Source organism: Somniosus microcephalus, chromosome 5 (assembly GCF_052327205.1).
Source record: "Somniosus microcephalus isolate GS21.2 chromosome 5, FLI_Smic_1.0, whole genome shotgun sequence".
Taxonomy (NCBI): domain Eukaryota; kingdom Metazoa; phylum Chordata; class Chondrichthyes; order Squaliformes; family Somniosidae; genus Somniosus; species Somniosus microcephalus.
In genome coordinates this window covers 93573911-93645999 of record NC_140991.1, presented here as the reverse complement: position 1 = coordinate 93645999, position 72089 = coordinate 93573911, and the positions used below count along the sequence as shown (strand labels likewise).

Genomic DNA, 72089 nt, shown 5'->3' with positions numbered 1-72089 from the left:
TGGCTTGAGCAGTGGTGTAAGAGGGAGGGTTTTAAATTTTTGAGGCATTGGAACCAGTTTTGTGGTAGGTGTGACCTATACAAAAGGGACGGTCTACACCTGTGCAGAGATGGAACTGATGTTCTCGGGGTAATTTTTGATAAAGCAGTTCGGGAGCATTTAAACTAGTATGGCAGGGGGCTAGAAACCTATGTAGTGAAATAGAGGAAAGTGAAAGGCAGACAGAAATAAATGATAAAAGGGTGAGGAACAAAAAACAAAGGGCCAAACTAATTCATAAAAAATGTGAGCATAAAAAAAGCCTGAGGGTTTTATACCTTAATGCGAGAAGCATCAGGAACAAGGTAGATGAATTAGCTGTGGAAATAGAGGTTAATAATTATGACCTAATTGGGATTACGGAAACATGGTTGCAGGGTGAGCAGGGCTGGGAGCTTAACATACAGGGGTATTCAGTATTTAGGAAGGATCGACAAAAAAGAAAGGGAGGAGGGGTAGCATTGCTAGTAAAAGAGGGGATAAATGCAATTGAAAGGAAGGATATTAACTCAGTTAATACAGAATCTATATGGGTGGAGCTAAGAAATAGCGAGGGGCGAAAAACATTAATAGGAGTGGTATATAGGCCTCCAAATAGTAAAATAGAGGTTAGGGAGGGCATCACGAGGGAAATTAGAGAAGCGTGCAATAAGAGCACAGCTGTCATCATAGGTGACTTTAACTTACATATAGATTGGACTAGCCTAATCAGTAAAAATAATGAGGAGGAGGAATTCCTTGAGTGTTTGAGGGATGGTTATCTGGATCAATATGTCGAGGAACCAACTCGGGAACAGGCTATATTGGACTGGGTACTGTGCAATGAGAAGGGACTAATCAGTAATCTTGTTGTACGGGGACCCTTGGGTCAGAGCGATCATAACATGATCGATTTCTCACTCGAAATGGAGAGCGAAGAAATTGACTCAGAGACTAAGGTCCTGAATTTAAACAAGGGGAATTATGATGCCATGAGACGGGAACTGAGTAGGTCTGATTGGACAACGTTCCTGGGAGGACTGGAGGTAGATAAACAATGGCAAACATTTAAAGATAGAATGACAAAATTGCAAAAATTGTTTATACCAATCTGGCATAAAAGGAAATCTAAAAAGGTGACTCAACCGTGGATAACAGGGGAAATTAGAGACAGCATAAAATCCAAAGATAGGGCGTATAAAATAGCCAAAAAAAGCGCCAGAGCGGAAGATTGGGAACAGTTTAAGATAGAGCAAAGGAGGGCAAAGGGCATAATCAAGAGGGGCAAAATAGCTTACGAAAACAAGCTGGCGGAAAATATAAAAACTAACTCCAAAAGCTTTTATAAGTATATCAAAAGGAAAAGACTGGTGAAAACCAAAGTTGGTCCATTGCAGTCAGATACGGGGGAATATATAATGGGAAATAAGGAAATGGCAGATCAACTAAATGCATACTTTGGGTCAGTCTTTACGAAGGAAGACACAAAAAACCTCCCTGGGATATCGGGAAAAATAGGGACATTGGCAAAGGAGGAACTGACGCAAATCAATATCTCTAAGGATATGGTGTTAAGGAAGCTAAAGGGATTGAAGGTGGACAAATCCCCAGGGCCTGATAACATGCATCCTAGGGTACTGAAGGAGGTGGCCCTAGAGATAGCGGATGCACTAAGGATGATTTTTCAGAATTCATTAGACTCGGGAACAGTGCCGATGGATTGGAGGGTAGCTAACGTTACCCCACTATTCAAAAAGGGGGGTAGGGAAAAAGCAGGTAATTACAGACCTGTAAGCCTTACATCAGTTGTGGGCAAAATGCTGGAGTCCATCATTAAGGATGAAATAGCGGAGCACTTAGCAAATGGGGACAGGATAGGACAGAGTCAACATGGATTTACAAAGGGTAAATCGTGCTTGACTAATCTATTGGAATTTTTTGAGGGAGTAACTGGTAGAATAGATGGGGGAGAGCCAGTAGATGTGGTGTACCTGGACTTCCAAAAGGCCTTCGATAAGGTCCCACATAAAAGATTAGCATGGAAAATTGAGGCTCATGGGATAAAGGGGAAAGTTTTGGCGTGGATAGGGAACTGGCTGTCAGATAGAAAACAGAGAGTTGGAATAAACGGCTCATTTTCTGAATGGCAGGCAGTAACAAGTGGGGTACCACAGGGATCTGTCCTGGGCCCCCAGCTGTTCACAATTTACATTAATGACCTGGATCAGGGAGTCGGATGCAGCATTTCCAAATTTGCAGACGACACTAAACTAGGAGGGGGGGTGGGCTCAGAGGAAGAGACCAGGAAGCTCCAGAGCGATTTGGACAGACTGGGCGATTGGGCGGATAAATGGCAGATGCACTATAATGTGGACAAGTGCGAAGTTATCCACCTTGGGTGCAGGAACGGGAGGGCAAATTATTATTTAAATGGCAATAGATTGGGAGAGGGGGAAGTACAGAGAGACCTGGGTGTTCTTGTACACCAGTCACTGAAGGCGAGCATGCAGGTGCAACAGGCGGTCAAGAAGGCAAACGGTATGCTGGCCTTCATAGCAAAAGGGTTAGAATACAGGAACAGGGATACCTTGCTGCAGCTGTACAGGGCACTGGTGAGACCACACCTCGAGTACTGTGTACAGTTTTGGTCGCCTCATCTGAGGAAGGATGTTCTTGCCATGGAGGGGGTGCAGCGGCGATTCACCAGGCTGATACCAGGAATGGCGGGAATGACCTATGAGGAGAGACTATGTAGTTTAGGGATGTACACACTGGAGTTTAGAAGATTGAGAGGGGACCTCATAGAAGTGTATAAAATTCTGACAGGTCTAGACAGACTGGATGCAGAAGGAATGTTTCCCTTGGCGGGTGAGAACAGAACTAGAGGACATAATTTAAGGATAAGGGCTAAACCATTTAGGACAGAGATGAGGGGGAATTTCTTCACTCAGAGAGTGGTGAACCTGTGGAACTCATTGCCACAGAGGGCAGTGTACGCCAGCTCATTAAATATATTTAAGAGGGAATTAGATATATTTCTACGGGCAAAAGGGGTTAAGGGTTACGGAGAGAAGGCGGGGACGGGATACTGAATTAAAGGATCAGCCATGATCTCATCGAATGGCGGAGCAGGCACGAAGGGCCGAATGGCCTACTCCTGCTCCTATCTTCTATGTATCTATATAAGCTCTTTGCAATCCTGGTGGTAGTTGTGGCTCTCAAGTCTTTCATCCTTCTCACAAAAGGAAACTTGGAATAGTAATCTGCCACTATGAGATACCATTCTTGATTGCACATGAAGAGATCTGCCCCAACAGTGTGCCATGGTCTTGACGGTATTTCACTAGGTATCATCTCCTCTTTCTGTTGTGCATTTCTGTATTTCTGGCATATACCACATGCAGAGACCATCTGTTCGATATTTTTGTACATGCCTATCCAGTATACAGCTGATCTGGCTCTCAGCTTGCATTTTTCCATTCCCATTTGGCTTTCATGTATGAGATGGAGAAGTTGTGTCTGCATCGTCTTTGGCACGATGATCCTCGATCCAGCAAGGAGAATACCGTCTTCTACTGCGATGTCGTCTTTAATCGTCCAGTATTGACGAATTGTCGCCTGTACCTGCTGGATTCTCTCCGGCCACCCCTGTATTACTTGTTGTGTGAGTGAAATAAAGAGCAGCTTGCCTTTCAAAAGCTAGGCTTTATTAACCTTAAAAAACCAGCAGTACATGTTAAGCACCCAGTCTCAACCAAACTGTAGAGAACTGAATTTAAGATGGCCACCACAGGTCACATGGAATCAACTAACCAATAAGTTTACAGCATATATCTCAAGGCAGGAAAACAGGCAACCAATTACAATGCTTCTTATAAAACAAGAATAATCACCACATTCACCCCTCCTTTTAAAATATACTTCAACCTAGGTAGCCTTTACAGTTTACAATTAGTTATTTATGACTAGAGCAATACATGTATAATGCCTTCAACAATTTTAAAATTTTACTATTAAATTATTAATTATTTTAAAAGTCCATTTTTAATCGGTCGACCGGATATCTTGTTCGTGTCGACCTTCTTAGCCTTGGTGGAGTTCCTTGCCCTCCCACACCAGGAGACACAGAAATATCTTCTGCAGGGAGGCTATCAATATCCCGATTATCAACGGTTTCCGGATTGGAAGTACCATTAGAAGGTAGACTGGGAGGGTCATGAACATCCATCGGGGGCAGACTGAGAGAATTGTAAGTGTCTGCAATAGGATTGGAAATGTTCGTAGTATCTGTGACGACATCAACATTATCTGAATTATGGCTATTGTTAATGTCCTCAGGAGAGGGCTGGCCACCACAAGGAGCTAAGTCTTTAACTGAAACCGTACTTTCTTTCCCATCTTGGAATCGAATATGAGCATATTGGGAATTTGCCTCCAATAGCTCCACCTCCTCCACTAAAGGATCATACTTTGACAATCTAACATGGCGTCGGAGCAGCACAGGTCCCTGCATAGTAAGCCATGAAGGTACCGAATATCCCATAGAGGATCTCCGCGGATAGTTAAAGAGCCTTTCATGGGGGGCCACATTAGTAACCGTTGAAAGCAATGATCTAATGGAATGCAGGGCATCAGGCAGTACCATTTCCCACTGTGTATTCTTAAGGTTCCGGGATGTCAAAGCCAACATAACTGCCTTCCAGATCACCCCATTGTATCGTTCGCACTGTCCATTACCCTGGGGATTATACGGGGTAGTTCTGCTAGTAGAAATTCCCCAACTCTGGAGGTATTCCTTCAACTGGGAAGACATAAAAGAACTTCCCTGATCCGAATGGATATACGCAGGCATCCCAAAGATGACAAAAAGTTGAGTCAGACATTTAATAACTGTAGCAGCTGATACATCTGCACAAGGAAAAGCAAAAGGGAACCTTGAAAACTCATCCACAACAGTAAATATATATCGATTCTGAGTCGTTGAAGGAAGGGGCCCCTTAAAATCAACGCTCAGGCGTTCAAAGGGAGAAGTAGCCTTTATAAGATGAGCTCATTAAGGCTTAAAGAAATTCAGTTTACACCGGGCGCAGACAGAGCATGACGAAGTCATCCGCTTGACGTCTTCAACTGAAAAGGGCAAATTCTTACTGCGTACGAAATGTATCATCCTCGTAACACCAGGATGGCACAAAGCATTATGAAGATTAATAAGCGTATCTCCGTGAAGCACAGAACAATAAGCCCTCGACAGCGCATCAGTGGCAACATTATCCTTCCCCGGACGATAGACTATATCAAAATGATAGCATGCCAACTCGATCCTCCACCTCATTATTTTATCATTCTTAATCTTTCTGAAATGTTTGACATCAAACATGAAGGACACAGATTTTTGGTCAGTTACTAACGTAAAATGTCGCCCAGATAAATAATGTCTCCATTTACGCAGTGCTTCTACTATTGCGTACGCCTCTTTCTCTATTGATGAATGTCTCTGCTCACTATTGCTCAGAGTACGTGAGAAAAAGGCCACAGGTCTTCCATTTTGGTTCAGGGTAGCCCCAATTGCAAAATCGGAAGCATCCGTCTCAATCACAAAGGGAACCTGCTCATCAATAGAATGCACAACTGCTCCAAGGATATCCTTTTTAAGATTATCAAAACACATCCTGGCCTCCCATGATAGAGGATATGTCGTAACCCGAATAAGGGGTCGGATCTTCTGCGAGAAGTTTGCAATCCAATTAGAATAATAAGAAAACAGTCCAACAACTCGTTGCAAGGCCTTAGAATTAGTAGGGCAAGGTAACTCAATCAGTGGTCGCAGCCGTTCTGGATCTGGTTTAATCTTGTTTCCCGAGATAATATACCCCAGTAAATTTACCTCGGTGGTCGAAAAGATACACTTCTCTTTATTGAAAGTTAAGCCAACTTTTTCCGCAACTTGAAGGAATCTTTCTAGATTAAAATCGTGCTCCACCCTTGATTTGCCACACACCGTGATGTCATCTAAATATGAGAAGGTGTCAGAGAGAGAGTTATCACTTATAAAAGCATCCATTGCCCGTTGAAAACAGGCGACACCATTAGTAACACCGAATGGTACTCGGCAAAACTGGTACAGCTTTCCGCCAGCTTCAAAGGCCGTATATGGTTTGTCCCTCTTAGCGATAGGAATCTGATGATAAGCACTCTTTAGGTCAATAGTGCTAAAAACCTTATATTGAGATACTTTATTGATAAGCTCATCAATCTTAGGCAGGGGGTACGCATCTAATTGAGTATACCTGTTAATAGTTTGAGAGTAGTCTATCACCATTCGCTTCTTATGTCTCTCATTAGTGGTGACAACTACCTGTGCCCGCCAGGGCGAAAAACTAGGTTCAATGATTCCTTCCGATAAAAGACGTTGAACTTCAGAATTAATAAATTCTTTATCCTGACTGCTATACCTTCTTGACTTGGTAGCAATTGGCTTACAGTCCGGCATCAAATTGGAAAAAAGTGATAATGGAGAAATGAATAAAGAAGTTAATCCACAAATAGACAAAGGTGGCTTAGTTCCTCCGAAAGAAAGACTGAGGGACTCATGTAATTGAAGCACATCATGATCAATCAAAATGTCCGCACAGAGATTAGGCAGAACGGATAGGCGTATATCAGTATACGTATTACCTAGGAGAATTAATTTCACAAGGCAACAACCAGCTACTTGTGAGGTGAGAGTCGTCTGAGCCATACACACCTGATAGGAAGCAGGCGAAATTTTCAAACGCTTCTCCCTCACAAACTGAAGACTTATAAAGCTCTCAGTACTGCCCATATCTATAAGGGCCTTCACTTCTAACCCATTAACTTGGGCCATAACTATAGCTTTGTTTAGGCCATGGGAAAAGGCGGCAGAAACTGATGCAATAAACGCCCTATCTAAAGGCTGAATGGTCGCAGAGGAGGCAACCGATTTGCAAACACGTGCGTAATGACCTCCCTTGCCGCATTTACTACACACAGCCTCCCGGGCAGGGCACTTCAGACGGGGGTGCCGGGCGTTCCCGCAAAAATAACACTTCTGAATCCTAGAGGCAACAGCTGCCGAAGTAGAAACTGTTTCGGAATCTGGTAAACCACTCCTATTAAATCCAAGTGACTCCCTTTCATCCGGAACTGCCGAAACCACGGTCGCAGGCCGATCAAAAAGAGCATAAGAATCCGAACTTCTCTGAGTCAAATCCAATGTAGAGGCTTGCTCAAAAGCACTCTTAAGATCCAAGGTCTTATTTTCTAATATCCGCTGACGAATTGATCAAGACAGTAATCCATTAATAAATGCATCCCGTACCGACTCTTCCTTATGTTCTTCTGCAGACACGGCCTTATAATTACAGTTAGCACCAAGGCGCCGGAGTGCTTGTAAATAAGCATCCAAGGATTCTCCTGCCTGCTGCCTACGGGCAGATAAAAGGTGACGTGCAAATACCTCATTTTTGGGTTTAACAAAAAAAATTTCCAACGTAGCAATAGCCAATTCATAAGTTTCACAGTCCAAAATATACTTATACACATCCGGAGCAATGTAGTTGATTAGTATATCCAACTTATTCAGAGATTGCTGATCCAACACGCCCAAAAAGTTTTTAAATGTACGATACCAATGTTTCCATTGATCATCCACTCCTGCAGAATTAGGGTCAGCATTAAATCGTTCCGGTCGAAGATATCATTCCATTATAGCAAAAGGTTAATAAATTGAAATAAAGAGTAGCTTGCCTTTCAAAAGCTAGGCTTTATTAACCTTAAAAAACCAGCAGTACATGTTAAGCACCCAGTCTCAACCAAACTGTAGAGAACTGAATTTAAGATGGCCACCACAGGTCACATGGAATCAACTAACCAATAAGTTTACAGCATATATCTCAAGGCAGGAAAACAGGCAACCAATTACAATGCTTCTTATAAAACAAGAATAATCACCACAGTGAGTAGTTGCAACTCCTCATCTTTGCTAGTCTGATCTCTGATTTGACTGAGCTTTGTAGGGGTAACATTCACTAGGTGGTGGATTTTTACTGTTAGGCCCTCCACCTCGTGTTTCTCATATGGTGACAATCGAGACAACGCATCTGCTAGCACCATTTCCTTTCCTGGCTTATATTTAAGTGGGAAGTCATAGCTTTGGATCCTTAGAAGTAGTCTTTGCAGTCTTGCAGGCGCTTTGCACAGATTCTTCTTATAGATCTGTTCTAGTGGATGATGGTCACTCTCTATTGTAAATCGCCTGCCATATAGGTATGTATGGAATTTCTCGCATCCGTACACTACTGCAAATAGTTTTCTTTCTATGTTGGCGTATCTCGTCTCGGCTGACGTCAAGGCCTTTGATGCGAAAGCTATTGGCTTTCCTTCCTGCACCAGAGCTGCCCCTAGTCCTCTGGTAGAAGCATCTACTTGCAGAATGACTGGTTTTCTTCTGTCATAATATGACAGACTTGTTTCTTTGCACAACAGTTCTTTAAGTTGTTTGAAATTCCTTTAATGTGATTCAGACCACTGGTATTCGGCGTCTTCTTTCAATAGCTCTCTGAGATTTGTTGTATGTTCCGACATGTGTGGGATGAAAGAACTCATGTATTGGACCAAGCCGAAGTAACTCCTCAGCTCTTTCTTGTCTTTGGGTGGTTTCATTTCAGCAATCGCTACAATCTTCTCTGGATTTGGCTTGACTCCCTCTGGTATATAAATCATACCGAAGATTTGCATTCCTTGACTTTAACTATGCACTTATCGGCATTTAACTTGATGCCAGCCTTCCTGGTACTCTCCATGGCCTCATGTAGGTGCATGTCATGGTCTCTTTCATCTGCTCCATAGATCTGAATATCATCAGCTATTCCTATAGCTCCTTCACAGCCTCTGTATGTCTCGTCTATTTTCTGTTGAAAGATATCTTGACTGACCTTTAGCCCGAATGGTAGCCGCAGGAATTTGTAATACCCAAATGGTGTGTTGAATGTTGTCAGTGTTGTTGATTCCTCATCCAACTTCACGTTCCAATATCCATTTCTGGCATCTAGTTTTGAGAAAACCTTGGCTCCTGCCAGTGATGGCATAATCTCCTCTAGCATTGGGGTGGGATGGTGGTCCCTCTTTATCGCCTGGTTTAGATCTTTGGGGTCCAAACATATTCTGAGACGCCCGTTTGGCTTTTCTTGTACCACAATTGAGTTTACCCAGTCTATGGGTTCAGTGACCTTTACGATCACTCCCTTTTCTTCCATCTCCTTTAGCTCTCTTTCAAGCTTTGTCTTCAGCTCGATGGGTACTTTTGTGGCGCATGGATAACGGGCTTTACCTCTGGATCAATGGTGATGTGGTATTGGAAATCTCCGAAACATCCTACTGTATCATCGAAACATTCCGGATACATGTCTATGAAGTCTTTTTTACTCTTGATTTGTGGGCGGTTCTCCAGTGGGGTGTTGCTGTCTATCTTCAGTGGCGTTTCCGTCAGCTCGTGATGCACTGAGATCAATCTCAACTTCTCGCAGCTGTTTAATCCCAGGATCGCTGGCCCCTCAGTGTCGGTGACATAGAACATGCAGTTGATGTTCTTTCTTTTATGTGTCCCTTTGATAAAGGTTATTCCGAGTTGTTTAATCTCACTCCCCCCGTATGCTGTCAGCACGACATTACTTGCCTTTAAACAACCATTTTTCAGGTAGCCATCTTCTCTCAGGTTTTCGGGAAAGATCTGCTGGTACAGTCTCAATGGGAGACTGTTGCTCTGAGCCCCTGTGTCCAGCTTCAACTTTAAGTTGATGGTTTTGGGCCGACCTTTGATCTTTTTTTTGATTTGGATGATGGTGTGCAATTCTCTCCTTGGAGTATTTTCCGCTCTGGACATCTCGTGAAGCTGTATCTTTATGGTTTCGATGTTTAATGCATTGTCGTGATCATCATCATCATCCTGCTCATCCATGGCATGGATATTGTGTTTCTTTCTCTGGTTCTGCTGTCCGCCTTTGTTTTTGATGTATGTTCCTTCTTTCTTCGTTCTACACCTCTTTTCCCAGTGGTTTAGTTTGCCACATGCATTGCAGCTTGTTCCATATGCTGGACATTTCCTCTTGTCTGTGTAATCGTGCGGTCTTCCACAATTTCTGCACGTTTCCCCCGTTGTCATGTGTATGTCTTTGTGTGTTGTACTTTTCTCTCACTGCATCCACTCTGTTGTCCGTCCGCATGTCAGCCGTTTGAGAAATCAGCGTTTTCATTTGCTGCTTCATGGCTTCATGAGCTCTCGCAGTATCTACAGCCTCTGTTATTCTGAGCTTTTCTTTTCCTATCAGGGCTTTTGTACCTCTACATGCGCTGACCCCCATATTAGCTGGTCCACAAGCTTTTCTTCCATTTCCTTAAATGCACACTTGCTGGCTTCATTTCTCAGCCTTGTTAGGAAATTGTCAGCTGTTTCACCGGGTTCCTGTCTTAGACTCTGGAATTTGTATCTGTGTATACGGTGATTGGATTTAGGCTCTAGATGGTTGCTGAATTTATCAAAAATTGTCGCAGGGTTTTCATTTTCGTCTTCAGTCAAACTCCAGCTATTATACAAATCTAGACCTTTTTCTCCTGTCCACAACAGAATGTAACTAACCTTTTCCTCATTGGTAGCGCCCTTCAGGAAGCTTTTGAATGTAAGCTCACATTTCTGTTTGAACTTGCGGAATGCTTCTACTATATCGTCGGCTTCCCAGTTCATGAGGGTTTGCATTTGCACAGTCGTCATTTTAGTTTCCCGTACGATTCACTCTCAAATCACCGCAGACATCGGTACTCACAAAATCAGCTCATAAAATCACTTTTCGTCTTATTCGTAGTTCGTATAGCGCAATTTTTTACTCACTTATACCGCTGCCACCATGTTGTGTCTCCTTGTGTTCTTTTACTATAAATAATAGACACTTTTAGTTCATTTTAGTTACTGCTTTTACTAGCTGTATTTCTGCTTTGTTTCTGTGCTGCCGCATGGTGTGGAGTGATACAAGATGTCCGACGCTGCACTGTGCACTGCCCGTGCAGTGTGCCACATAGCAATATAACTACACCATACCAAAGTAGTTCCATACCAAAGTAGTTCCATTTAACGATGTGATACTATAACAATGTAACAGGCAGTTTTCCACATTGTCGGGTAGATGCCAGTATTGTAGCTGTACTGGAGAGGCGCAGCTAGTTCTGGAGCACAAGTGTGACTAAGGACATATAGAACAGAGGTTCCCAAACTGGTGGGGGTCTGTGGAGGACGGGTTGGCCTAAACTAACAAGTATGAAAACTACCGATGCAGCCTCACTGTCAGAAGCAGCCCATTATGGGTGATCCCAGCACAGCGCAGGCTATTTAAATCCCTGCTGATTTGTATTATCGGACGTTGCTACTATCAGAGCTGCTGTCATACTTGTTCGTTTATGCAGCTGCAGGTGCCCACCAGGTAAGCAGTGTCTTTTCACAATATTATAGCAGTTTGCGACCGATCCAGAAAGGATCTCGATAATAAATTGTTGGACCGCCCCTCTGAGCATGATCAGTTATTTAGGAATTATTCGCAGTCTGAACTTAAATAAAATTCCTTGTTTTTTTACTTTTTACTATATTTTAACTGATTTTTCACTTCAAAATTGTCAGGACTTGCCAACACGGGAGATTTTCCATTTGTAATTTTTGTGTGCCTTGCAAAATTCAGTTATGTTCACCTCTTTCACCTGCATGAGTAACTGTTCTAGAAAGTGTTACTTCATCTCCTCACAACTACACCATCAAAAGCTAAATTAAAGGTAAGTTATATTTTTCTTTGCATCTCTAACTATCTGTGCAATTACTGCTAGCTTCTCTAACTCTCCCACTGGAATTCTGGTCTCCACAAAAAACTTTTTGCATCTCGGCTTCACCCTCCTCCCTGTGTGTCTATGCAGCTGACAATAGTGGCTCAGTCTCATTACGTTTGTACTCCGACCACCTGACTTTGGAATTCCATTTAGGATTTTCAACCAGTTGCAGGCAGTATTTGTAATAGTGTTTTAACAACTTATTCACCTAAAATATTTAAGTTATATAGGTTCTTCTTGACAATGTTATTTACTTTTAAAATAAATTGGGGGCTGGGGGAAAGTATAATCAGTAAGAGCGAACAAATCATAAGGATGCAAAAAAAGTTGACTGTATTTCTTGTAATATTAGACTTCCACCTGATTTTTTTAACTTGAAAATGTACCCTTTTCTCTACATTTCATCTGGCTTTAAATTTAAACTGGAAAAATGTTCAGTGAATTGGCCTTTCATGATTCCAATCTCCTCTTGCTGACTATATTTGATAGCTGGTTAATAAGATAGCAGGTGCCCTATATTATTGGGCATAGAGGCCTACAAATGAACTTAATGTACCCCAGTAAAAGCAGCGATTGCAAAGGGACTGGGAGCCTGTGCTTTAGGCTCATTAAGCCCTGATATGATATCAATTAGACACCCCCACCACCCCCATAATGCGCCTGGAATACCTGAGTAGCAGGACAGCTCCATGCTACTCATTATCGACCCATGTATCAAGCAAGCCCTTTCTAGTTCACAAGCTCCTCCCTGCTTTCCAAAGCTAGTACTCATGAGTGAACTGCATCCAAGGTGAGGTAGCCTTAAAGATGTTTGTCAAGCAGTTTTTCTGGTTTGACTGAAGGAGATGAACCCCTCCCCAAATGTTTGGGAAAGAGGCCTCCTTCTGTGTCATGATTCTATGATTCTGATAGAAAGAAAATACTGTCCTTTTGGGTCCCAAAGCTCATGCCTTTCCAGAGTCAGGTCGAGATCTTAGCAATAAAATCACTGAGAAGCATAGACTGCATTACAACTACATAATAGTTCCCCTTTCTGTATTTGAAGAGTTGAATAAAATTAAGATTTACTTATGTATAGAGACCAGGGTTATTTACTCTTAGGAGGAGTCATTGAAACAATTGGGTCAAAAGAAAGACTTGCATTTATATAGCACCTTTCACGACCACCCGACATCCCAAAGGGCTTTACAGCTAATTAAGTAGTTTGTGAAGTATAGTCACTGTAGGAAACGCGGTAGCCAATTTGCGCACAGCAAGCTCCCACAAGGAGCAATGTGATAATGACCAGATAATTTGTTTTAATGATGTTGATTGAGGGACAGACACGGCGGTAACCCCCCTGCTCTTCTTCGGAATAGTGCCATGGGATCTTTTACATCCACCTGAGAGAGCAGACAGGGCCTCGGTTTAACGTCTCATCCAAAAGACGTCACCTCCAGTAGTACAGCACTCGCTCAGTACTACACTGGAGTGTCAGCCTAAATTTTTTGTGCTGAAGTCTCTGGAGTGAGACTTGAACCTTCTGACTCAGAGGCGAGGGTGCTACCAACTGAGCCACTGGCTGACACTCAACAACAAAGATTAAAAACTCACTTTTCCCTTGAATGGAAATAATATTGAACCCAATTCAAGAAGGTGTCCAATTAATTTCACACCTACATCAGTGCATTGCCTATATACCATATTGTTAAAGATACATAAACAGGGCAATACATTAGAAATCCAATGCTACATAATTGGTTTCTTCTCCCAAGCAAGCCAAAGTGTTTCATCCCGCTTCCATAATCATTCCCCACCCACATCTTGGGGAGGGAAGAGAGGAGAGCAGCTTTCTTCTTATTCAATATCTTAAGGGCACAATACTGTTTTGTCAAATGAGAAGTATCCATAATGCTGTCCCTAGGAAACATAGAATGTTATGGCACAGGAACAGGCTATTTGGTCCATCAGGTCTGCTAGTATTTTTCTCCACATGAGCCACCTAGTCTAATCCCACTATGCGGCTCACTCCCCACACCCTTTAATATTTCTCTTTTTCAAGCAACTATCCAATTCCATTTAAAAGAAACATGGACTGTGCTTGTGGAGTATTGAAAGCTGATTGTCTAAGGAATTGGTTATGCTCCATGAGGGCCACATTCAAATTAAAGGCAGTTCAAACAGGACATCATACTTAATACTACAACATCCTGCACTTACGTAGCACAACCTCACAAGACATTTCACAAGAGGGATCAGACACCCAAATGTTGGAAGAAAAGTTAAAGGAGGTAACTGAAAGCAAGGTTAAAGGGGTAGGTCTTTGAAAGTGGTAAGGGATGAATGAAGCAAGGCAGACGCATTTAGGTGAAGAGTTCCAGAGTACAGAGGCATTATGGCTGAAGGCTCTGCCACTGATGGTAGGGTGAGGTGTGGGAACTCAGTATCTAAGTCTTAGGGGGTAATTTTCACTTTTGGTGCAGTTGCAGATCGTCCATTATATGCCTCACCTGATGTTCCTTCTCATTGACGTCACTGGAACTGATAATCAGGCGGGGCAGGTAATGGTCAACTGCTAGTTTGCCGCCCATGCAGAAAGTGAAAGTTATTCCCTTAATATCTTCTATCCATCAACTACCCCATTTAAAGAAAAAAGAATTCAAATTTTAAAATTAATTTTTGAAGCAGAGTTCTAAATGTTGAAATATTTAGAATAACTTAACTGATTGTGAGTTACGCCGTTCGTTTCATATGGAGAATAAATTACTATTCCCTACTTTATATCCTTTCCACTTTTTCCCGATCATCTTCTCTTACCCTTTCTCAAGACAGTGACTCATGGCAGAGTTCCACAGGTGGCAGCAGTCCTCCAGTACCTCACTCAAGCAGCCAACCTTCACATGAGTTTAACATTGTGGCCTCGATTTTAAACTCTCCACCCCTACCCCCGACAGGCGGGACAGGGTTCTGGGGGTTAAAATATCAGGATTGAACAACTGGAAGTGACGGGGAGCTGTAGGCTGCATGGCAACTGATCCAAGGTGGGAACTGCCGACTCCCGAAGGTAAGTGCTAAAGATCTGCTCTTTTAGCACTCCTTGTGGGCCAGGAGTAGCAGGAGTGCACACCCCAGGCTTCACAAGAAAGCCTTCGGCCTCCCCCAGTCCAGTTGACTGCCTCTCCTCCACATCCCCCCCCCCCCCCACCCCACCCACCCCCTGCTCCCGATCACAGCCTTGCGCTGATGCTCCCTTCCGAGTGCCGGGGACCGCCCCCACGGGACCCCAGCTGCGGCCTCCTGATGCTAATTTTCCCTCCCACCCGCCGGCCAGGCTGTCAATTTGTCTGCTGCCGAAAGGGAGGCAGCCCGGCAATATTCAAATAAAGCCCTAATACAATAGCAAAATACTGCAGATGCTGGAAATCTGAAATAACAACAGAAAATGCTGGAAGCACTCAGCAGGTCAGGCAGCATCCGTGGTGATAGAAACAGAGTTAACGTTTCAGGTCTATGACCCTTCATCAGAACTGGAAAAGGTTAGAGATGTAACAGATTTTAAGCAGGTAGAGAGACAGGGAAAGGGGGGAGGGGAGGGGAGGGAATGAAGGAGCTGAAGGAACAGCCTGTGATAGGGTAGGAGGCAGGAGAGATTAAATGTTACAAATGGGGATGGCAGAATCATCAACAGCCGCCTGAAAAATATAGGCAGGGATTATAGTCTGAAATTGTTGAACTCAATGTTGAGTCCAGAAGGCTATTCACAGACCAGCAGAGTGGTACTTACGACAGAACTTACAGCAAACAATGTAGTTTACAGCAAACGAAGTCTATTTACTCAGCAGAGGCTATTTAAACAGCGCACTACAGCAAACAATCTACAGAGTCTATTTAAAAAGCATCTCTACCAACAACAGCAAACAGAACTCATGACTGAAACTACAGCAACATCTCCTGATAAATGCACATTGATTTCTCCAGCAAATTGCAGTGAGTGGAGGATATGTGCGTAAAATCAATCCCAGTCACTTACAGCAGTGCGATCTCCAGGTGCGATCGTCAGGGGAATACCCAATCATCTCCATTCTGGCCAGGGATAGTGCCAGGCCACTTAGCAACTGAGCCATAAACATATGTTCCCTGTATTTTACAGGGCTTTAGTTAAACTATCCCTCCTTGTCCTTCTAGGTAAAATATCCCTCCTCGTCTTTAACTTGTCTGCAGCATTTGACACGGTTGACCACTCCATCCTCCTCCAAAGCCTCTCTGCCGTCGTCCAGCTCAGTGGGACTGCACTCGCCTGGTTCCATTCTTATCTATCTAATCGTAGCCAGAGAATCACCTGCAATGGCTTCTCTTCCCGCTCCTGCATCATTACCTCTGGTGTCCCCCAAGGATCTATCCTTGGCCCCCTCCTATTTCTCATCTACATGCTGCCCCTTGGCGACATCATCCAAAAACACAGCGCCACTTTCCACATGTACACTGATGACACCCAGCTCTACCTTTCCACCACTCCTCTTGACCCCTCCACGGTCTCTAAATTGTCAGACTGCTTGTCCGACATCTAGCTCTGGATGAGCAGAAATTTTCTCCAATTAAATATTGGGAAGACCGAAGCCATTGTTTTCGGTCCCCGTCACAAAGTCCATTCCCTCGCCATTGACTCCATCCCTCTCCCCAACATCTGCCTGAGGCTGAATCACACTGTTCGCAACCTTGGTGTCATATTTGACCGCCTATTTCTACCTCCGTAACGTCGCCCGTCTCAGCCCTTGCCTCAGCTCATCTGCTGCTGAAACCCTCATCCATGCCTTTGTTACCTCTAGACTTGACTATTCCAACGCACTCCTGGCTGGCCTCCCACGTTCTACCCTACGGAAACTTGAGGTCATCCAAAACTTGGCTGCCCGTGTCCTAACTCGTACCAAGTCCCGTTCACCCATCACCCCTGTCCTCGCTGACCTACATTGGCTCCCGGTTAAGCAATGCCTCGATTTCAAAAGTCTCGTCCTTGTCTTCAAATCCCTCCATGGCCTCGCCATTTCTAATCTCCTCCAGCCCCAATACCCCCCCCCCCCCGAGATATCTGCATTCCTCTAATTCTGCCCTCTTGAGCCTCCCTGATTATAGTCACTCAACCATTGGTGGCCATGCCTTCTGTTGCCTAGGCCCAAAGCTCTGGAATTCCCTGCCTAAACCTCTCCACCTTGCTGCCTCTCTTTCCTCCTTTAAGATGCTCCTTAAAACCTACCTCTTTGACCAAGCTTTTGTTCATCTGCCCTAATTTCTCCTTATATGGCTCGGTGTCAACATTTTTGTCTTATAATACTCATATGAAGCGCCTTGGGATGTTTTACTACATTAATAAAGGCGCTATATAAATACAAGTTGTTGTTGATGTATTTTGGGTAAAGTTTACATTGTGAATGGAACAAACAATGATTTTTTGTGTACAGTGGTATACTTAGCCAGTAGCTTTCTTTGAAATTAACAAATGTATCACAGCTGGCTGTGACCAGTTTAATGTTCAGATAGACGTAAAGTTGAAGTTTCTTTAAACGCATCATATCTGGAGTGGGTGAGCTTACATCATTTCTGCTCTTATACAGAATATACAGAATGTGCTTTAGCACATCCAGGAAGCAACAATATGAGCACTGTTATGTTATCACAAGCTCCTGCTTGTTTAGCAGTTTCGACTAATCTTTCGCTGATGGTATTTGCTAAAGTTTCATACTGAATTTCTCGTGCCACCTTGGCTGTTTTCTGACTTGCTGCTTCTATGTTTTCTCCCTGATTCATAATATAAGCTTCATCAGATGGTGTTTCAATGACAATCCTTTCTGGCAAAGATGTTTCACTTTGCTCAGAACTCAAGGACATTGATTTTTGATTCTTTGATTTTTTTGTTATATTCTCTTGGCTATTGTGATCATTTAGTCCCTCAGTGTGTGAAAGCTCTTCAGCAAGAGTCACTGATATTATGTCATCATTATATTCCTCCTTTGTTAAATGCTCCTCAGAAAAGTGTTCTTTGGAAGTTCTGTTGTCCTTAACTTTCTTTTCTGGGAGAGGTTTCTCAGAAAAATTGTCCACAGATGTCCTGTCCTCGCTATGTTCCACATTTAAAGAATCCTCAAGAAAACTTTCCACGAATACATTGGTGTCATATTCCTTGTCCAACGGAATCTCCACAGGAACATCTTCAGTGAGTTTCTTGGATTCCTCCTTTGCTGCACTGTTCTCAAGTAAACGATGCATGACTTGCCAAATAGTGTTGTGTTCCTTCTTTACTGAAAAATGATGGAGTAAAAGTTTAATCGACTCCCTTTTACAGTGTTTCTTGCCTGTGAAAAGCTCCTCAAATAAACGTCCAATAGACTTCAAAGCATCTTTGTGCCCCTGCTGTGAAAACTCCTCAAGCAAATGTGTTAAGGAGGACCTCCTGTCAATCATTTGCTCATCTCGATCTATAATAGGTAATGAATGAATTATTATTGAGCTAATCGCTCTAGAGTCTGTGTGAGCAGATGCAAAATAAAAAGAAAGCATTTCCAATGAGATTGAAACTACTTCACGTCTATTCAGCACTTTCCAAAATCCACCTGAAGCTAGAACAAGAAACTGGCATGAGGAGTCAATAGGGACAGAGACAGTATGTGGTATTGGTATAATAGATGTTTTAAGCTTGGGGTCTCCATGGTATCCAAGCCCTCGTGTTGATTGAATGAATCCCTCTACAAGCCCATGTCGTTCATTTTTACTGATTGTTCCACCAGTCTGAAGAATGCGTTTACATTCTTTACGGTTTGAGGTGCTGTGGTTTTCAGTTAAACGATAACCTTTTCCATTTTTACACAAGACAACATGTGCATCACCTGCAGAAAGACACATTTACAGTTTAAGCAATACTAAGTTATTGATTGTGTACTGAACATAGAAATATCTAGTCACTAATACTTTTTTATCGTGTGCAGTAAACAACTGTGAATTAATTCTTTGTACACACTTTTAAAAAATGATCAAGATTTTAACAAAATCACGCTACTATAATTAATCGCATTTCATGTTCAATTCTGATCGGTTACTTGAGCAGTAATTTTTATGAAATCACACTCCCAGTGGGGAACCTCACTCATTAGGAATTCAGGCACACGTCCCCACAATTTTCCATCCATTAAGACTGCATACTACATTTACAAATTACCTGAGCGAGCTAGTTAAATGTAAATGAACTAGAAGTTGATATGACCAGGGGGTAGGGGGAGCAGAATATTTGCCTTAAAAGATACAGTTGGAATGACCTTATCTTAAATGTGGAGATGAGAAGAGAACCAAGTAATTTTCTCTGAGACTAAGATCACACTGATAACTGTTGTGTATGTGCCTTTAAGAGAAGAACTGATTCTATACTGCAGTACCGGCAGTGACCACCCCTGTATATAAAGCCATAGCAGGCTTCTGTATTTCAGTCTTGAATTACTCTCTGTTCAGTAAATACCTGTTTTATTGTTCTCCTGCAGTCTGAGTATTATTGATCCTCGGACACTACACTGGCGACGGGCAGGTTTGAACTCACCTGCAGTACTGCATCACCTCACGGGGATCTTTTCCCTGAAGAGAAGCTTCTTGGAAGTCGAAGTCAGAATGGCGGGCGTCGACCGCGGGCAACCGCCCAGGGATCCATCGGAGAGTTGCAGGGGAGGCTGTGGAGAGCTGGGCCTGGCTCCCCAGTCGAGGTGTTCCAGCAAGTCGTGCTGGTAGCAGGTAGTGCGCTGACCCTTCCGGACTGCGGCGGGCTCGGGCTCGATCGAACGGCTCTGCAAAGGGGCCGTGCAGCGTCGTCGGGAGGAAGAGAGAGAGAGAGAGGGTGGAGCGCACAGGGCGCGGTCGGTGCTCAAGAACAGGGCAGCGTGGAGAGGCTAGAACGCGGGGAAGGAAAAGTGAGACGCGCCGAAGCCACGGGTCGTCGCCATTACCCTGTAGAACGCTAGGAGCAGCGTGGCAGCAAGGGGAAGAAGGAAAAGCGCGGGAGGCGCCATTTTATTCCATTGGGGAAGAAGGAAAAGCGCGGGAGGCACCATTTTATTACACTGGGGAAGAAGAAAAAGCGCGGGAGGCGCCATTTTAAATCACCCAAGATGCCGAAGAGTGGCAGTATCACTGCTTTCGACAACGAGGTAGAAGACTGGACCACGTATGTGGAAAGAATTGAAGTGTACTGCAATGCCAATGAGGTGGCCAATGGAAAGAAGGCGTCGGTATTATTAAATTTGATGGGCGCGAGAACGTACGGCCTATTGCGGAATTTAATTACCCCAGCTAAACCAATGGAGAAAAGTTTTGAAGAGATTGTTAATATCTTACAGGAACACCTAAACCCTACACTGCTGCTGATAGCAGAAAGATTCAAGTTCCATAAAAGAAACCAGCACAAAGATGAGAACAATGCTGACTATCTTACGGAACTACGCAAGTTATTGAAGCACTGCCAGTTCAGAGCAGGACTGGCAGACACCTTGCGGGATAAGTTTGTCTGCAGGCTTCAGAGTGAAGGAACCCAGAAACGACTACTTTTGGAAAAGGACCTGACGCTAGAACAGGCTTTCAGCGTGGCAGTATCCTATGAAGCAGCCGCACGGGGAGCTGCGGAAATACAACAGAAACCACAGGAATACAGCGCTAACGAAATGGCGTATGGAGCAGAAAAGTGCTATCGCTGCGGCAGAACAACTCATGATCAGAAGGACTGCTGGGTTAAGGACAAAGTATGCAGGCAATGTGGGAAAATGAGACACATAGCAAGAGTCTGCAGGTCGGGAAAGAAAACCAACACTACAAGAACTACTAAGGAAAAGTACAAGAAAGTAAAGAAATTGACAGACAGTAGTTCGGAAGATCAGGAGAGTGATAAGGACTCCGGGAGCAGGAGACTAAGTTGTCTAAAGTTACACAACGTGATCGCAAAGGAGGATCACCGAACCATTTGGGTCACCCTCATGATAGCAGGGTCCCCAGTAAAGATGGAATTGGACACAGGATCAGCCCTAACTGTCATGAATCGACGAGACTATGAGCGGCTATTCTCACACATACCCTTGAAGGACACGTCCATTGTATTGAAGACATACACGGGGCAAAAAGTCTACCCCAGAGGAAAAATAAGGGTGCCAGTTGAATACAACGGCAAGGAAACACAGAAACTGTATCTATATATACTACCAGATGGAGGACCACCATTATTGGGACGTGAATGGATCCAAAAAATACAATTGGATTGGCATTCCATTCAGGCGCTAACTGTGACTGATAAAAAGGATGATGATGTCACACCTGGACAACTGTCAAAAATTCTAACTGACGCGACAGAGGTGTTCCAACAAGGACTTGGGACTCTAAAAGGAGTAACGGCAACGATAAAAATCGAAGATAACGCAAACCCAAAATTTTTTAAGGCCAGACCGGTACCTTACGCGATCCGCCCAGCCGCTGAAGCAGAGCTGGAGAGTCTGGAGCATTCAGGTGTGCTGTCCAAGGTGGACTGGAGCGAGTGGGCCACACCCATCGTTCCTGTAATGAAGAAATCATTGAGCAGCACGCCTGGGGAACCGAAGAAGGTTCGCATCTGTGGGGACTTCAAGGTAACTGTGAACCCAGTCCTGCACACAGTACAATATCCACTTCCACGGATAGAAGATATTTTCGCCTCACTATCTGGAGGGAAATGCTTTACAAAGATTGATCTGGCCCAAGCGTATCTACAAATGGAGGTGGAAGAAGCGTCTAGGAAATACCTCACGATAAACACTCACAAAGGCCTTTACCAGTACAATCGACTGGTATTCGGGGTAGCATCAGCCCCGGCTATTTGGCAGAGGGCGATGGAACAAGTCCTGCAAGGAATCCCGGGGACCCAGTGTTATTTGGACGACATCCTGGTTACGGGCGAAAATGACAGTGAACACCTTGCCAACCTGGAGCAAGTGCTCACGAGATTACAGGAATATGGGCTACGAGCCAACCGCCCCAAATGCGAGTTCTTCAAGAGACAAATCTTGTATTGTGGCCACATGTTCAGGTCAATGGTCGAAAAGACGCGGTACTGTGCGATCTGGTTGACCATGTCAGCTATGCGGGGGAGTGGGTAGGCGTCCAGCAGGGTGTAGCGATTTATTGTTTTGCTGTAGTCGATGACCAGGCGTTGTTTCTCGCCGGTCTTAACGACCACAACCTGGGCTCGCCAGGGGCTGGAGCTGCCCTCAATAATCCCCTCCTTCAGGAGCCGCTCCACTTCGGTTTTGATGAAAACCCTGTCCCCGGCACTGTATCGCCTGCTCTTTGTGGTGTTGGGCTTACAGTCAGGGGTGAGGTTAGCAAACAGTGGGGGGGGTGGGACTCAGTGTGGAGAGGTTGCATCTGGTGCGCGGCGGGCAATTTGGAGGCTGCTGGCTGCGGACTGTGAGTGGGGGGAGGGGGCCACCGTACGCCATCGTAACGCTTTTGAGGTGGCACTGGAAATCCAACCCCAGTAGAACGGCAGCGCAAAGTTGGGGCAGGACCAGGAGTTTAAAATTATTGAACACAGTCCCGTCTACTACTAGTGTCACTACGCAGTAGCCGCCAATGTCCGCTGACTGGGACTCGGCGGCCATAGAAATCCGCTGGTGCGCAGGCAGGACTGGGAGAGAGCAACGCCGCACCGTGTCGGGGTGGATGAAGCTCTCTGTGCTCCCGGAGTCAAAAAGGCAGTTTATTGCATGGCCGTTTACCTTAACGTCCATTTTGGACCGAGCTAGTTGGTGCGGTCTCGTTTGGTCCAGCGTAACAGAGGCCAGCGTAGGGGTCGGTGTGTCGCTGCGGGTATCAGATGGGGGGGGGGTTGGAGGCCTGCTGCGTCCCGGCTGGCGTCCAAGATGGCGGCGTCCATGATTCCCATGTGGCTGGAGTCGTCCAAGATGGCTGCTGCTGCGGTGGTTCGCACATGGCTGGGGAGGCCCAAGATGGCGGCCCGCACGGCCCACACGCGGCGCTGTTGGGGGCCCAAGATGGCGGCTCACACGGCCCACACGCGGCGCTGCTGGCGTTCGGGGTGGCTTTGGCCTTGCAGATGCTAGCGTAGTGTCCCTTTTTCCCGCAGCCCGAGCAGGTCGCATTCTTCGCCGGGCAGCACGCTCTGGGGTGTTTGGCCTGGCCACAGAAGTAGCATTTCTGGCCTTGGGATACTGCTGTCTGGCTTTGGGACACTGCTGCGGTAGTTGGGCCGTTGTTGGGCTGTGGCTGGGGTGGCACGGTGCTATGGGGCTGTCCTACCGTGTCCCAGGTTGTCATTCCCCGCGGCGTCCACGGTGCAGAGGAGTAGGCATCCATGCCCCGGTAGGCTGCGTCCAGCATTAGTGCGATTTCGGAGGCTTTGTCGAGGGTGAGGTCACTCTGCTCCAGCAGTCGCTGTTGGGTGTAGTTGGACCTGTGGCCCGCTACGAAGGCATCCCGGATCAGTTCCTCCGTGTACTTAGTGGGCGTTACCGCCTTACACCCACAGGCCCGGCCAAGCACGGACAGTGCTTGGAGGTATTCCTCAGTCGATTCCCCAGGTTGTTGCTTGCGACTCCCCAGGAGGTGCCTGGCGTAAACTTCGTTCACAGGGCGCGTGTACTGGGTCTTGAGGAGCTGGAGGGCGGCTGTGTATGAGGTCGTGTCCCGGATGACTGAGTACACTCGGTGGTTCACCTTGGAGATCAGGACAGACAGTTTGTTCGCATCCGTTACGACCGCAGTGGAGGCAGTCAGGAATGCCTCGAAGCACATGAGCCAGTGAGCAAACTTGGTGGAAGCGTCCGCTTCCCGACTGTCCAGGTCCAGGCATGCTGGTGTGAGGATCTTCTCCATTATAAAAAATGTAGTTAATAAAATTGATGCGCCATCAATTACTCAAAAGACTGAGGTTAAGCGAGTAACAACCAGGCTTTTATTAACTAAAGAATGAAGGTCTAGTCTCGAGTGGTCGACCCGTCCAGAATACTAAAGGACTGGGAGGTAGTCACTTATATACCTGGAATAGTGGGAGGAGTCAGCTGAGGCATGTCCAGACCTGTACCTAGTGGAATACACATACACATACAGACAGGTATAACAGTGGTTTACCACAGGTTGCATAAGTCGCCGGACAAGATTGAGGCTGTAGTCAAGGCTCCAGCACCGGAAAATGTGTCGCAACTGAGGTCGTTCCTCGGGTTGGTGAACTACTACCATAAGTTCTTGCCGAATTTATCCACAATTCTGCACCCACTGAACGCCCTACTGCAAACTGGAGTAACATGGAAATGGAGTGATGAGTGTAAGCGTGCCTTTCAGAAATGTAAATGCCTAATCACTTCAAAAGAAGTATTGGCCCACTACAATCCAACACTGCCGATTCGGTTAGCATGTGATGCGTCTCCCTACGGCATCGGAGCGGTGCTGTCACACAAATTCCCTGAGGGTTCAGAGAGGCCAATAGCCTTTGCGTCGCGCTCATTAACCTCAGCCGAGTGTAACTACGCCCAGATTGACAGGGAGGCCCTCAGCTTGGTGTGGGGGGTGAAGAAGTTCAATCACTATCTGCACGGGCAGAAATTCACCCTACTGACTGATCATCAGCCCCTGGTCTCCATTTTTAACCCAAAGAAGGGCGTTCCGGTGATGACGGCGCAATGGCTGCAAAGATGGTCACTTTTTCTAGGGGCACATCAGTACGACATAGAGTACAAGGGTACGAAACAGCATGGAAACGCTGATGGGCTGTCGCGCCTACCGTTGCCTATGGTAGAGGAAGCACCTGCAGTGGACCCTGTTGAGATATTCCATGCAACCATAGTCAAATGTCTACCTGTTACAAACTCAAGTATAGAGAAGGAAACCCGAAATGACCCGACACTCTCTCGGGTCTATGATTTGATGGTGAAGGGATGGCCAGCACATGGCGACTCACTGTTGCCAGCATTCTCGCCAAGGAGAGAACAGCTGTCTGTGCCGGGGGACCTTGATGTGTGGATCCCGAGTGGTAATTCCACCCTAGTTGAGAGATAGAGTGCTCAATGAGCTTCATGAGGGTCATCTGGGAGGGGTAAAAATGAAGAGCCTAGCCAGGGCGTTTGTCTTCGCTAAAGAAATCGAGGATATGACCAAGAGATGCACAGGATGCCAGAAGGTCCAAAACGCTCCACCACAGGCCCCGCTACATCCATGGGAGTGGCCCTCATCTCCATGGTAATGGGTACACATTGATTTTGCTGGTCCATTTATGGACTCAATGTTCCTAATCGCTGTGGACGCCCATTCGAAATGGCCAGAGGTCATCAAAATGTCCTCCACCACCACGGAGAAAATTATTGCAGTCCTACGGACCATCTTCGCCAGGAATGGCTTGCCAGAACAGATTTGCTCCGACAATGGGCCACAGTTTGTGTCCGAGGATTTCCGGAGGTTTCTGAGGAATAATGGGGTGAAACATTATACATCTGCCCCGTATCATCCAGCCACAAATGGATTGGCTGAGAGGTTTGTTCAGACCTTTAAAAAGGCAATAAAGGCAATGTATAACGACGACATACCACTACAACACAAGGTGGATAATTTCTTGTTTGCTTACCAGAATGCGACACATGCAGTCACCAACCAAGCTCCAGCCATAATGTTCTTCAACCGAAGGCTAAGATGTCGCCTGGATTTGCTCAAACCAAACATAAGACGAGATGTTGAGGATAAGCAATTCCAGCACATAAATGAGAAGCCAACCAGGAGCTTCAAGATAGGGCAACCAGTCTTGGCCCGCGACTACCGAACAGAAAAATGGCAGCCAGGAACGATATGCACACAGCAGGGACCACTAATGTACACAGTGGACGTTGGAGAGAGCATCGTGAGACGCCATGCTGACCAGATGCTAGAGTCACAGGAACAAGCCAAACCCATACCACGAGCAGGTGCACCTGGTAATCAACCCAAAGTACAGATTGCGTCTACCTCAGAAGCAGTGGTATTGGAAGCTGACGAACCAACCAATGACAATGAGCCAGAATCAACTCCGCCGCAAGAACAGGATACTCGAGAAAGGTGCTATCCAGTCAGGATCAGGAAGCCTCCTCAAAGACTGAACTTATAAATGATTATTTCAGTTGATGTATATAGTACAGAGAAAATTGTGATTGTAATTAGTTATTATTTAGTTGTTAAATGAATGTTATGTACTGTTTATCTAAAAGGGGAGGAATTGTTGTGTATGTGCCTTTAAGAGAAGAACTGATTCTATACTGCAGTATCGGCAGTGACCACCCTGTATATAAAACCATAGCAGGCTTCTGTATTTCAGTCTTGAATTACTCTCTGTTCAGTAAATACCTGTTTTATTGTTCTCCTGCAGTCTGAGTATTATTGATCCTCGGACACTACAATAACAGTCCCATGTGGTGGGGTAACTGCCAGACACAATGGCCGTGATTTTACCAACCTTGGTGGACGACGTCAGTAGCGAGTCCCGGCCTCACTCCTGTCTCCATCCCGGCCTCAGACATGACTTTCCCCTGATTGGGTGGGCTTAACAAGCCCAGCATGTTTCCCAGCCAATTGAATGAAGTGGGTCTGATGACGTCATTTGATGATGCGTCTTCAGCCAGTTTCCTTAAAGGGACCATGCGCAAATTTACTTTGACAGTTGTGCTGTCAGTGTTCTACAGCATTGAGGTGCTCTGCAAACAATGACAATCACTGCACAGAAGTGCACAGCTGCACCCAGGCTCTCCCATGACTCCCTCCATATGCTTGTGGAGGGAGTCACAGCACTCAGGGAGGTTCTCTTCCCTTCCAATGGGCAGAAGAGACCTCCCCAGGAGACCACGCAGCCTGGTTGCATATTGCACAGGTGGGCACAAGCAGGGACGTCATTAGGAGGGCCAGGCTGCAGTGGCGCAAACCTTTCAAAGATCTCAGTAGATCACAAAACGTTACTGCTAAGCCACACTCAACCTCATCCTGCTGTGCCACTCATCACATCCCCATCACTCTGCCTTCCCTACCCTACTCCTGCAGATCTTTACTCATACCAACTTACCTTGCACCTCCACCCATCCCTATCTACATTATCACTTCCCCATCTCACTAGCCACCCCTCACATTCACCCTCATCCTAGTCCAATCATACCAACCAACAACACACAAGGGTAGGCACTTGTGTGTTTTAGCCAATGTTCATGTGAAGGTTCTGTTAATGTGCTGTCAAACATTGAAATCTTTATTTTCAACACTTTGCATTCTTGGACAGATTTGTGTGCATCTTTGGAAGTGGCTTAGTGAGTTGTAGTGAATGGTGAGATGTAACGGTACCCCCTGCAATGCTGATGAGTGTGAAAGGAATGGCTTGGGCATTGTAGGGATGCTTTATGTTGTTGGTGTGGGGTGTTGCCAACCTGATGCATCATGTGGCAGCATCAAATGAAATGAATCTGGCCATGGTGAGGCAATCCCTGGTGTCCTGGGCAGCAATCTGTTCGGGTGCTGATGCCCTCTGTCCTGTGCAGCATCATGTGATTACGGAGAAGGTTGGTGTTGTTGGTGGTGCTGCTGGTGTGCCTGATGATGTTGGTGTTGGGGCTGATTGTGGTCAGATTCTGAGGATCAAGGTGAGAGAGTATAAAGTGCACCCATGCTAATGGAATAGACGGCAGGTGAAGTAGAGATGACAGAAGCAATCCGTCAATGGTGGGAGAGGTATTGAGGTCAGACTGCATGGAGACTTGTGTAAAGACTTGCAGAATTCTGACTCTGTAGTGGAAATGCAGTTTAGAGAAGCTCGTGGTTAAAGGAACATTTCTCAATCAGCTGGGAGCTTTGACTTGACATTTGAAGCTGTCAACTCATCAGCTGATTCAATGGCCAGTGACCTCCCACCTCAGCTTCACAGATGAGGTCTAGGCACAGCGGGAAACTGGTGGGCATCCTGTCAAATCCAAAAAGCTGGGGAAAAAAGGATTGATAAGTGGCTGTAAACAAACCACTTATACGACAGCGGGAAATGCAGGTGTGCACGTTTCGACAGCAGGTTCCTGACCCGCTGTTAATCATTTTAAATTTCACAGCTGACCCACCACCCATCCCATCTGAGCGCTGGCAAAATCGCAGCCAATGTCCATTCAACTGTGGGAGTTTGGTTTGAATCCAGCCCATCTGATCTTTCATTTCAGCTGTTGAGAATGTAGACGCCCTTCAGTCAGTCAAGGAAAAGGAGCAGAACCTTCTGGATGATGCACCATCACTCTCAGGCACCACACAGACTTCTGGATGATGCACCATCACTCACAGGCACCACACAGACTTCTGGATGATGCACCATCACTCTCAGGCACCACACAGACTTCTGGATGATGCACCATCACTCACAGGCACCACACAACCTTCTGGATGATGCACCATCACTCACAGGCACCACACAGACTTCTGGATGATGCACCATCACTCTCAGGCACCACACAACCTTCTGGATGATGCACCATCACTCACAGGCACCACACAACCTTCTGGATGATGCACCATCACTCTCAGGCACCACACAGACTTCTGGATGATGCACCATCACTCACAGGCACCACACAGCCTTCTGGATGATGCACCATCACTCACAGGCACCACACAGCCTTCTGGATGATGCACCATCACTCTCAGGCACCACACAGACTTCTGGATGATGCACCATCACTCACAGGCACCACACAACCTTCTGGATGATGCACCATCACTCACAGGCACCACGCAACCTTCTGGATGATGCACCATCACTCACAGGCACCACACAGACTTCTGGATGATGCACCATCACTCTCAGGCACCACACAACCTTCTGGATGATGCACCATCACTCACAGGCACCACACAACCTTCTGGATGATGCACCTTCACTCACAGGCACCACACAGACTTCTGGATGATGCACCTTCACTCACAGGCACCACACAGACTTCTGGATGATGCACCATCACTCACAGGCACCACACAGACTTCTGGATGATGCACCTTCACTCACAGGCACCACACAGACTTCTGGATGATGCACCTTCACTCACAGGCACCACACAGACTTCTGGATGATGCACCATCACTCACAGGCACCACACAGACTTCTGGATGATGCACCTTCACTCACAGGCACCACACAGACTTCTGGATGATGCACCATCACTCACAGGCACCACACAGACTTCTGGATGATGCACCATCACTCACAGGCACCACACAACCTTCTGGATGATGCACCATCACTCACAGGCACCACACAACCATCTGGATGATGCACCATCACTCACAGGCACCACACAGCCTTCTGGATGATGCACCATCACTCACAGGCACCACACAGACTTCTGGATGATGCACCATCACTCACAGGCACCACACAGACTTCTGGATGATGCACCATCACTCACAGGCACCACACAGACTTCTGGATGATGCACCATCACTCACAGGCACCACACAGACTTCTGGATGATGCACCTTCACTCACAGGCACCACACAACCTTCTGGATGATGCACCATCACTCACAGGCACCACACAACCTTCTGGATGATGCACCATCACTCACAGGCACCACACAGACTTCTGGATGATGCACCATCACTCACAGGCACCACACAGACTTCTGGATGATGCACCTTCACTCACAGGCACCACACAACCTTCTGGATGATGCACCATCACTCACAGGCACCACACAACCTTCTGGATGATGCACCTTCACTCACAGGCACCACACAACCTTCTGGATGATGCACCATCACTCACAGGCACCACACAACCTTCTGGATGATGCACCATCACTCACAGGCACCACACAACCTTCTGGATGATGCACCATCACTCACAGGCACCACACAGACTTCTGGATGATGCACCATCACTCACAGGCACCACACAGACTTCTGGATGATGCACCATCACTCACAGGCACCACACAGACTTCTGGATGATGCACCTTCACTCACAGGCACCACACAACCTTCTGGATGATGCACCATCACTCACAGGCACCACACAACCTTCTGGATGATGCACCATCACTCACAGGCACCACACAGACTTCTGGATGATGCACCTTCACTCACAGGCACCACACAACCTTCTGGATGATGCACCTTCACTCACAGGCACCACACAACCTTCTGGATGATGCACCATCACTCACAGGCACCACACAACCTTCTGGATGATGCACCATCACTCACAGGCACCACACAGCCTTCTGGATGATGCACCTTCACTCACAGGCACCACACAGACTTCTGGATGATGCACCATCACTCACAGGCACCACACAGACTTCTGGATGATGCACCATCACTCACAGGCACCACACAGCCTTCTGGATGATGCACCATCACTCACAGGCACCACACAGACTTCTGGATGATGCACCATCACTCACAGGCACCACACAACCTTCTGGATGATGCACCATCACTCACAGGCACCACACAGACTTCTGGATGATGCACCTTCACTCACAGGCACCACACAGACTTCTGGATGATGCACCATCACTCACAGGCACCACACAGCCTTCTGGATGATGCACCTTCACTCACAGGCACCACACAGCCTTCTGGATGATGCACCATCACTCACAGGCACCACACAGACTTCTGGATGATGCACCATCACTCACAGGCACCACACAACCTTCTGGATGATGCACCTTCACTCACAGGCACCACACAGACCTCTGGATGATGCACCTTCACTCACAGGCACCACACAGACTTCTGGATGATGCACCTTCACTCACAGGCACCACACAGACTTCTGGATGATGCACCATCACTCACAGGCACCACACAGACGTCTGGATGATGCACCATCACTCACAGGCACCACACAACCTTCTGGATGATGCACCATCACTCACAGGCACCACACAGACGTCTGGATGATGCACCATCACTCACAGGCACCACACAGACTTCTGGATGATGCACCATCACTCACAGGCACCACACAACCTTCTGGATGATGCACCATCACTCACAGGCACCACACAGACTTCTGGATGATGCACCATCACTCACAGGCACCACACAGCCTTCTGGATGATGCACCTTCACTCACAGGCACCACACAGACGTCTGGATGATGCACCATCACTCACAGGCACCACACAACCTTCTGGATGATGCACCATCACTCACAGGCACCACACAACCTTCTGGATGATGCACCATCACTCACAGGCACCACACAGACTTCTGGATGATGCACCATCACTCACAGGCACCACACAGCCTTCTGGATGATGCACCTTCACTCACAGGCACCACACAGACGTCTGGATGATGCACCATCACTCACAGGCACCACACAACCTTCTGGATGATGCACCATCACTCACAGGCACCACACAGCCTTCTGGATGATGCACCATCACTCACAGGCACCACACAGACTTCTGGATGATGCACCATCACTCACAGGCACCACACAGCCTTCTGGATGATGCACCTTCACTCACAGGCACCACACAACCTTCTGGATGATGCACCATCACTCACAGGCACCACACAGACTTCTGGATGATGCACCATCACTCACAGGCACCACACAGACTTCTGGATGATGCACCATCACTCACAGGCACCACACAGACTTCTGGATGATGCACCATCACTCACAGGCACCACACAGACTTTAGAAGCTAGGTTAGATGAAAGACTTCAGTTATGTGGAGAGACTGAAGAAACTGGGGTTGTTCTCCTTAAAGCAGAGAAAGTTAAGGGGATATTTGATAGAGGTGTTCAAAACCATGAAGGGCTTTGATAGCGTAAATAAGGAGAACCTGTTTCTAGCGGTAGAAGGGTCGGTCGCAGGTGACATAAGGAAAAAAAATTTACACAGCGAGTTGTTATGATTCGGGATACACTGCCTGAAAAGGTGGTGGAAGTAGATTTAATGATAACTTTCAAAAGGGAATTGGATAAATACTAGAAGGGGGGAAATTTGCTATGGGGAAAGAGCAGGGGAATGGACTAATTGGATAGTTTTTTCAAAGAGCCGGCACAGGCATGATGGGCTGAATGGCCTCCTTCTGTGCTGTGTCATTCTATGATTCTAAGTGCAGTGGAGCTAGGACAAAGGGATAGGATGCTACAGGTAGAGCTATGGTGTGGAGATGCCGGAGTTGGACTGGGGTGGACAAATGTAAGAAGTCACACAACACCAGGTTATAGTCCAACAGCTTTATTTGAAATCACAAGCTTTCGGAGCGCTGCTCCTTCTTCAGGTGAAGTGGAGAAATGCATAAAGACACAGCTTATATAGTCAGAGAATCATGTCAGATGTTTACAGGTAACCTTTCCAACTGCCATTTATCGCACCTCGGCAGAGAGATAATCGCAGCAGTCAAAGGTGTGAATGGTGCCCAAACAGGTCAGTCAGGGAAACATTACATCAAAGAACAATGAGGTGGGGTCACAAGGGGTCAAATATTGCAGATGCTGGGGTCTGTATGAAAAACAAAAAAAGACAAAAAACATTTTTTTTGGCTGGAAATCACAGCAGGTAGCAGGAGCATGGTACATCGGCGAGACCATGCAGACACTGCGACAACGGATGAACGGACACCGCGCAACAATCACCAGGCAGGAGTGTTCCCTCCCAGTCGGGGAACACTTCAGCAGTCAAGGACATTCAGCCTCCGATCTTCGGGTAAGCATTCTCCAAGGCGGCCTTCGAGACACACGACAACGCAAAATCGTCGAGCAGAAACTGATAGCCAAGTTCCGCACCCATGAGGACGGCCTCAACCGAGATCTTGGGTTCATGTCACGCTACATGTAACCCCACCTGACGCAGGGTCATCCAGACTCGAGTCGACATTGGCTTGTTCTCTCTACACAGATGCGGCCGGACCTGCTGTGATTTCCAGCCAAAAAAAATGTTTTTTGTCTGTTTTTTTGTTTTTCATACAGACCCCAGCATCTGCAATATTTGACCCCTTGTGACCCCACCTCATTGTTCTTTGATGTAATGTTTCCCTGACTGACCTGTTTGGACACCATTCACACCTTTGACTGCTGCGATTATCTCTCTGCCGAGGTGCGATAAATGGCAGTTGGAAAGGTTACCTGTAAACATCTGACATGATTCTCTGACTATATAAGCTGTGTCTTTATGCATTTCTCCACTTCACCTGAAGAAGGAGCAGCGCTCCGAAAGCTTGTGATTTCAAATAAAGCTGTTGGACTATAACCTGGTGTTGTGTGACTTCTTACAGGTAGAGCTAGCGAGAGTACATGGTCACATACTAGTTCTGCTGCAGAGGACTCAGATGCAGAATTCGAGGGGTCAGGCTACTGAAGAAGGTTGATGGGCATCTACCAGGAAATGTTAGGTGCACTGGGCAGCCTTGCAGAGAGCTTGCGCACAATGTCATGGAGCATGGGGGAGTCCAACTCCAACTTGTCTCAAGGCTTTGCACAGAGCTTGGAGACTACTAACATGAACGACTGGTCAGATCCATCAACACCACAGTGGTACCCACCATGGTGTAGCCTGTTATGACAGTTCTGGCAAGGCTCAGATGGCTACAATGGCAGCTCACACTGCTGGCATGGAAGCTCAAATGGCTGCCATCATTGTTTTAGGGGCCACTGTTGCAATGGGCTTCCAGCGGCATTGGCTCCACATCAGAGGCACCTACTGTCCTTTCTCAGGGCGAGTGCATGCCTGCTCCCCCACCAGCCACTCTACCAGTACCCTTGATAGTGCCATACAGCCCAGATTGATGCAGCCCATAACAAGATGAGCCCTCTAGGCCCAGAACTGTTCACAGTTGTCCTCCAACACTATCTGAACAGTCCTCAATGGAAGATCAGGAGCCTTCCACCTCACCAAGCTGTAGCCACTGGGGCAACACTTCGTAAGAGCATGAGGATAGGAAAACAAGCACACAAAACAGGCACTAAGGGCTTGCACAAGAGTGAGTCATGATTTTTTTGGGGAACGCTGTCAGAATACTTGTTTGATAAATTTAGTTTTTGTTCTGAATTCGGTGCTGGTGTTTATCCTTGTAGTGAAGTGAGTTTATGTATTCGCACCAATAGTGCTTCTCCGCCATGTTTTAGCGCCTCAGCGGGGATTCCATCTGCTCCTGAGACCTTGTTGTTCTTCAGTTGTCGGAATGCGTTTTCAACCTCATGCCGGGCTGGGGTTGTGCTGAGGTGGTGGCGGGTGGCATGCTGCGGGATGGAGTTGAGGACACTCGCATCGAAGACAGAGTCTCGGTTAAGACGATCTTCGAAGTGCTCCTTCCAGCGGGCACCGACTGCCTCTCTGTCCTTGATGAGTACCTCTCCGTTCTTGGCCTGCATTGGGATAGGACCTTGGGTGCTTGGGCCGTTGGTGGTCTGGACTGCGCTAAAGAATCCACGCACGTTGTAGTTGTCGGCTAGCTGCTGGATCTCCTGCGCTTTCTCTGCCCACCATCTGTTCTTTAGGTCGCAAGTCTTTTGTTGGACCTCGGCCTTCAGGCTTCTGTAGAGCGGCTTTCTTGCTCTCGAGTTCTGTTGCTGTTTCCAGATCAGGAATGCCTTGCGCTTGTGGCTTATTAACTCCTGGATCTCCTGGTCGTTCTCGTCGAACCAGTCTTGGTGTTTCCTGGTCGAGTGACCGAGCGTCTCTTCACACGTGCTGATTATGGAGGCCTTGAGTGCAGACCAGGCGCTGTGGGCACTCTGTGTCTCTGCATCACTGGGAGTTGTCAAGTTGGTTATGAGGCTGAATAGGGCTTTCTTAGCAGGGACTTTGAGTGCTCCAGCGTTGATTTTCCTGCGGCATTGCTTCTGTTGCCGCTGCTGTTTTGGGGCTATGTTGATGGAGATGACAGAGTGGATTAGGCAGTGGTCTGTCCAGCAGTCGTCAGCTCCTGTCATGGCGCAGGTGATGCGGACATCCTTGTGGTCCCTTGCTCGGACGATGACGTAGTCCAGCAGATGCCAGTGCTTGGTGCGACGGTGTTGCCATGAAGCCTTGTACTTGTCTCTAACGGAACAAGGTATTGGTTATGACAAGGCCATGTTCTAAGCATTTCGTCAGGAGGAGGGTACCGTTGGAGTTGGCTTTCCCTACCCCCTCTCTGCCGATCACACCTCCCAAGAGGTCTGTGTCCTTTTCAACTCTGGCGTTAAAGTCGCCAAGGAGGATCAGCTTGTCGCCCGTTGGGACTCGGGGCAAGGATTGTTCAAGGCTGAGTAGAATTCCTCTTTGGTCTCGCCTGTGGCTTCCAGTGTTGGGGCGTACACACTGATGACCATAGCGCACTGGTACCAGGCTAGGGCGTGAGGCGTTCGTTTATTCCACAAGGGGAGTCTCTGAGACATTCAACGAGCTCATTTTTTATGGCGAAGCCTACCCCATCGAGGCGGCGTTCTTCTTCAGGTTTGCCTTTCCAGAAGATGGTGTAACCACCACCTTTGCTCCTTGAGCTGGCCTTCCCCTGCCCGGCGGGTTTCACTTAGGGCGGCGATGTCTATATCAAAACGTCTGAGCTCCCGGGCAACGATAGCAGTTCGGCGATTCAGCCTGTCACTGTTGGGGTTGTCCATGAGTGTCCTGATGTTCCAGGTCCCGAACTTCATTTTAAAGGGTGGAAGATGCCTGTGCATGAATTCTTTTAACGTGGGGGCCTACTGTCAACAAGGGCAGAGGTCGATGATGAAGTCTAACACCGCCTTCAGTGTGCCAGTGCAGCCTTCGGAAGAGTGTTTGAAGACCAGGACCTCAAACCCGGCACCAAGCTCATGGTCTACAGAGCAGTAGTGATACCCACCCTCCTGTATACTTCAGAGACATGGACCATGTACAGCAGGCACCACAAAGCACAGGAGAGGTACCACCAACGCTGCCTCCACAAGATCCTGCAAATCCATTAGCAGGATAGGCGCACCAACGTCAGTGTTCTCGCTCAGGCCAACATCCCCAGCATCGAAGCTTTGACCACCCTTGATCAGTTCCGATGGATGGGCCACATCGTCCGCATGCCTGATACGAGACTCCCAAAACAAGCGCTCTACTGGGAGCTCCGACACGGCAAGAGAGCCCCAGGTGGGCAGAGGAAATGCTTCAAGGACACCCTCAAACCCTCCTTGAAATAGTGCAACATCCCCACCGACACCTGGGAATCCCTCGCCCAAGACCGCACAAAGAGGCATTCAAGGAGGAGATCTGGAGGGTTCAGATCAAATATGTGCCCTTAAAGAAAAAAGGTGGGACTAACAGCCCCCTGGGTGTCTAAGAACATACAAGGTAGAATAAAGAAAAAAAGGGAGGCGTATGACAGATACTGAGGGCTAAGTACAGCAGAATCTTTAGAGGAGTACAGAAAGTGCAGGGGTGCAATTAAAAAGGATATTAAGAAAGCAAAGAGAGAGCATGAAAAATTCTTGGCAAGTAAAATCAAGGAAAACCCAAAGATGTTTTATAAATATATTAAGAGTAAGAGGATAACTAAAGAAAGGGTAGGGCCTATTAGCGATCATGAGGGTAATCTGTGTGTGGAGGCAGGAGACATCGGTAGGGTTCTTAATGAATTCTTTGCATCTGTTTTTACAGAGAGGGGCGAAGCAGACATTGCTATCAGGGAGGAGGAGTGTGAAATATTAGATGAAATAAACAGTGCGAGAGGAAGTATTAAGAGGTTTAGCAGCTTTAAAGTGGATAAATCCCCAGGCCCGGATGAAGTGTATCCCAGCCTGTTAAGCGAAGCAAAAGAGGAAATAGCAGAGGCCCTGACCATCATTTTCCAATCCTCTCTGGCTTCAGGTATGGTTCGGAGGACTGCTAATGTGGTACCCTTGTTTAAAAAGGGAGAAAAGGATAAACCGAGTAATTAAAGGCCAGTCAGCCTACCCTCGGTGGTGGGAAAATTATTGGAAAGAATTCTGAAGGACAGGATAAATCTTCATTTAGAAAGACATGGATTAATCTAGGATACTCAGCACGGATTTATTAAGGGAAGGTCGTGTCTGACAAACTTGATTGAATTTTTTGAGGAGGTAACAAGGAGGGTAGATGAGGGTAGTGTGTTTGATGTAGTGTATATGGACTTTAGTAATGCTTTTGATAAGGTTCCACATGGCAGACTGGTCACAAAGTTAAAAGCCCATGGGATCCAGGGCAAAGTGTCGAGTTGGATTCAAAACTGGCTCGGAGGCAGGAAGCAGAGGGTAATGGTTGATGGGTGTTTTTGTGACTGGAAGGCTGTTTCTAGTGGGGTTCCACAGGGCTCAGTACTAGGTCCCTTGCTTTCTGAGGTATATATCAATGATCTAGACTTGAATATAGGGGGCACGATTAAGAAGTTTGCAGATGATACTAAAATTGGCTGTGCGGTTGATACTGAAGAAGGAAGCTGTGGACTGCAGGAAGATATCAATAAATTGGTCAGGTGGGCAGAACAGTGGCAAATGGAATTCAATCTGGAGAAGTGTGAGGTAATGCATTTGGGGAGGGCTAACAAGGAAAGGGAATACACATTAAATGGTAGGACACTGAGTAGTGTAGAGGAACAAAGGGACCTTGGAGTGCATGTCCACAGATCCCTGAAGGGGGTTAAGAAGGCATACGGAATGCTTGCCTTTATTAGTCGTGGCATAGAATACAAGAGCAGGGGGGTTATGTTTCAACTGTATAAAACACTAGTTAGGCCTCAGCTAGAATACTGCGTGCAGTTCTGGTCACCACATTACAGGAAAGATGTGACTGCACTAGAGAGGGTACAGAGGAGATTTACAAGGATGTTGCCGGGAGTAGAGAATCTTAGTGATGAGGAAAGACTGGATAGGCTGGGTTTGTTTTCCTTGCAACGGAGGAGGCTGAGAGGAGACCTTATTGAGGTGTATAGAATTATGAGGGGCATAGATAAAGTGGATAGAAAGGACCTATTTCCCTTAGCAGAGGGGTCAAAAACCAGGGGGCACAGATTTAAAGTAACTGGTGGAAGGTTTAGAGGGGATTTGAGGTGAAATTTCTTCTCCCAGAAGGCTGTGGGGTCTGGAACTCACTGCCTGAAAGGGTGGTAGAGGCAGAAACCCTAACCACATTTAAAAAGTACTTGGATGTGCACTTGGGATGCTGTAACCTGCAGGGCTACGGACCAAGAGCTGGGAAGTGGGATTAGGCTGGATAGCTCTTTGTTGGCCGGCGCAGACACGATGGGCCGAAATGGCCTCCTTCCGTGCTGAAACTTTCTATGATTGTAAGGAAAGTGGTAAGGATTGTGTAGCTGTTGGTGTCTGGGGAATGGGAGGGTTGATTTAGGTGAAGCGCTCCTCGATGAGCTGGTTTCGGAGAGCTCTGGCAGTTAGGGGCATTGGTGGCTGCTGCCTCTCCTCCTCCTGCACTTGTTGCTGCCTAGATTGTGGTAAAGGCTGGGCCCTCATGATGGCAAAGCAAACAACATCAAATCCGGATACCCACTCAGGGGTGTACTGCAAATCTCCTCTGGAACAGTCCAGGCAGCAGAAACATTGCTTGAGCAATCAGATTGGCTGCTTGATAATGTTCCTTATGGCATTATGGCTCTTGTTGTAGGCATGATCTGCCAGCTGTGGCGGGTTTCTAACAGGAGTCATGAGCCATGTCTGGAGGGCATGGCTCTTGTCACCCAATATCTGGCCTGTAACTTGGCAGCCTGGTTGGAATAAAGGTGGTACAGAGAACTGGTGTAGGATGAAAGAGTCATGACTGCTGCCAGGACAGCAGGCACAGACTTTGCATAATGCGCTGCCTGTGGTGGCAAACCAGCTATACGTTGAGAGAGTGGAACCCCTTTCGATCGCTAAAGGCTGGTGATAAGGAGCACGTATGGCACTTTGGACCCTGGGGAAGCCTGACATAGGGTCAAAACCTAGAGCTCTCTCGTCCTGCTTTGCTCTGTCCAAAGAGATGTAGGTTTTCCCCCTGGCTTAGAGAGCCTCAGTGACAGAAACAAGCCATTCAGCCCAACAGGTTCATGCCATGTTTATTCTCCACACGAGCCTCCTCCCACCTTTCTTCATCTAACCCCATCAACATATCCTTCTATTGCTTTCTCCCTCATGTGCTCATCTAGCGTCCCCTTAAATGCATCTATGTTATTCACCAACTATTTATGGCCCCTTGTTCTAGTCTCGCCTGCAAGTGGAAAAAGCTTCTCTATGTCTATCCTATCAATCTTAAAGACCTTTATAGGTCACCTCTCAGTCCTCTCTTTTCTAGAGAAAAGAGCCCCAGCCTGTTCAATCATTCCTAATAGGTATAATCTCTCAGTTTTAGATTCATTCTAGCCAATCTTTTTTGCACCTTCTCCAGTGCCTCTATGTCCTTTTTAGAATATGGAGACCAGAACTGTGCACAGTACTCCAAGTGTGGTCAAACCAAGGTTCTACACAAGTTTAACATAACTTCTCCGCTTCTCAATTCTATCCTTCTAGAAATGAACCCCAGTGCTTTGTTTGCTTTTTTTTTTTAATGGCCTTATTAACCTGCGTTGCTACTTTTAGTGATTTGTGTATCTGTAACCCCATCTGTACTACAAACTGGGAGATGTGGCTGATGTCACCTGGTGCAGCCTGAAAGGAGCCCGTGGGATAAAAGTTGAGGGCCTCGGCAGCTAGAGGCAGCGCTGTGCATTAGCTGATTCGAGGCTCGCATTGTGGCTGCAGCAGGTGACATAGCTTGGTGAAGCGAAGACACATTGCTCCTGAGTAAAGTTAATGTAGAAGTGTTCCCTGCATTCCCTCTGTGGATTTGGCCTCCAGCGCGGTGCCTTCCTCCTCCTCCTTTTTCTTTAGGCTGCTGCTCCTTCTCTGTGGTGTCTTCCTTGCTGCCCCCCCCCCCATTCTCCAGCTCTGAAGGCAGCCCTATGAGAGCACCCATGTCTGCAGCTAGATTATTTCTGAGGCAAACAACAACAGTGCAACATCTGCCTAATCTTTCTGTATTTAGACAAAGCGACCTTTCTTGAGTGATAAAACACACTAAAGAATACCCAGAAGTCAACTAGCAGCCTAAAATGATAAACCAGCAACTAACCGTTAAGTACAGCATTTTCCCTTTAAATAGCGCTGGTGAGAGAGGCCTTCCTGCCGTTTAGCGTCATGTTGTGCTGTGCAAGTTCAGCACGTGGCGAGTGAAGCACAGGAAAATTGTAAACAGGTCCTCTAGGAAGCACGAGACTCTAATTCGAATACATTATTCTGAGTTTTAAATGTTCCCAATGAGCGCTCCGACCGCCATCGCATCTACCTTATCCAATATGGCTGGAGGCGGACTTCTGACCAAAAATGTGCATGCACTTCGTGCCTGCCATATTTGGAGCTTAGTAGGCCCGTTGATCAGATTGTCCTGCAATCTACTAATGTTGTGCTACTATTGATTTCTCTTTATATTGTGGTAATGTTAACTTTTAGCCTTTGCTGTTAAGCAGAGAAGTATAAGCCAATGTAAAGTACCACTGGGCTGTTGGGCCAGGGCTGATACTGCAGCAATGATCACTTTCAGAATTAACGAATAAGGGACTTGATAAAAGACACGCATATTGCATACTGGTTCCTAAAGTTTCAGGGAAATTAATCATTTGATAACAGTGTTAGTATTGCAAAGGAAAACATCTGGGCATACATCATCCTTTTTAATTGGTACCAATGACACAGAAATAAAGACAGACTTATAATTAAAGGGGTTAGCCCACTGGAAAGAGCTTGTTAAATAAGGAAAATTAAAGTTATTGATAAAGGATAAGTCAATTAAATTCTTCTTATATGAAGTTGTATTTTAACTTTTATATAATTATGTAATGCAGAATTGTGTGGATTGTCACATAGAGGGGGTGAGAGAAATGTATAAAAACTGGTACAGGTAGTTTATAAATGAGTTTGTAATGAGTATTTGGATTTGTAAAGACTTAAGATACTGAGCTCAGAACAGTAACACTTTGATTCCCCAATCAATCATCAAGGGGATATAGACAAGCTAAGTGAGTGGGCAAGAACATGGCAAAAGGAATATAATGTGGAGAAATGTGAAGTTATCCACTTTTGTAGGAAAAATAGAAAAGCAGAGTATTTTTTAAATGGTGAGAGATTGGGAAATGTTGGTGTTCAGAGGGACCTGGGTGTCCTTGTACACAAATCACTAAAATTTAACATGCAGGTACAGCAAGCAATTAGGAAAGCAAATGGTATGTTGGCCTTTATTACAAGAGGATTTGAGTATAAGAGTAAAGACATCTTACTGCAATTATATAGGGCCCTGGTGAGACCACACCTGGAGTATTATGTACAGTTTTGGTCTCCTTACCTAAGGAAGGATATACTTATCATAGAGGGAGTGCAACGAAGGTTCACCAGACTGATTCCTGTGATGGGGGGATTGTCCTATGAGGAGAGATTGAGTAGGCTAGGCCTATATTCTCTAGAATTTAGAAGAATGAGAGGTGATCTCATTGAAACATACAAAATTCTTTACAGGGTTTGACAGGGTAGATGCAGGGAGGATGTTTCCCCTGGCTGGAGAGTATAGAACCAGGGGTCACAGTCTCAGAATAAGGGGTCGGCCATTTAGGACTGAGATGAGGAGAAATTTCTTCACTCAGAGGGTGGTGAATCTTTGGAATTCCCTACCCCAGAGGGCTGTGGAGGCTCAGTCATTGAGTGTATTCAAGACAGAGAGCGATAGATTTTTGGATATTAAGGGAAACAAAGGATATGGGGATAGTGCAGGAAAGTGGAGATGAGGTAGAAGATCAGCCATGATCTTATTGTATGGCGGAGCAGGCTCGAGGGGCCAAATGGTCTACTCCTGCTCCTATTTCATATGTTCTTATCATCAGGTATGGTTGTAAGTATGACCTTTTAAGTTTATGTTTAAGTACTACTGCATGTACTGTATGCTTAATAAACCTATGAAATCTAACTTCAATGTTCAAGAGCCTTATTGAAAACCTTACGCAAACAATACAAAGATGGAGGAGAATAAACTACTCCAAGTGGATCTTGATACAATGGAGGAATGTAGCCACGCTTGGCAAATGGTATTTAACTTCGATAAATGTGATGTTATGCATATGGGCAGGACTATCACAAAGACCAAGTATACTTACACCCTACAGGGTAGAGAACTGTAGTCTGTTGAGAAGAAAAAAATCTCATTGTTATAGTACATAATTCACTTAAGGTTCACAAGCAATGCCATGAAGTGATAGCCAAAGCAAATAGGGTATTAGGTTGCATTATCACGATGATTCTTTATAAAACAAAATACACCAGTTTTGGTCCCCTCACAAGGTGGGTGATATGGAGGCTTTCTAAAAGATTCAGAGGAGACACTAGAATGATACCCACTTTGTTACCCAGAAAGGCTTAAAAAACTGGGTATATTTACTCTAGAGATGCATAGGCTCTGGGGTGATCTGATAAAAGTGTTTAAAATAAGGAAGGGATTAGACTGTGTTCCTATTGACAAATTATTTCAATAACATAGAAAGGACCAGGGAGGACCAGGGATCATGTGTACAAGTTATGCAATGGCAGGACTAGATTGCAAGAACTTTTTCCTTTCCCAGAGGATAGCAGACCTATGGAATGAATTGCCAGCTTGGGCGGTGAATGCAGATTCACTGTATATCTTCAAAAGAGAGCAGGACCAATTCCTGGCTGGGGCGGCGATCACAACATATAAAAAGTAATTTGGAATACTAACTAAAATAAACCATGGCCATTGTTATCTTCTGGACTAGTTTTGATTGCCTAATGGGGTTGGTGAGGAATTTTCCAGACTTTTTCCCTCAATTAGCCATGGATTTTGATCTGTTTTTGTGTCTTTCCCAGGAGATTACATAGCTGCAGGAGGGTTGACTGTGTGGTAGGCTTGGTGGATCAGCTGGTCTTAATTTTCATTTTCTTGACTGTCCATCATTTTTGTTTGCAAGATTAGGTTGAGCCTGGTTGGAACAGTTAAGGAGGCCAAAGAAAGGTCAGGATGGGAATTACATAGTGAGCCACAGGTAGGTCAAGGCAACACTTGGGAGCAGAATGGAGGCATTCAGCAAAGCAGTTGTCTAATTTGCATCTGATCTTCCCAATGTAGAGGGAACCACACAGTGAACAGCAAATACAGGATAGAAGATTGGAGGAAGTGAATGAACAGGTATTGTATCTGCCACAGTTACACTGCAAGGAGTGGTGGAAGAGGAAAAATGAAACAAAAAGCAGAGTACTGCAGATGCTGGAAATCTGAAACAAAATTCTGAAAACACTCAGCAGATCAGGCAGCATCAAGTTAGGTTAATGTTTCAGGTCTATGATCTTTTCTCCACCGAGGCTACCTGGCCTGCTGAGTGTTTGAAGCATTTTCTCTTTTAATCCCGGAGGGAACTATCCCTTCAGAAAGTGGAGATGAAGGGAAGATGTGCTTGGTGGGGGAATCATGTGGAAGGTGATCTGGCAAATATGGGCGATTGTGAGATGGAAGGTGAGGAGAAAGGGAAACCTGTTTCAGTGAAAGGAGAGGGAAGGATGGAGAACAGAGGGATGGGAAAAAGAGCAGAAGCAGTCAAGAGTCAGGTCGACCAATGCTCAGGGGAACCTCAGCTGAGGAAACGGAGGACATTTCAGAAGCTCCGATACAAAAACTGGAGTTGGCACCCCCTCTTTTATCAACAGTAGAAATACTTGCTTATCTTTCAATTTTCTGCTCTAACAAATGGTCACACCTGAAACATTAAATTGTCTTTTATTTTTTTTACAGATGTTGACTGAGTTATTTTTACAGGTGTATTTCCAGCACTTTCTGTTTTTGTTTCAAATTCCCAACAGCTGCAGTTTTTTAAATTTATTTTAATTTTATATTAGCTAAAGTTTATGAAGGGTGGAGATGGGGAGGGAGGCTGGTAAGGCCAGCAGTTGAGAAATTAATCTCCAAGGTGATAAAGGTGTGGATAATGGGACCAACAGCAATGTAGATGAAGTTCTAGAAATGGAACAAGGCAGTCTTGGCCATTGTATAAGGCTCAGTTCAGGGTCAAATAGAAAGTACAGGTTACACGCTCCAAGTTCAGCCTAAGCAGCAGGTTGATCGAGTGGGAGTCGAATGTATAAAACTGCTGATTACAGCCAAATAATATGATGTCAATGTTGTCTTCTCATATACATGCACAGACAGTGAATGGTCACAGCAGAACATCGTCTGAGATGTTTTAGAGTGAAATGGAGAATTACCAGTTGTGAGAACCAAGCACAATGAAGTCCTTTTGAGATTTGTCAAAAGTTGCCAAAACCCATTTCATACAATAGCGATTTTTAATAATGCAGCTTATAAATATTTGGTCTTTAACCTTTTTTTTAAGTTATTGAGTTAGATTAACAGCGTGGGTACACAAGACACACGTTAATTGATCTGTTGCAACAGCAACGATTGACTGGATGTGTTACAAATCAGCCTCTTAATAAAAATGTAAAAGTGACCAGCCGGCTATTGGTTCAGTTACCATGTTACCTGCATTAGCGATGTGCAACGTTCCGATTTCACACATACTGGTTTCCGAGGTGCTCTCAGCATTGCCCTCATTTGCTTCAGTTGTGTTTGGGGCTTGGGAAGCTGCGGGTTCTAGTAGACAGGTGGTAGCTGTACAACCGCTCCATCGAACCTTTGAACTTTCATTACGCCCCAGCCGCAATATTCTGTCCATTTTCCAAAAAGCTTTAGCAAAAGCCACGTGGATCGCTCCATAAAGGTGGTCTTTGGTGCCTTTGCGCTCGGCTGTTGCTGAAGAGGGTGGAGTAATGTGCGAATCCTCGGCGGTGCTTTCAGAAAAGAGCAGATCGTACCCGGAGAGATACGCTCGTACTTTGTCGGACAGCGCGTAGGAATGTCCGGCCAGTGTCAGTTGTTCTAGAATCAGAAGAGGCAGATCTTTGGAAGCGAACTTTGCCGCAGATATTCCACAATAGCCATCAAAGAGTCCGATGAACCACGTATTGCTCCGGCCACCGTAACAATCCATAAAAACATAAGCTTCTTCCATCTGGGATTTCCAAAAAGCATTCCTGTCCTGACAGATCCCGAGGGATTTTATGCAGACATTCCTAGGCAGCCTTAGGGACAGCGGGACTTCTTCAGTACACATGATGGGCTTTTCTCTTAGAAACGGCCACCTTGACATCTGGTGTGACTTCACCATCTCGTAAGCGAAGTCGATCTTCTGCAGCTCCAGCGGGCTCCATTTCTTGGATCGCATCCCCTTGGCAATGATGCTCCGCCGGCGGAGTCGGAGGGAGAGCAGGCTGACTGGGCGATTGCCCGCACGGTACTGCAGCTCGCCAAGCGTGCGGTGCAGGGCCTTGTGGTGACGGACATTCCGTGCATGCAGCATCTTGTGACAGGTTAAGCATGCCACTGTCAGCACGGCGCACTGAGACCTATCTCGGGCTTGTGAAACCCGCAGGGCTGAACGCATGTTTTCGGGTGCTGGGGCTTGTGAAACCCGCAGGGCTGAAGGCATGTTTTCGGGTGATTTCGGAGGGATTTTAATGTTCTGCATGGAGGTATAAGAAGTAACTGTAAAGGCAAAGTAGGATGCTGCAATTGAATCGCGCTACTGTCGTATACAGTCGCTGGCACGACCTTGAATGAAGTGCAGAACGATGTTGCAGAGACATGTAAGAAGACATAAAATGAAAAAAAGGTTATATTTCAACTAGTCATCATAAATATATAAAACAAACATTCCCAACGCAATAGGCATGTTATTACGAGAGTTCGAGAAACCTATCAGAAAAACACTGCTAAATGCATTACGCAAATGTTTGACAGAATTTTTCAAAAAGTAACGTGAGCACCAAATTAGAATTATTTAAAAATATTTTTAATCTGACCAAACCAGTACCTAGAAAAACAACTTGCATTTACTCACAACATTTTAGAATAGCAACTTCCATTCAATTGTCCTGAAGCTCTCTCATCAGAAAGAAAATAGCAGCAGATCCATTTGTCAAACAGGTCAGCCATCAGAAGTGTATGCTCAGATATTTCTTTAAACTTATTCACTCATAGAAACAAAGTATTTACGTTGCAGGAGTTTGATGTGTTTCCAGCATTATCTTTTACCCCAGAGGGAACTATCCCTTCAGAAAGTGGAGAGGAAGAGAAGATGTGCTTGGTGACGAGATCATGTTTTAACTGCTGGAAGGTAATCTGGCAAATATGGGTGATTGTGAGATGGAAGGTGAAGACAAAGGGAAGCCTGTTTGCGGGAAAGGGCGGAAAGGAGGGGAAATGGCCAGGAATTTGCAGTTGGCAGCAAGCTGACCTCGAAGAAAGCTGCCGACAAATATCCAACGATCTCTGTAGCGTGAATTTTAGCTCTCCCGACAATAGTTTGAATCTGGCGCCAATCAAGCGAATCTCCAAGAATTCTCACAGACAGCAAACCAGAAAGCAAAATGCAGAGATTATAATTTACTTTCTATAAATTTTACAGAGAGTGAAATAAAGATTGGGACATACACATAGGATTAAGGTAGAAGCTGAAATATCATAAACAAACTTTAAAAATATATATTTTAAAAAAACTATGCAATTTTTATCATACTAGTGGAAAAATTTGACATTCCACAAATATAAAGTTAGTTTTTCAGGGCCAGAACAGTTGTTCAGCAGTCAATATGCTGTTAAAAATCTAGTCACACCTCTTTCAACAAGGCTTAACTTTTTTGCGGGGGGGGGGGGGTTTAACAGTGATATCCAGTGTAATAGGGGAAGTTTTTGTCCTTCAGTGGGTTTTGAATTGATTGCCAGCTCTGGGGAGTTCCACAGCGCAGCCTGTGGAGGAGCAGGGAATGACTGACCGCAACTTCTGGATTTTTGCGTTTATCTGCGCATGCGGCAACACCAGAAGTTGCTATCTTTTCACAGAAAGAAAGACGTGCATTTATATAGCGCCTTTCGCGACCACCAGACATCTCAAAGCACTTTACAGTTAATGAAGTACTTTTGTAGTGGAGTCACTGTTGTAATGTGGGAAACACGGCAGCCAATTTGCGCACAGCAAGGTCCCACAAACAGCAATGTGGTAATGACCAGATAATCTGTTTTTGTTATGTTGGTTGAGGGATAAATATTGGCCAGGACACATAACTCTCTGGAGTGGGACTTGAACCCACAACCTTCTCAGAGGTCAGTGTGCTACCAACTAAGCCACAGTTGACACAGGAGCACTGACAATGAACGCTGACAGTTTTGCCATCATTATCAACGCAAAGTCGGGCCATAAATATGTTTCCTTGTTCTTGATACACTACCAGAGGAAATAGTTTCTCAAATCCTTTAAACATCTCCATCAGATTACCCTCATCTTCAATACTCAAGGGAACACACGGCAAGTTTATGCAACCTCATAATTTAACACTTAAGCCCCCTTATCATTCTGATGAATCTGCGCTGCCTCTGACTAAAAATTCAAAAGCGACTAGCCGGCTATTTTTTCAGTTACCACATTACCTGCAATGTGCAAAGTTCCCATAACACATAAACTGGCTTCCGAGGTGCTCTCAGTTGTGTTCGGGGATTGGGAAGCCGCGATTTCTAGTGGACAGGCGGTAAGCTGTAACAACCGCTCCGACCGATCTTCGAGCTTTCATTACGGGCCTCAGCCGCAATAGTCTGCCTAGTGTCCAACAGGCTTTAGCAAAAGCGGTCTTGGGTGCCTTTGCTCCGGGCTGTCGCTGGAGCGATATGCGACTCCGCGGCAGAGCGGATGGAACCCGGGGAGGCAGGCGCGTTCTTCGCCGGACAATGCGAAGGAACGTACGGCCATTGTTAGCCGTTCTAGAACCAGAACGGGCTAGACCTTTGGAAACCACGAGCCCGACCGACCCGCACCGAGCTCCGGCCGCGGTAAAAACACATAAGCATCTGGAATTCCAAAAAAAAGCACATTTCCGTCCTAACAAGACCCGAGGGATTTTATGCAGGCATTCCCACTCAGGCAGGCTGGGGACAGCGGGACTTCTTCAGTAAACAGGACGGGCTATGGGTACCCGCATGGGTCCTAGCTATGCCTGCATTTTCGTGGGCTATGTGGAACACTTTGTTCCAATCCTACTGGGTCCCCTCCCTCACCTCTTTTTCCGGTACATTAATGACTGTATTAAAGGCTGTCTCCTGCTCTCGCCCTGAACTAGAAAATTTCATTCACTTTGCTTCCAATTTCCACCCTTCCCTCACCTTCACATGGTCCATCTCCAACTCTTCCCTTCCTTTCCTCGACTTCTCTGTCTCCATCTCTGGGGATAGGTTATTGACAAACACTCACTACAAGCCCACTGACTCCCACAGCTACCTGGACTACACTTCCTCCCACCCCGCCTCCTGTAAGGACTCCATTCCATTCTCCCAGTTTCTCCGTCTCTGCCGCATCTGCTCTGACGCTGCCACCTTCCATACCAGTGCTTCCGACATGTCTTCCTTTTTCCTCAACCGAGGATTCCCCTCTGCTGTGATTGACACGGCCCTCGACCGTGTCCGTTCTATCTCCCGCACTTCTGCCCTCACCCCTGCCCCTCCCTCCCGGAACCATGATAAAGTTCTCCTTGTCCTCACCTTTCACCCCACGAGCCTCCACATTCAACGGATCATTTCCGCCACCTCCAGCGTGATCCCACCACCAAACGCATCTTCCCCTCACCGCCCCTTTCAGCATTCCATAGGGACCGCTCCCTCCACGACACCCTAGTCCACTCCTCTACCAGCCTAAGCACCCCTTCCCCTTCGCCCGGCACCTTCCCATACAAGCGCAGGAGATGCAATACATGCCCTTATACCTCCCCCCTTCCCACTGTCCAGGGCCTCAAACACCCCTTCCAGGTGAAACAACGATTTACTTGTACCTCCTGCAATTTAGTATACTGTATTCGCTGCTCACGATGTGGTCTCCTCTACATTGAGGAGACCAAACGCAGATTGGGTGACCGCTTTGTGGAACAGTTCCGTTCAGTCCGTAAGGGGGACCCCGAGCTCCCGGTGGCCTGTCACTTTAATTCACCGCCCCATTCCCACTCAGACCTCACCGTCCTCGGCCTCTTGCATTGTTCCATGGAAGCTCAGCATAAGCTCGAGGAACAGCACCTCATCTTTCGATTAGGCACTCTACAGCCGTCTGGACTCAACATAGAGTTCAACAATTTCAGATCATAACCTCGGCCCCTATCATCATTATACATATATTTATTTTCCCTTTCTTTTTTTTAACCCACACTTTCGTCTGAGCTTTTTTCTTCCCTCCCACATGGCAGCTGTCCTTCATTCTGCCAGGGCCATTCACACTTCATCCAGAGCCATCCTTTATTCCTTGAATATCTCTTAATGTCTCTCAATGTTTCTTAATCTCTCCTGCTTTCTATCCTATCTCTGACCTTCCCTTTTGTTCTTTCATCCCCTCCCCTTTTCCCAGCCCCCACTTGCTTTAAAATCTATCCCTCTTCCTGCTTTTTTTCCAGTTCTGACGAAGGGTCTTCGACCTGAAACGTTAACTCTGTTTCTCTCTCCATGGATGCTGCCCTGGCCTGCTGAGTTTTTCCAGCATTTTCTGTTGTTATTTGGGCTTTTCACATTTAATGTTAACAGGCCGTCATTTACGGCACCTGCGGGTACGCACGCGTCCGTAGGGGCAGCGCAAGTTCTGGGTTGAGGCATGCCAAACGCATGCGTGAAAACCTGGAACTTGCGATCTGTCAAGAATCTTTTTGACAGATGATTCGCACCCCCAGGAGATGGGCCTCTGCGGGTGGAGAGTTGTGCTATTTTCTTACGCCTGCTTTTACCAGCGTAAGAGTTTTAAAAAAGAAATGTTATCACTCATTTATACATTAAAAACCCTGTCCAATAAGGTAAGTTTATTTTTATTTAAAACATATACTTTTTTTTCCAAAAAATTAAATTTCTGTTGAAAATATTTAATTAAATGGCATTTTAATTAATTTTAAATACATACATTTTTTTATTTCATGTGTTCATGTATTTTTTTAAGTGATTCCCCATTCATACTTATGGGAGTTCCGGATCTACTGAATACCCATAAGTATGAATGGGGAATCCCCTTTCATTGGTTGGGCCGGCCCACGTGATCCCAAGGGCACTTGTGAACGGCATGTGCCTGTGAGATCTGTAGGCCTCTTCCCACAGGTACCCAGAGAGGCACAGGAGCACGAACCTCCCAGACGACCAAGTAAATTCGTAGATTTGTTTGCAGGACTGCAAATTTTGGGCCAATATTGTAAACGGCCACGTTGACATCTTGTGTGACTTTTCCAGCTCGTGCACGAAGTCGATCTGCTCCAGCGCCAACGGGCTCCATTTCTTGAATCGCAGCCTCTTGGAAAGGATGCTCCCTCGGCAGAGCAGGCAGGGTGCCCGCGCGGGCGCCGCGTGCTGGCGGACGCTTGGTGCATGCACTTACCTGCTGCAGATTGAGTAGGGCCCGGGGCTGAAGACTGTGCTCCTCACCCGTGGGGAGGTGTCAGCAGAGACCGGGCAGTAACTGCAAAAGTTAGCCCGCTGCAATGAAATCGCGCTACTGCCGTAAACAAGAAGACTCTCCGTTGACACGAACTGGAACGAAGCGCAGAGACATGTAAGAAGGCATAAAATGGGTGAAAAAAGGTTATATTTCAATTTGTCAGAAAAATATAAAACAAGCCTTCCCGACACAATAGTCATGTTATTACAAAAGAGAGTTAAAGAAACCTATCAGAAAAAACACAGCTAAATGCACTAATCATTTTTCAAAAAGTAATGTGAGCACTGAATTAGAATTATTTCAAATAATTTTAATCTGACTAAACCAGTACCTAGAAGAAGAACTTACATCTACACACGAGGTTTTAGGGTAACAACTTGCATTCAATTACTCTGAAAATCTCTTCGAAAAAAATAGCAGCAGATCTATTTGACACAGGTTGAAAGGATCATTACTAGTCCTAGCCCCTTTCGGGCTACCCCAGATCAGGCGTATTCCCCAGACGTTCACCTTCAACTAAAGTTAGAGGTAGCTGAATCCTAAAGACGCTTAATTGGGTCTAAAGGTTCAGACTATCTCTCCCTAAAGGAAAGGAACGACCTGAAGAGGTTACTGTCCTCCAGATAGCACTTCTAATAAGTTTAACTAGACTAACCTTCCGGATGTTATGAGGGTCCGGAAAACTCCTCCAGAATTCTGCAACTCCTCACCAAAGAGTATACAGAGATTGAGTTCACGAGTTTGATACAGAAGTACTATGTGAGGCAATTCTAAAAAAATATAGATTTATTAAAGAACCGACATGTAACTTACAGCTGGTGATTCAGTCGCAACATTTAACAGTTCCAAATACAGAAAACTTACAATTCTTATCAGAGATTCTTATTCTCAAATCTTAACTTTGTTACATTTTTACATTTCTTAGTCTTATTCCAGAATATCCACCAAAATCAAATACCTTTGATCCCCGAGACTCAAAGAGTTCTAAACTTACAGAGCCTGCCTCTGAAGCGTGAGAATCGCTTTGCCTCTTTCAGCAAAGTTCTATATTTATACCCTTTCTGCAGTGGTATATCCTTTGAAGTTTTCTGCTAATGTAAGCTAATTATCTCTAGTCATTTTTCTGTTGACTCCTTCTATTCTTACTGTCAGTTCAACTGTAGCATTAAGAATTATGGCCTAAAAATTCGGTGGGCTGCGCCAGTAGTTAGCACCCAAAGAGGGCACTTAGTGGCTTTAGCGCCACTGGCCACGCCCCCCGTGAAATTTAGCGGGGTGCTAATGGCGGCGTTAGCCTGTAGCACTGCGCCACCACCGATGATGTCATCGGTGTGCGCAGCGCCCCGCTACCGCCCTGATCGCGATATTGGGTCGCGCCTCCCGCTGTAACGCCGGTCGCAATTTGCGACCGGTTCAGGGGGGCCGACCTGCGGCGGTAGTGGCGCTAATTAAAGGGGAGGTGTGGGGCGGCCATTTTTTTGCTGGCTGCCTGCCAGCACCTCCTTGCGCCACCATCCCCGGCCTCCTGAGCCCCCCCGGGCAGTGTTGGCTGTGCCCCAAGAGCCCGGCACTTCTCCTCGGTGCCGGGCTCTTTTGCCAGCACTCGCGATCCCTGATTGCGCTGGTGCCGGCCCCTCCCCTTTAAGAAGGGGAGGAAGGCCTGCAGTACCGCAGCGCGCCGTGCCGCAGCGTGTGGCGCTGCGGCACGTTGCGCTGCGATATTCAGTTTCAGCGCCCCAAGAGGGACGAGGGGCGCCTCGAGCAGCGCCCCGCTTCCGTTTGGGGTGCTGAAACTGAATATCGCGCTGGCGCAATCGGCTCCTTCCGGGGCGGAACTTCTGGCGCCCAGGCGAGCTTGGCGCCCCAAATGGGGCGCCACCGAATTTCTAGTCCTATGTCTCCTCCTTTAGGTGTTCGAAGCTTATCATAAAAACAATGTGACAGCAGTGGTTCTATTTGATGTCATCTTTATCATAGTCTTCTATTTGTATCTTTTGTATTTAGAACACCTCAACTGGTTATGCCACAAGCTTCATGTCTCCTAGGTGTTCCAAGTTCAACACAAAAACAATGTGATGGCTGTTGCCTCCCATGTTTCATTTGATGTTATTTTTACGAAGGCATTCTGTGCAATTCTTTTTACAATGTGTAAATTAAAAACACCTCAACTAGGGTGATCTATGCAATTCTTATTTACCTCAGTTGGTTGTAACATATAATCGTGTCTCCTGTTGCATTGGATGTCAGGTGTTTCTTTTACTTTATGTCATTTTTACAAAGGCACATGTTTCTTTAATGTTTTGTGCTTCTTTCCGAAGTGTTGGTTTAATACAATATAGCTGGGTATGGCTATTGTGTTTTTTCCAAGCTGCAGACTTCCTGGAACCGCCAACCTGCTGCTTCAATAGGGCTATTGTTTCAGTGTCAACAACCTATCTTATCTCAAAAGCCTGTATGCTGTTTACATCTTTTGATTGTTAAGGCTTCCAGACTTCCAGACCCAGTATGTCATGTTTTAATAAGTCAAAATTCTGTTCATAGGATGGTGTATTTTTCTGACAAGGTCAGGTCTCAGAAGTGCATGTTCAGATATTTCTTTAAAATTATTCAGTCATGGACACAAAATATTTACTTTGCAGGAGTTTAATGTGAAATAAAGTCTTTTGGCTTAACCATAATTATCTGTTGCATGCCCCCTTTATTTTATGAAGGCATACTTTGTTGCTAGACGTTGTCTTAGAAACAATTTATTAGAAACTAGAGTAAGGAGTGATCCACTGTTACCTAAATTTGATTATTATTATTAGGGAATATACATGGACAAAAAATAGCACAGCTTCAGTAGTCAGAGTTCTTTCTCTGTGTAAACATAGTTTATAGAATCCTTAATGAATTGGCCTGCTGGGAGGGAATAAAGGTTTTGTTGGGGAATTGTTGGGATTGGTTGAGGTGATGGATGACTGCAGATGTATTGTGGGGAATAGACAACCAATACCTAAGCAGTTGGAAGTTTGAAAGTGCAGTTTTAAGTGCCTTGGGGGAGAGTTTTTTCCAGAAGCAGTTGTGGAAGGAATTATGCATGGTAAGGGGTAGTGGGATATGGTTGGTGAGGAAGAGAAAGTGTTCGGGTTGGCCTTGCATGTGATTGAGACCATGGGAGTAGAGAGTCCATGGGAGATAGCAAGGTTGAGGGGTGATTGTGAATATGGGAAGGAAATTATATGGAGGGAGAATTTTAGGGAGTCCAGGGGTGCTGTGAATTCAGAGGAGAGGAAAAGGGGAGTTGAACTTGAAATCACCAGAGGATGAGGAGTTGCTCAATGCAGAGGCTGAGGGAAGATATCAGGGTAAGAAACTTGTGGGTGGAGCTTATGAGTGGATAGACAATGAAGATTTTAATGGAGAGATGAGTGGGGTAAAACAAGGTGAGGTGCTCAAAGGAGGGAGGATAAGCTATGAGAGGAGTAGGGGAGAGATCAAAGTGTGATTTGATGATAAAGGCCACACTGCCACCACATGGTTTGGGCAGGGCAGGGGCTGGAAAGTATAGTATTGCAGGGAAGCTTCATTAACAGGCAAGGTATCACCGCCTGTGAGCCAAGATTCAGTCAAGGTGTCAAAGTAGTCATCCACAATAAGATCATGGATGACAAGTTTTTGTGAGTGAATGGACATTCTGGAGGGAAATGCAGAGAGAGCTATTGGCAAAGTCCATGGGAGCAGTGGGGTGAGTAGGATGGAAAGGAGGTTAACAAGGTTAGCCTCCAGTAGACAAGTTGGATGGGAAGGTTGGTTGGAGCCAAGGATGGGGCAGTTGGGGTTGATGCTTGTAAGGAGGCAGCGATGGGTGCCTTCATGGGCCCTTTAGCAATAGCAGAGAAAGCATAGGTAGTGGACTCCGCCACCTGCTCTGACAATTCTCATACTTTATGGGAGGCTGCCCACAAAGCTTCTCGGTGTTCTCGATGCTCAACCATTGTTGGACTGTTCGATCCTCAGCCACTGTCTATTTCACATCCACAACTTCCTCATCTTGGCACCTGGTACTTTATGATTCACCCAGTAAAATGCCTTGATTTGTGCTATGTATACCCCCTGGTGCTTTGATCTGTGAAAGTGTCTGTCACCAGATGTATCCAAAGAGGTGTCAAGGGATTCATAGATTGGTGTCAGTTTCAGGGACCAGCTTGTTCTTCATCAGTTCTGGTGTCCATACTTAAGAAAAGACATACTTGCTCTCGAGTCAGTACAAAGAAGATTCACTCGGTTAATCCCGGGGATGAGGGGATGGGCATATGAGGAGAGGTTGAGTAGATTGGGACTCTACTCATTGGAGTTCAGAAGAATGAGAGGCGATCTTATTGAAACATATAAGATTGTGAAGGGGTTGGATCGGGTGGATGCGGGGAGGATGTTCCCGATGATGGGTGAAACTAGAACTAGGGGGCATAGTCTTAGAATAAGGGGCTGCTCTTTCAAAACTGAGATGAGGAGGAACTACTTCACTCAGAGGGTGGTAGGTCCATGGAATATGCTGCCCCAAAAAGCTGTAGAAGCTACATCATTACATAAATTTAAAACAGAAATAGACAGTTTCCTAGAAGTAAAGGGAATTAAGGGTTACGGGGAGCGGGCAGGAATTTGGACATGAGTCTAGGTTCGGATCGGTCATGGCCCTGTGGGTAGCGGAGCGGGCCCAGGGGCCGTGTAGCCTGATCCTGCTCCTATTTCGTGTGTCTAATTCTGTTAGATTCAGGAGATAGTTCTGTGATAGAGATTGGCGGTTAGGATCAGATCAGCCATGATCTTATTGAATGGCGGAGCAGGCTTGAGGGGCCGATTGGCCTACTCCTGCCCCTATTTCTTATGGTCTTATGTTCTTATGTTCCGCCTCCTCAACTGCACTTTTTGGGAAGTAGTGAGACCTATGGCATTACTACATGAGACTGGTATGAATGTGCTGCATGGCTACAAAAATTGAAAACACATAATGGTGATCATATTTTAGATTTCCAATAAGCGCTTCTTAATTATTTGGCTTTTGTATGACCTGGTCTGTTTAATTGGTATAGGACAACAGTCCCTCTGCTGTCAGCCGTGGCTCAGTAGGTAGCACTCCTGCCTCTGAATCAGAAGGTTGTGGGTTCAAGCCCCACTCCAGAGACTTGAGCACAAAATCTAGGCTGACACAGTGCAGTACTGAGGGAGTGCTTCACTGTTGGATGTTCCATCTTCAGATGAGACGTTAAATGAGGCCCTGTTTGCCCTCTCAGGTGGATGTAAAAGATTCCATGGCACTATTTCGAAGAAGAGCAGGGGCGTTCTCCCTAGTGTCCTGCCCAATATTTATTTCTCAACCAACACCAAAAACCCCCCCAGATAATCTGGTCATTTATCTCATTGCTGTTTGTGGGATCTTGCTGTGTGCAAATTGGCTGCTGCATTTCCTACATTACAACTGTGACTACACTTCAAAAGAACTTCATTGGCTGTAAAGTGCTTTGGAATGACCCGAGGTTATGAAAGGCGCTATATAAATGCAAGTCTTTTTATGGTTTCTTTCATTTCTCAATTACCCTAGTGGCAGGTCTCCCATCATAAACAGGAACACAGTCTATTTTATATACCTCTATCAATTCACCACAAAGTCTATGCATCTCTAAAGTGAATAGACCCAGCTTTTTAGGCCTATTTGAGTAACTAAGGTTGTTTAAGCTGGGAATCATTGTTGTGGTCCTCCTCTGAACCTTTTTTTAAAGCCTCTATATCACCCACCATATGAGGGGATTAAAACTGGATATAGTATTCTAAATTTTGTCTAACCAAGGTCTTGTACAAGTACAAAATGGTGTGTTTGTTTTATAATGAATATAACTATTTGCTTTGGTTATGGCTTCTCGGCATTGGTCATGAACCTTCAGAGAATTATGAACGATAATGCCAAGATCCTTGTTTCTCTCAACCAATTTCAGTTCGGTTCCATATAAAGTGCAAGTATACTTGGTGTTAGTTCTGTCCACATGCATAACACTGCACTTACCTAGGTTAACTACCATGTGTTAGAGTTTGATTCATTCTGCCAGAGCTTCTAAATCTGCTTACCAAAATTTGTTCCCTTTCACAGTCCTAATAGTTAAAGAAATTTTCGTATCACCTACAGACTTGCAGACCATTGCCGCAAAACCTATATCTAGACCAGCTTTGGGGAAAAGGTAAGTGCACTTACAGCACTGCTTGTGGGCTAGGAGGAGCAGGAGTGCTTACCCCCCACCCCGGCCCACCTAGCTTACCCGCTTCCCTGGGATTGAACCCCGCCCCCTCTCCCCCCCCCCGAATTCAAACCTGTCCCTGTCAATATCAGGACCAATATTTCTGCAGTTTTGAATTTATCCCCCTTCAAGTCCAGATCATGTCCTGTGGTTCTACTGTTCTGGACAAAGTGAAACAACTTGTTATGGTCTACAATATCTAGTTCCTTTAGAATTCTAAAAATAGCAATCATATCATCTCTCAACCATCTCTTTTCCAATTTACATAATCACTCCTCATAATTCAATCTCTCCATCCCCTGAATCATTCTGGTTTCCCTCTTCTATATCCTTTTTGTACTGCGGCGACCAGAACTGTACACGGTATTCTAAATGCGGTCATACCAATGATTTATAAAGTGTCAGGATTACCTCACTATTTTTTCTCACTCACTGCCACCGAGCATTGTCGCGATAGCTTCAATTTATTGCCATCAAGACCCCAGATCTCTTATTTTTCATACACTATGGCCGGGATTTTGCTCACCTCGGCAGGTCTATGGTGGGCGAAGTCGGTAACGGGTCCCGACCCCGCTGCTGGCTCCATCCCGCTATGTGAAATGAATTTCCTTTGATAGGCTCACCCAGCGCATTTCCCGGCCAATTAGAGGAAGCGGTTCTAGTGACATCATTTGATGACCCGTCATCAGCCGGTTTCCTTAAAGGGACCATGTCCAAATTTATTTTGACATTTGTGCTGTCAGTGTTCTACAGTATTGAGGTGCAGCAAGCACTGACAATGACTGCACAAAGGCACAGGGCTGCACCCAGGCTCTACCATGACTCCCTCCATATGCTTATGGAGGGAGCCACAGCATGCAGGGAGATCCTCTTCCTTTCCGATGGGCGGCAGAGACCTCCACAGGAGATCAACACAGCCTGGTTGCACGTTGCAGAGGAGGTCACCAGCAGGGATGTGGTCAAGTGGACCTGGGTGCAGTGCCACAAACGTTTCAATGATCTCAGTAGATTATGAAACGTTAGTACAAAGCTACACTAAACCTCATCCTGCTGTGCCTCTCATCACATCCCCATCACTCTGCCTTCCCTACCCTACTCCTGGAGATCCTTACTCACACCAATTGACCTTGCTCCTCCACCCATCCCTCTCTATCTACATTATCACTTCCCCATCTCACTAGCCAACCCTCACACTCACCCTCATCCTAGTGCAATCATACCAACTAACAGCACACAAGGGTAGGCACTTAGGTGTTTTATGCAATGTTCATGTAAAGTTTCTGTTAATTGGTGTCAAACATTGAAACCTTTATTTTCAATACTTTGCGTTCTCGGACAGATTTGTGTGCACCTTTGGAAGTGGCATAGTGAGTTGCAGTGAATGGTGAGGCATAACGGTAACCCCCGCAATGGCAATGAGTGTGAAAGGAATGGCTTCGGCATTGTAGGGATGCTTTATGTAGTTGGTGTGGGGTGGTGCCAACCTGCTGCATCATGTGACAGCCAGGGTGTACAGCATCAAGTGAAGTAAATCTGGCCATGGTGAGGCCATCCCTGGCCTCCCAGGCAGCAATGTGGTCGGGTGCTGATGCCCTCTGTCCTATGCAGCATCAGGTGATTGCGGAGAAGGTTGGTGTTGTTGTTGGTGCTGCTGGTGTTGGGGCTGATCGTGGTGGGATTCTGAGGACCAAGGTGAGAGAGTATAGAGGGCACCCATGCTGATGAAATAGATGGCAGGTGAAATAGAGATGACAAAAACAATCTGTCAATGGTGAAAGAGGTAATGAGGTCAGACTGGATGGAGACTTGTGTAAAGACTTGCAGCATGGTGAATCTGTTGTGGAAATGCAGTGAGGAACAGCTTGTGGCTGAGGTATGATATCTCTGTAAGGTGGGAGCTTTTACTATGCATTTGAAGCTGTCAACTCATCAGCTGTTTCAATGGCCACTGAACTCCCGCCTCAGCTTGACAGACATGGACCCCATGGGCGAGCTGTCAAATGCAAACGGTTAGCTGAAAATCATTCTTAAGTGGCTCTAAACAAGCCTCTAATTACCTGAATTGGGTCGCCCGCCGCTGCCTTTTGGGTCTGCTCAGCGCTGACAGTCCCAACATCAGGAAAGGCGGGTGGGAGTGAGTTGACAGCGGGTTCCCCAGAAAATTACGGCCATTATTTTCTTTCCATTTAAGTAATAGTTCTATCCTCGATTTTTTTGTCCCCATGTGAAGCACTTTGCATTTCTCTCCATTGAATTTCATCTGTCACCTGTCTGCCTGATTCCTAAGTATATGCAAATCCTCCTGTGGCTTACCTGGTTCAGCTTTGCAGATTACTACCTTCATTAGCTTTGCATCATCTACAAATATAGACTCTGTGCTTGTGACTCCTTGCTCCAGATCATTTATGAAGATATTAAACAAAAGAGGTGCCAAAACAGACCCCTGTGGGACCCCACTGGTAACATTCTCTTAGCTGATGACAATCACTGTACCAGCACTCACTGGGATCTATTGGTCAATGAACTACGTACCCATTGTAAAATATTTCCATAGGTTCCCACTTTCTTTATTTTCAGTACCAGCCTTTCCAGAGCAGCTGTATCAGAGGCCTTACTGAAATACCAGTACGCCATATCCACTGCCTTAGCCTTCTCAAGCTCCTTCGTCACACCCTTAAGGAAAACCAGTAAATTAGATTGGCAAGACCTCTCATCCATGAACCCATATTGGCTAACTTTTATGATTTTATTTCAATCTTGATGTTGTATGATCTTATCTCAAATAAATGTTTGCATAACATTATGCACAATGGACATCCAACTCACTGGTCTGTAATTTCTTGGGTCATTTTGCTACATTAAAAAAAATAGGAACATCATTGCCTTTCACCAGTCCCCATAGATAGATTAGCCTGTTATAAAAGTGTCTTATTAATGGCCCAGAACTTCGGGTCTCCACGGGTGAGTACGCACGGGGTACTCACCCGTAGGCCCAATGGAAGTGCCGGTTTCCTGCATGCACTGCGCATGCACGGGAAACCAGCACTTCCATTCCCCTGAAAGGCAGGGTTAAGAGGTCGAATGCGTGCACGGGAGAGGCTGTGCGTGCGCATCGAACTTGCGGTTTTTTTGCAGGTTTTCCCGGGCGGGTAAGTCTCCAGAAGTTACACATATAAAAAGCAGGTGTAAGGCTTGCTTTTTACAAGGTAAGTGGTGAATTAATTAAAATTAAAACATTTTTTCCACAGGTTTATTATTTTTAAATACTTTAAAGAAAGGTAAGTTTATTTTTAGCCCCGTTAGAAAATAAAATAATTATTTTCAAAAATTTAAATTATTGTTTAAAATAATTATTTCATGTAATTTATAGTTTATTTAAAAAATGTGATTTTTTAAAATTTATTTGAAGATTTAGTGATGTTTTGGGGCCCGTAGTATTTCTAAGTTTTGACAGCTCTTCCTGTCAAACTTATGAATGGGCATTTCCCTGCTCCGATTGGCTCCCCATGGCCCACGTGATCCCAGGGGACGCATCGAACTAACTGTACCCCTGGGATATGCAAGCACTGCGTGCCGGCAGTTGGAGCAGGCCCAGGATCGGAATTCCACGGGGGCCCACAGCTCAACAGCCAGCGCGCAAGGTAAGTGCAGATCGGGGGCTTACACCCGCGGGAAGCCCCGACCCAAATTTCTGGGCCATTGTCAATCTTCTGAAGTGACATGAGACACTGTGGAATCCTATATACTATCCACTGGCAAGTTTACACTAAAAGTATTGTTAACCTGGTGTTCCACTATATCCCTTGCACTTAATTAGGAACCTTTAAAATAAAATTTTACCAATTTCCGCCGATAAATTCACAGAATTTTTGTGGGTGATGAACTGGTAAAATGTGATTTCGCTTGAATTTGATTTTTTTTTAAATGATAATTTTGTACTCTTGCAAAAAATCAGGTCTGGAAATGTGTACGCATTACATCCATATTGTCAGAATGGATGTTGAAGGGCTTTGATAACTATTGCTATGTTATAAGCAAAATGGATATCTATATATATAAATCGGTACTTCTGTCTGTCATTCTGTCATTCTGTCTGTCATTCTGTCTGTCATTCTGTCTGTCATCGCGTGTGCGTCTTGCGGGTATGCGCTCGAAAGTTACAGGGCGTACCTACGCGCGCGTTACCTCCAAAGAAAGCTTACGCTTCCGAGACGGTTTTAAGCGTATTTACGTTTCGGCCGGGCTAAAATCGCGCCCGCGGTATCCCAAAAACCTTCAACATTCCGCTCATTAGCATCTCATTATCCGCTCATTAGCGACAGAGTGACCTCAAGCTCGACCAATCGTACGCCGGGTTGCTGGCGTGTGCCGCCGGGCCAATCGGTGCGTGTGTGGCCGGGCTTTATCGTTCTGAACCGAGGTGAGTCGCCGCCATCTTGATTCCAAACTTTTCCTTTCTTTTTCCCGCTTTCTGCGTCTTAAAAAAAAACGTTGCTTTTAAAACACATATTGTTTTTTAAAAAAATGATTTAGAAAGTAATTAACTTATCTAATCTCATTAATTTTCCTACCTTTCCCCGTTTTTCCAGGTAGGCCTAGAAGCCTCGGCGTCTCCTCCGCACCCACGCCCGAGCTAGGCACCTCCCGGCCCCACTCAAAGGCTGGAGGGCCGAGCCTCAGCCCAGCGCCGCTAGGGTGCGCGCGCAGCAGGAGCTGAGATGCGCTGTCTCTCTCTCTGGCTTGGTCGGCGTCACGGTTACCCTGGCAACCGGGCCCGCCGGCGGAGCCAGAGAGAGACGCCGCGTCTCAGCTCCTGCTGCGTGCGCAATCGGCGGTCTTCACCTGGGGGGGGGGGCCGCGACCCTCGGGGGGGGCGCCCCCCGCCCTCCCTCCCCTCCCTCCCCCCCCTTTCCCCCCCGCCCACCCCCCTCCCTTCCCCCCGCCCTTCCCCCTCCCTTCCCCCCGCCCTCCCTTCCCCCCTCCCTCCCTTCCTCCCCCCCGCCCTCCCTTCCCCGCCCTCCCCCTCCCCCCCTCCCTCCCTTCCCCTCCCCCTCCCCCCTCCCCTCCGCCCTCCCTTCCCCTCCCCCTCTCCCTCCCTCCCCTCCCCCTCCCTCCCTCCCCCCTTCCCTCCCCTCCCTCTCTTCCCCCCAGTCGCTCTCTCTCTTCCCCCCCAGTCGCGCTCTCTCTCTCTCTCCCCCCCCCCCAGTCGCTCTCTCTCTCTCTCTTCCAACAACAACATGCCCTCGAAAAAGCCTCGGCACCGCCGGGCACTTCAGCTAGTACTGCATATAATTATTGCAATATACCGCTTATAGCACATATTGCAAAATTCAATTTTAGCATCAACTGTTTCATACTTCAGTCAGACTCAAAATATTTGTGCTTCATGATAATATGGTGATAATACTTTAAATATTGGCCCGTAATTTCCGATAGGAGGCTTCCTGCGTGCGGATGCCTCCTATCGGAAAAAAATCTACGCTCTTACCTGAGGGCTCCCAAGGCCCGGACACTTCCGCTCCTGGGCCTCTCCAAAGTCGAAATGTGCAGGGCCCACGTACCCCAGGGGCGCATGCAGTTCGCAAGCGTCCCTGGGATCACATGGGCCAGGCCAGCCAATAGGAGAAGGGAATCTCCCTTCATATCTTTGACAGATAGACCTGTCAAATATATGAATGGAGATCACTCCAAAAACACATCAAAACATTCAATAATTTTTTTTAATATCACCTTTTTAAAATGAGCTAAAATTACATTAAATTAAATATTTTAAACAAAAATTTAATTTTTTGAAAAAAATAATTAAAGTTTTTTACGGGGCTAAAAATAAACTTACCTTTTTTTAAAGTATTTTAAAATTATAAATGAGTGAAAAAAAATTTTTTTAAATACTTTTTTAAACTCATGCTGGTAAAAGCAGGCCTTATGCCCGCTTTTACCAGGCGTAAGATGTCTAAGGGTTTTCAGCAGGCGGAGGTTCTGCAGAAAGCGGAACTCTCTGCCTGCAGAGACCCTTCTCCAGGCGTCCGATCTGTCGAGAGCATTCTTGACAGGTCGGAAATGCCAGTTTTCAGCGCATGCGCTTCGCATGCCTGAAACTGGCATTTCCGATGTCCCTACGAGTGTGTACACAGCCCGTACACACCCGTAGGCATCGGAAAATACGGGCCATTAGTTTTAGCTATCAATATTTTGCAGTCCATTTACAAATGCTGTAAATGTATTTTGTTCTTAAAATAGCTTGATAGTTTTTTGTGATCTTAGAAACTTAAATTACTTCTCAAATTATCATTGAGGACCTAAAAGTGGTGTCTCTGAATGGTGTAATTAATGGACGTTGAAGAACCTTGATAATAATTATAGCTATGTTATTAATAAAATGGACGCACTACATTTAGTATAATTGTGTCTTGATAGTCTCTGTTTTCTTGAGGTTTTCTCAAAACACTGTTCCAAGCTTCCTTCCCCCTCTAAAGCACTTCTCCTACCTTCTCCCCACAAGCTGTGCAGATCACAGCTTCTTTCCCCCCTTCCCAACCTCCACCGGGTGCTGATGCTGGTTTCTCTCTATCTCTTACCCTTCTCACCCAAATGGTGCTTCTGTTTTTTCTCTCTCCTGAAATTGCTGGCCCTGCCATTTCCCCTTTGTTCACCCCCCCCCAACACACACACCACCCCAGTACAGCTCTTGCTTCCCCCCTCTCTCCACATCCAAGAGCCTCTCCCCTCACCCTCCTCCCACGTGCTACTGTTCCTCTCTTCTTTTCTCCAGGTGACTGTCTGGAGCTCCTACCTTGTGGCACTCCCACTGTGATTGACAGCACTATGGACTGTGGCTAGGAATTCTTGATGTTGTGAGAATATCTGCCCACAGTGCTAAGCAATTATAATAGGAGCATGAGTAAACTAAAGCTCTGGAGCACCACAAGTCCAAATAAATCTGCCATTGCCAATATATGCAGTTAGAAGGAAAAAAGTTTTCCATGGACAACCATCAACAGCACAAGAGAGGCCTTGGGTTTTTCCAAGTGCTGGATTCCCTAAAGTCCAGGGTATCATTGATTGCACATAAGTTCCTACACACAATAGTGGGGCATATATAATCTGAGAAATCTGTCAATTTATCAATGTGCAGGTAATCTGCGACCCTCTGCACAGTCTTGATGCCTGCATTGATGGCAAGGGAGCAAATAGAGTTATACAACAGGAGTCTAAAAAGATGGGTAAACATAAAGTGAGAGGAAATCCTATTAAAAATTAGTTAAACTGTCTGTACAGCAATGCTCCATAATAAAACAGGGGAGCAGGAGACAATCATGTGTTGGGAGGAACCAGACATAGTAGGGATTACTGAGACATGGCTACAGAAAAATCAGGACTGGGAATTAAACATTGCAGTGTATAACATATTTAGAAAAGATAGAGCGGGAAAAAGGGGAGGTGGAGTAGCTGTACTTATTAGGGATAACATAATGGCAGTAGAAAAAAGGGACGTAGATATCAGCAAGACAAAAATAGAATCCATATGGACAGAGATAAAAGATAATAAAGGATCAATCACACAAAGAGGTGTAGTCTACAGACCACCTAATGGTGGAATGGAGATGGAGGAAGAAATATACAGACAAATTAGAGAAATGAGTAAAAAAACATAGAATAATAACCATGGGGGATTTCAACTACCCCAATATTAATTGGACAGAAGAGGTAGGTAAAGGGGATAAGGGAATGGGATTCCTACAATGTCTACAGGATTCCTTTCTAACCCAATATGTAAAAAGTCCAACAAGGGAGCATTCACTATTGGATCTAGTTATGGGGAATGAGCCAGAGCAGATAAGAGAAGTAAAAGTAGGGGAACATATAGGCAATAGTGACCATAATATAATACGCTTTAAGATGATAATAGAGAAGGATATAAGTATGACAAAAACCAAGTTAATAGATTGGAGAAAAGCTGATTTTGAGGTGCTGAGAATAGAACTTGGGAATAAAATGGGCAACAATATTGGCAAACGACAATGGGAAACATTTAAAATGGTCTTCAACAGAATGCAGGAAAAATATATTCCGCTAAAAGGAAAGAACAAACTAAACACTAATGAGACTCCAACAACAACAACAACAACAGCTTGTATTTATATAGCACCTTTAATTTAGTAAAACGTCCCAAGGTGCTTCACAGGAGTACTAAAAGACAAAAATTTTGACACCGAGCCACATAAGGAGAAATTAGAGCAGGCGACCAAAAGCTTGGTCAAAGAGGAAGGTTTTAAGGAGCATCTTAAAGGAGGAAAGAGAGGCAGCGAGGCAGAGAGGTCTAGGCAGGGAATTCCAGAGCTTAGGGCCTAGGCAACAGAAGGCACGGCCACCAATGGTTGAGCAATTATAATCATGGATGCTCAAGAGGACAGAATTAGAGGAGCGCAGATCTCTTGGGGGGAGGGCGGGGGGAGGCTGAAGGAGATTACAGAGTTAGGGAGGGCGAGGCCATGGAGGAATTTGAAAACAATGATGAGAATTTTGAAATCGAGGTGTTGCTTAACCGGGAGCCAATGTAGGTCAGCGAGCACAGGGGTGATGGGAGAACGGGACTTGGTGCGAGTTAGAACACGGGCAGCCGAGTTTTGGATGACCTCAAGTTTATGTAGGGTAGATTGTGGGAGGCCAGCCAGGAATGCATTGGAATGGTCAAGTCTAGCGATAACAAAGGCATGGATGAGGGTTTCAGCAGCGGATGAGCTGAGGCAAGGGTGGAGATGGGCGATGTTACGGAGGTGGAAATAGGTGTTCTTAGTTATGCTGCAGATATGTGGTTGGAAGCTCATTTCAGGATCAAATATGACACCAAGGTTGCGAACAGTGTGGTTCAGCCTCAGACAGATGTTAGGGAGAGGGATGGAGTCAGTGGCTAGGGAACGGAGTTTGTGGTGGGGACCAAAAGCAATGGCTTCGGTCTTCCCAATGTTTAATTGGAGAAAATTTCTGCTCATCCAGAACTGAATGTCAGACAAGCAGTCACACAATTTAGAGACTGATGAATGAATGATCCATGGATGAATAAAGACATAAGGGAACAATTGAGGGTAAGGAAAGAGGCATACATTAAGTACATAGACAGCAGAGGAGTGCATGATAAGAGAATACGAAGGGATTAGGAGAGAAGTCAAAAAAACAATTAGGAAGGCAAAGAGGAACTATGAAATTAAATTATCAAGGAACATCAAACAAAATAGTAAAATATTTTACAGGCACATCAATAAAAAAATGAAGGTTTGGATGGGAATAGGGCCATTAAGGGATAGACAGGACAATACCACAGGTAACGATAGGGAGATGGAAGAAATATTAAATGATTATTTTGCTTCGGTATTTACCAGGGAGATAGAACAGGTGGACATGACATTGGATGGTGAGATGAGTAATGAGATAAGTGCATTTCAAATGTAAAAGAGGATATATTAAATAAATTAATCAAACTCAAAGAGGATGGTTTGCATCCATGCATTTTAAAAGAATCTAGAGAAGAGATAGCAGAGGCATTACTACACATATTTAATAATTCGTTAGAAAAAGGTGTAGTGCCAGAGGACTGGCGGACAGCTAACGTAATACCTATATTTAAGAAGGGGGATAGAACATGTCCAGGGAATTATAGACCAGTCAGCTTAACATCGGTGGTAGGAAAAATAATGGAATCCCTACTAAAGGAGAGAATAGAAGAACATCTAGAAATGAAAAATATAATAATGAATAGTGAGCATGGATTTCAAAATGGAAAATCATGCTTGACCAACCTTATTGAATTTTCTGAAGAGGTAACAGAGAGAGTAGACAATGGTCATGCAGTAGATGTAATTTATCTAGATTTTCAAAAGGCCTTTGATAAGGTACCACATAATAGACTAATGAATAAGGTCAGAGAATGCGGAGTCAGGGGACAAGTAGCAGAATGGATTGATAGCAAAATACTGCAGATGCTGGAAATCCGAAATAACAACAGAAAATGCTGGAAAAACTCAGCAGGCCAGGCAACATCTGTGGAGAGAAATTGGAGTCGACGTTTCGGGTCTAACCCTTTTTCAAAACTCTTTTTGAAAAAGGGTTAGACCCGAAACATCGACTCTAATTTCTCTCCACGGATGGTGCCTGGCCTGCTGAGTTTTTCCAGCATTTTCTGTTATTAGCAGAATGGATTGCTAGCTAGCTTCAAGACAGAAAGCCGAGAGTGGGAGTAAAGGGTAGCTATTCACAGTGGCAGAAGGTGGGTAGTGGTGTTCCACAAGGATCAGTGCTGGGACCACTGCTGTTCACAATTTACATAGCATTACAAAGGATATACGGCACAGAAACAAGCCATTCAGCCCAACCAGTCCATGCCGGTGTTTATGCTCCACTCGAGCCTCCTCCCATCTTTCCTCATCTAAATCTATCAGTATAACCCTCTATTCCCTTCTCCATCATATGTTTGTCCAGCTTCCCCTTAAATGCATCTATACTATTCACTTCAACCACTCCCTGTGGTAGAAAGTTCCACATTCTCACCACTCTTTGGGTAAAGAAGTTTCTTTTGAATTCCCTATTGGATTTCTTGGTTACTATCTTATATTGATGGCCTCTAGTTATGCTCTTCCCCACAAGTGGAAATATTCTCTCTATATCCACTCTATCAAAACATTTCATAATTTTATAGACCTCTATTAGGTCACAGCTCAGTCTTATTTTTTCAAGAGAAAAGAGACCCAGCCTGTTCATCCTTTCCTGATATGTATACCCTTGCATTTCTGGTATCATCCTTGTAAATCTTCTCTGCACCCTCTCCAGTGCCTCTATATCTTTTTTATAATATGGCGACCAGAACTGTATGCAGTACTCTAAGTGTGGTCTAACCAAGGTTCAATACAGGTTTAGCATAACTTCCCTACTTTTCAATTCTATCCCTCTAGAAATAAACCCTAGTGCTTGGTTTGCATTGGTTTGCATTTTTAATGGCCTTGCTAACCTGTGGCACAACTTTTAGTGATTTGTGTATTTGTACTCCGAGATCCCTTTGTTCCTCTACCCCACCTAGACTCGCACCCTCCAAGTGATAAGTGACCTCCCTATTCTTGACAAATTAAATGGTGTCCTACAAGAACAACCTGGAGAAAATGTCATGAATCATCATTATTTTCTACATGGTACATAAATTTGCTTTTAAACAAGGAATGAAAGTGGACCAGCTGGAGCAGGAGGATATTGGAGATGAAGGAGATGCCGCACAGGAACCTTAAGAGCCAGTGAATTCATTTTCACAAGCACCTTTCCCAGCTTGGAAAACCATTCTGCAGGTTTTCATCGCTGGTATCTTCTCATAATTACTACAACCATCCTTTGGATGAGCAAACTTTCCATCTTTCACCTACCATGGAAAAATAATTTCAATCATAGAGAAACCTATCTAACTACCAGCCATATCACTCCTCTCAACTGCACCTATATTGCCTTGAGCCATACAAATGTTACTCTCAGCAGATACTGCCCAATTTTATTCTACACAATGTGATGTTTCACTGATTCTGGTACCTGCTACCACAATGCTCACTCTTGTTAACAGTATGTGTGTGTGTTTGTTCCGTACTACCTTAGGTGTCAGCATTGGCTCAGTGATAGGCTTCTGAAGTCTCACTCCAGATACTTGAACGCATAATCTAGGCTGACACTTCAGCGCAGTACTCAAACAGTGTTTGTGGGAGAACACTTGGGTACGAGTGATCATCGTATCATAAGATTTAGATTAGCAATGGAGAAGAGCAAGAAACAATCTAGAGTGGAACTTCTAAACTGGAATAGGGCTAACTTCAATGGGATGCAAAAGGATCTAGTCAGGATAAAATGGAACCAAAGACTAACAGGAAAAACTGTAACGGAACAATGGGTGATATTTAAGGAGGAGATATTCCAAGTACAGGCTAGGTACATTCCAACAAGAGGGAAGGGTAAGGGAACCAAAGCAAGGGCTCCTTGGATGATGAGGGAGATAGAGAAGATGATAAAACAAAAAAGAGGGTGTATGATACATGTCAGGTGAATTCTTCAAGGGAGAACCAGACCAAATACAATAAGTTGAGAGGGGAAGTGAAGATGAAAATAAGATTGGCAAAGTGAGAATATGAGAGTAGTGTTACATCGTTATATTATTACATCGTTAAATGGAACTACTTGTTACATCGTTATATGGAACTACTTTGGTTAGTGTATTTATATTGCTATGCGGCACACTGTAAAAGGCAGTGCGCAGAGCAAGGTCGGACATCTTGTATCACTCCGCACCATGCGGCAGCAACATCACAAAAGCAAGAATACAACTGAGTAAAAGTCGTAAACTAAAATGAGTTAAAAGTGTCTGTATTACATAGTAATAAGAACACAAGGAGACACAACATGGTGGCAGCGGTATAAGTGAGTACAACTTGTGCCATACGAACTACAAATAAGACGAAAAGTGAATATATGAGCTGATCGTGAGTGCCGGTGTCTGCGGTGATTGAGCGTGAATCATACGGGCAACTAAGATGGCGGCTGCCGCTGCACTGACTGCGCAAATGCAACCCCTCATGAACTGGGAAGCCGACGATATAGTAGAGGCATTCCGCAAATTCAAACAGAAATGTGACCTTACATTCAAAAGCTTCCTGAAGGGTACTGCCAATGAGGAAAAGGTTAGTTACATTCTGTTGTGGACAGGAGAAAAAGGTCTAGATTTGTATAATAGCTGGAGTTTGACTGAAGAGGAAAAGGAAAACCCTGCAACAATCTTTGAGAAATTCAGCAACCATCTAGAGCCTAAATCCAATCACCGTATACACAGATACGAATTCCAGAGTCTAAGACAGGAACCCGGTGAAACAGCTGACAATTTCCTGACAAGGCTGAGAAATGAAGCCAGCAAGTGTGCATTTAAGGAAATGGAGGAAAGGCTTGTGGACCAGCTGATATGGGGGTCAGCGCATGCAGAGGTACAAAAAGCCCTGATAGGGAAGGAAAAGCTCGAAATAACAGAGGCTATAGATACTGCGAGAGCTCATGAAGCCACGAAGCAGCAAATGAGAACGCTGATTTCTCAAATGGCTGACATGCGGACGGCTTCTGAGACGGACAACAGAGTGGATACAGTGAGAGAAAAGTACAACACACAAAGACATGCACATGACAACAGGAGAAACGTGCAGAAACTGTGGAAGACCGCACGATTATACAGACAGGAGGAAATGTCTAGCATATGGAACAAGCTGCAATGCATGTGGCAAACTAAACCACTGGGAAAATAGGTGTAGAACGAAGAAAGAAGGAACATACATCAAAAACAAAGGCGGACAGCAGAACCAGAGAAAGAAACATAATATCCATACCATGGATGAACAGGATGATGATGATTATGGTCATGACAATACACTAAACATCAAAACCATAAAGGTACAGCTTCATGAGATGTCCAGAGCGGAAATTACTCCGAGGAGAGAATTGCACACCATCATCCAAATCGAAAAGAGGGTCAAAGGTCAGCCCACAACCATCAACTTAAAGTTGAAGCTGGACACAGGGGCTCAGAGCAACATTCTCCCATTGAGACTGTACCAGCAGATCTTTCCCGAAAACTTGAGAGAAGATGGCTACCCGAAAAATGGTTGTTTAAAGGCAAGTAATGTCACGCTGACAGCATACGGGGGGAGTGAGATTAAACAACTTGGAATAACTTTTGTCAAAAGGACACATAAAAGAAAGAACATCAACTGCATGTTCTATGTCACCGACACTGAGGGGCCAGCGATCCTGGGATTAAACAGCTGCGAGAAGTTGAGATTGATCTCAGTGAATCACGAGCTGACGGAAACGTCACTGAGGATAGACAGCAACACCCCGCTGGAGAATCACCCACAAATCAAGAGTAAAAAAGACTTGATAGACATGTATCCGGAATGTTTCGATGATACAGTGGGATGTTTCAGAGATTTCCAATACCACATCACCATCGATCCAGAGGTAAAGCCCGTTATCCATGCTCCACGAAAAGTACCCATCGAGCTGAAGACAAAGCTTGAAAGAGAGCTAAAGGAGATGGAAGAAAAGGGAGTGATCGTAAAGGTCACTGAACCCACAGACTGGGTAAACTCAATTGTGGTACGAGAAAAGCTAAACGGGCGTCTCAGAATATGTTTGGACCCCAAAGATCTAAACCAGGCGATAAAGAGGGACCACTATCCCACCCCAACACTAGAGGAGATTACGCCATCACTGGCAGGAGCCAAGGTTTTCTCAAAACTAGATGCCAGAAATGGATATTGGAACGTGAAGTTGGATGAGGAATCAACAACACTGACAACATTCAACACACCATTTGGGCGTTACAAATTCCTGCAGCTACCATTTGGGTTAAAGGTCAGTCAAGATATCTTTCAACAGAAAGTAGACGAGACATACAGTGGCTGTGGAGGAGCTATAGGAATAGCTGATGATATTCAGATCTATGGAGCAGATGAAAGAGACCATGATATGCACCTACATGAGGCCATGGAGCGTACCAGGAAGGCTGGCATCAAGTTAAATGCCGATAAGTGCATAGTTAAAGTCAAGGAATGCCAATTCTTCGGTATGATTTATACACCAGAGGGAGTCAAGCCAAGTCCTGAGAAGATTGCGGCGATTGCTGAAATGAAACCACCCAAAGATAAGAAAGAGCTGAGGAGTTACCTCGGCTTGATCCAATACATGAGTTCTTTCATCCCAAACATGTCGGAACATGCAACAAATCTCAGAGAGCTAATGAAAGAAGATGCCGAATACCAGTAGTCTGAATCACATGAAAGGAATTTCAAACAACTTAAAGAGCTGTTGTGCAAAGAAACAAGTCTGTCATATTATGACAGAAGAAAACCAGTCACTCTACAAGTAGACGCTTCTACCAGAGGACTAGGGGCAGCTCTTGTGTAGGAAGGAAAGCCAATAGCTTTCGCATCAAAGGCTTTGACGTCAGCTGAGACGAGATACGCCAACATAGAAAGAGAACTATTAGCAGTAGTGTATGGATGCGAGAAATTCCATACATACCTGTATGGAAGGCAGTTTACAATAGAGAGTGACCATCGTCCACTAGAACAGATCTACAAGAAGAATCTATGCAAAGCACCTACAAGACTGCAAAGACTACTTCTAAGGCTCCAAAGCTACGACTTTATGCTTAAATATAAGCCAGGAAAGGAAATGGTGCTAGCAGATGCGTTGTCTCGATTGTCACCATATGAGAAACACGAGGTGGAGGGTCTAACAGTAAAAATCCACCACCTAGTGAGTGTTACCCCTACAAAGCTCAGTTAAATCAGAGATGAGACTCGC

At 45.6% G+C, this 72089-nt stretch overlaps 1 protein-coding gene across 2 annotated transcripts; it reads right to left on the bottom strand.

The window, feature by feature from the left end:
- Positions 1 to 16956: 16956 nt before the first annotated feature.
- LOC147117210 (protein phosphatase 2C-like domain-containing protein 1) lies at positions 16957 to 47960 on the bottom strand. Of its 2 annotated transcripts, none has more exons than XM_085988006.1 (3): positions 47433 to 47960; positions 44430 to 45557; positions 16957 to 18758 (listed from the first exon to the last, which is right to left on the bottom strand). In XM_085988006.1, exons 2-3 carry the CDS (start codon positions 45472 to 45474, stop codon positions 17482 to 17484), a joined length of 2322 nt encoding a protein of 773 aa, XP_085844132.1. In that variant the 5' UTR covers positions 45475 to 45557; positions 47433 to 47960; the 3' UTR covers positions 16957 to 17481. The 2 variants fall into 2 exon arrangements, with proteins under 2 accessions (XP_085844132.1, XP_085844133.1); XM_085988007.1 differs by having other exon boundaries at positions 44430 to 45468.
- Positions 47961 to 72089: the final 24129 nt, after the last annotated feature.

Bases quoted from the DNA above. Each gene is read 5' to 3' on its own strand.
- LOC147117210 (XM_085988006.1), bottom strand. From the start codon at position 45,474: ATGCAGAACATTAAAATCCCTCCGAAATCACCCGAAAACATGCCTTCA. The intron at 18,759-44,429 runs GTAACATGGTAA...GTCTTTCTGCAG, and splicing joins GTTGCACATCGCTAATGCAG to GTGATGCACATGTTGTCTTG.